Source organism: Eublepharis macularius, chromosome 9, assembly GCF_028583425.1.
Source record: "Eublepharis macularius isolate TG4126 chromosome 9, MPM_Emac_v1.0, whole genome shotgun sequence".
In the NCBI taxonomy this organism is placed as follows: Eukaryota; Metazoa; Chordata; class Lepidosauria; order Squamata; family Eublepharidae; genus Eublepharis; species Eublepharis macularius.
Window position 1 is genome coordinate 37,690,184 of NC_072798.1, and position 70,608 is coordinate 37,760,791.

Here is a 70,608-nt window from a genome sequence, read left to right on the forward strand (position 1 = left end):
ATTAAAAGATGTTTCTAGGGTTCTGAGGCACAACATAGGACGTATTCTGCAGTATCAGACCAAAATTCGTCTCTGCCAACATTGTATTTTCCCTAGAAGGCAGCTGGGAAGCCCAGAAACAAGGTATGGAGGTAACACCCCTTCCCCACTTTCCTCCCTTCAACAATTGAGATTGACATTCTCTATCACTGAACCTGTAGGCCCCACCATATTGCTCATAGCCCCATCCGTCACAAGTTTGTATAAACCACTTTTAAAGTCCTCGAAGCCAGTTGTCATCATCACATCCATGGCAGTGAATACTTATGCATAATTATGCATTGTGTGAGGAAGTACCTTTTTTTTTGTCTGTCCTAAAGCTACTGTCAATAAATTCCTTTGGGTTTTGAGATCAGAGGAGAGGGAAAAATATTTCTCTTCATCCAAACCATGCATAGTTTTATAGGCTTCTAGCATATTCTCTGTTAACTGTCTTTTCTAACCTAAAAAGTCCCAAAAGCCTTTCTGAGAAAGGTACTCCAACAGAGTGGAAAAACTCTCCCCCCATGTTGAGGGGGGGGGGAGAACAAATTTGTTGAGGGTGATGTGGCAGTGATGATTATTTACTTTATCTATCCATTATAAAACCTTTGACATGAGACATCATGGTGTGGGAACTTTGTTCTATTAATAATTATAGGACTGGCTGCACAAGCCAGGGATTGTGGGTTCAAGTTGCATCTGAGTTTTCCAGGGCTGTGTTTTTTTCCTGAACCGTATGGTTGGCTGTGGTAGGAAACAGGACGCTGAACTACCTGATACAGCAGGGCTTTTATATTCTTATGTTAACATGTCCTAAGTAAAGTGTGTTTTTTGCATCACACCCCTCTTCCAAAGAGCTCAAGGCAGTGATTGTGAGATCTTTCCATTATGTCAGTTCTAGGGACGGCAGTCCATGGCAGATAGACCCCCAAACCCCTCACTGCAAGCACTCCAGTGCATTGGATGAAAAGGTTTTTAGTTAGAGATCAATTAAGTTCATGGGTACATCCATAGATGGGTAAGTTGACAGGAATGGGTATACAGGCATATGCACTTTGATATAAGGAGCATGATTCTCCCCTCCCCTTGAGCAGTTAGCAACTAGGCACAAAAATCCTAAAAAGTCTCATGAGAACACAATAGCTTTGTCTGGACAGAGAAAGGCGGAAAATTACAAGGAATCAAACTCCCTTTCCCCCCTGTGAAACGTTGCAGTAGAGCTGCAAGGTCAACAAGCATACTTTCCAAGATAACAGGCTGTCTACTTTCTTTCAGCATTAGTACTTCCGTTTTTAGGCAGGCCAAGGATGGCATGATTATAATGGTTACATTATATGAGCATGACATGAAAGCACACAGGCACACAGAATATCAATATGGTGATCAGATCAATACAGTGCACAGAGAATACATGAATGGCATGGATGAATGGTATGCAGGCATGACATTGTATCTCAACAACAGCCTTGAAAGGGACACAATGATTTATTCACCTTCTGAGCTTCCGGCTGAGTCAAGGTAACAAATCTTTGTTTCAACAATTTCAATTCTTTCTGGGATTGAGGGAGACAAATGACCAATGTGGGCAAACAGCCTCATATTCTCTGAAAAGAGAGCCAATTTCTCACCTGCATGCCATTCATGACATACAATCACACATTCTCTATGACACATTCACCTCCTTTCTCTCTCATGCACAAAACACCTTCCACTGCTGAGAGAACGATGAGTTCTCTGCTTATGTCCCATGGTGCAATGGTTGCCTAGTAACTGTCTCCAGCTAACGCTTTCAGTCGCCCCAGATTCTGACAACACTATATTTCTTTCTCTTTTTTTCTGTCTTGTATTGCAGCAATATCACAGCCATGGCAAACTATGTAAGCTCTATTTCTCCCTTGAGCCTTTGCTGAAGAAATGAATGCTTAATAGCAACCGTATTTGAAACCTGGCATGAATAGAACTTTCCAGTCAAAATGGCTGACCTCATTGAAGGATGAAGCTGTGGGAAACAGTGACAGAGGGTGCTGACAGAGACAGCCTTTGACAAGGAGCCTTTTTTTTTTTTGCAAAGTATCCATATCAGCTCTAGAAGAGATCCAGACATGACATGCTGTTCTAGGACCAAGTGCTTTTCCTTTCAAGAAGAGTCAACTCCGCCCCGCCCACCCCTTGAAAGATGCCAAAGCCCAAACCCTGCCTTGGATGCCAGATCTTTATTTCCACATCAGTGCAGAATGGTTGTGGTAAATCAGTGGCAAAATAATCTGCACATGCTAAAAGTACTCTTATTATTACTGCACATCTCAAGGCTGTACATCCTTTCTGAATGTACAGCCACTAGAGCAGGCTGATAAATAATCTTGAACCTACATAGGCTACTATATAATCTTATGGAAAGGTATGGAGGCAGTTGCCAAAAAAACAAGCCAAACCAAGGACCAAGCAGCCCACTGTGATGGCTAGCAGCCTTCTGGAAGAAATCGTGGACAAGTGTTAATCCTGGAAGCCGTCTCAGCACAGATGTAGTGAATCAAGCAGCCTGCAACAATATGCTGATGCTTCTGGGCAAATAACTTGAACAGTCTCAAAAAGTCTCAAAAGTGTTGCAGGTAAAGTACAATAGCACAACTCCCTAGCTCTACAACTGTTAATAAAAAGATTGTTATCAATGCTAGATTTTTTGGAAAGGTATCAGGTGGTCTAAGGATGCAGCAAAGTGCAGCTGAATTGCCTTCTTTTCTTGCTTCTGGTGTGATATACAAACACACACACACACATACACACCCTTTGGAGTTCAAATGTAAAGAGTAAGAATGAAGTTTCACTTAGTCAACAGTCCTTCACAGCACTCTGTTTACCTTAATGAGATATTCTTAAGATACTCCATTCCTGATGATCTTGTAGGGTCTCTGGCCACTTACCCCCAACTTTGGGACTGGATTTTTAACTCCTATGCATTGACCGATCGCTCCCAAATTTTAAATTCAAAAGCAGCACCGTGGTTCAAATTTATTAAATTTGACTATGTCTGCTCTCCTTACCTTGTTAACATCTCTAATAATCTTAGACTGTCCTTTACCCTATTGCGATTTCAATCCATGCCCTTGGCAATATTGTCTGGATGTTATTCTCAAACTCCTATGGTCCAAAGGATCTGTATCTGTGGATCTCATACACTAAAGGATTTACCTCATTTTATCCTTTTTTGCCCTTTATATTTTGACCCCAGATCAGTTTCTGGCGGGATTTTTATCTCGTCTAAGCTTATACACAGTCGCGGAGAAAATCTCATTTTTGCTTTCTGAAGTTGACGCATACATTTCATATAGTTTCACTTTTTGCCTTTGCTGCTATGAAGGTCTAAGGCAGCAAAGAAAGAGGACTACCTGAACTTGCAGTTAAGCTTATCGATTGATGGTTTTAATCTATATCTGTTTTAATGGAATTTCCCCCACATTTTGATACATCTGTATTGTATATAGTTGAATCTTACCTAATTTTTATCTTACATAAAGGGGTTTTGTAATTTTGTGACAGCCTATGGCTATACACAATAAACTCTGAACTGAGCTGAGTTTGAATGGGCAAATTTTGTTGCTTGAGCTTTTTAAATTCTGCGAGTTTTTTGCTGAAAGGTGGAAAAAGGAAGCTGGAAAGAGGAAAGGCAACTCTTGTGCTTCCACTCACTCCCTTACTTCTTTAGAAGAATATTTTGTTGTTTTATGTGAAACAAGTTAACAGAGACATCATCTCAGAAACCCTTGAAACTAAAGTGCTTTTGAGCCTTTTCATCCTATGTGTGAAATACATGAATGGTTTACAGAGGCAAGACCATGTAGTAGAAAGCAAACAAAAATGGGTTGCTGTAGCCAAGTTTGACCAGTTTAAGTACAAATCAATTTAAGGCTTACATCTGAAAATACCCTTACCATCCTTATCTGAAGGGAGCTTTGACTTTTGAAAAGCTTATACCTTAAAAATTTTGTTGGTATTTAAGATGCCACTGGACTCAAATCCTGCCATTCTCCCTTTCAGTCATTCAGGTAGACCCCCTTGTAGCCAAGCTATAAAATACCCATCTTCTCCCCACATTATATAATAGGATTGGGAAGATGAGAGCCTCATGCACATTGTGGATTCATGATTGCCTTAAATGTCAGCCTGCTCTGCCAAATGCTCTCCCTGTGTCCCATGTAAAGGCTTTGTGTCACAAGTGAAGTGGGAATGAACCCAAGCTGTGATCTTGCAACCCCCGGGTCCGTGTCACTTCAATGCTAGCATTAATGATTAACTGGAAGATTCTTTGAAAAGTCAGGTCTGAGTATGCAGCGAAATGACCAAGACAGGCAGTGAGTTTCCAAACCAGCTTTCTATCCCAGGCAACATGCAATGCAGTTTGCCATGACATCGCCGCTCCAGAGCTATCTGCACCCCATCTCATAATCCTTGATGACAATACATTAATCACATTCACGGCCTACAGAAAAGATTGTTAGACTCTGAAAATCTTTCCTATTGCTACCAGTGGACGTATTATAATTTAACCCAATCTAAAAAAGCATCATGCCTGCTTGGTCCCCTTAATGAGAAAGCAACTCATGCGCCATATAAAACAAACTGTGCATTCTGGAGCACTGGGTCCCAGCAATCAGGAGAGGTGCCCATTAAGGGGAACTGACCACTTCCCCTTCCCTAATTTGGAGACTGGGATTTGGGTTTTTGCTACAACTATGGTAAACTGTGGAACCAAAAAGTACCATAATAAAACCTGAAGTACCATCCCTTAATTAAGGAGAAGTATATTGTGATAAATATTATTGGTGATGTAAATGATAGAATCACTGGATAAGACATGAATCCTATTATTATATTTATTTAAAATATTTGTATTTAAATAATATAGTGGTGTATGTGTGTTTAAAAATAAATCAAGGACGATTCCTCACACTGTGGACTGCAGAGGAAATGGGAAAGGCACTAATAGCAACTCCAGAGACCAGTCTTCTCCTGGAGACTAAAGAGGCTTTAATATTCCTGCAGTAGATTCTGATGAAAGGGCCGAGGACTGGCCAATTAGAGTGGCCTTGTTGGCTTCATGCAGGTCACAGAGTCTCTGGCATATTTATCATAGATGAACAAAGTCTGTTTGCTGAGATAAGCAGCTGCCTCTAATCTGGTTTATGTGGATCACTCTGAACCTTGCATGGGCTGTTGTGACCAACATATAAATGAAGGTGTATGAGCATTTGAGGACTATTAACTTATTTGTACAGTGTTGTAGTGACTCCACAAAAGCAGACTCCACATTCACATTCCTGGATTACTGCAAGGGTTCTCTCTCTCTCCTGTCAGCATGTGATCTGTTAAAAGGGTCAGAGGATTCAGAATAACAAACATGATGTAGAACAATAAAAAGGAAAGGGCATTATGTGAAGAAATGCTAACCTTTTTTCCTCCAATGGGATAAATCTCACTGATTTTAGCAAAATAACTCCACAATAAGTTGTCAATGAATTGCCTTTTTTAGGATGTTTTGCAACACTATTTCTTCATAGTGGTATTGAACATCACATCAACAATGTTCCTCTGATCTATCCATTTATTTGCATTAACAGTACAGATTCTCCTTTGAGATGGTGGACATACACCCACACCAGTCTGCCCCATTCCTTGGTTTCCCCTGTAATAAACTGTATGTGAATCCAGTGGAAAGTATTTGTAATCTGAAGGAGGTGGGAAGTGTTAGTTTGTTGAATTGTCTAAATATGCTGAGGTAATGTTCCACAACTGAGCTGTTTTTATATTAATAGGCAGCTTCACACATTTGTAATTGCCTGTCACAGCACACAAGCTCTATCACGCAGATAATTTGCCAGGTGATGTCAGTATGAAAGAAAGAGCTGGAAAAGGCCAAAAGGACACTCCCCTGCTGCAAAGCGGGAATATCCATGCACTAACCTCTGCTGTTTGATTAGGCCCACACCTAGCCACAAGCAGACAGCAGACTTGTCATCCCCAAGATTATTCTAAGAAATCAGACAGGAAAACCTTCCAGAGTCACGAGTCAGTATCACCTTAGGGGCAGATGCTCTATTGGACCTCCAACAAAGCAATCACATTTTGAGCATGACTAATGGAATTCCCCAAGGAAAACCGCACTAAAGTAAAAGGCTATGCTGTCTAACAGCCTGTAATCCCCATTACTCAAGAGGAAAGGGGGGAGACCAGACCATATGCAGGGGGTAAAAATTATTTATTTACTGATTCCCCTCCTAAGGCCACATCAAACTCAGGATCACAACACATCCTTCATAACTTAGCACAGCATGAGTCCTTTGACTCATGTATGGAAAACTGACTTTCCCACCCATACAAACACACAACCTAAGTGAAATTCCCAGACATGTCCCATGAATTTTAAAAGCTTTTTTATTGTAAAAAAAGTATTGAAGTCCCTTTCACACTCTGAATTCAAATAAGCCATATACAAAATACAATTATGATCATTCCATTAATCAACACCCTCGTGAAAGCATTATTAAACTCTACACAATGAAAGTACAACTGTACTTAAAAAGTTTGAAAAACCGGCAGCTCAGATGGAGCTTCTTCCCACTACCCGTCTCTAAACAAGATACAACATATTGCCATCATGACACCCCCACCCTACCCCGCATGCTATGTAAAATAGTCTTATTTGTGTGCCATACGCTTTACAAGCTATATCAGTGCTCTGTAGGTGTGGTGAGGAGGCGGAAGGGCAATTATCCTAGCAACCATCCACCGGGTCAGGTTCTGAAAGCTGGCACTGCATGCTTTTCAGAAACAGGCAGCTGTCATCCGGACAGAGAGAAATCAGTTGCCTTTTTTCCCCTGGTCTTCTCCCAGAAAGTAGGAATGTTTGGAAGACAGCAAGGAGAAGGAGGCTGCAGGTTAGGATTCTTCCCTCTCTTGTACCACCCAGGATGTATGGCTTCATAAACTATCCCCCCCTCCCAATCGTCATTCCCTGATTCCTCTTGCATTATCTCAGTAAAAAGCCACATTGGTAAAATCAGAAACCCTATGAGCTGGATTAGGTAGCTCAACAGATTTACATACACACACTAAATATTTTCCATAAAACTGGTATATAAATAAGAAAAAAGCCCAATATTTTATTATTAAAAATAAAGCTGCCCTTTAGGTTGTACAAAAACCCAATGAAAAGTCTGAAAAAATCTCCCAGATTTGGCAAGCTTGAACTCAAGCAGAGTATGTCAGGAGCACTTCCAAACACAAACTGCTAGGCTGCCTCCAAAAAACATGTATAGCAGGTTCTTCACCTCGTGGGTGATTTCAAAACCAAAACCTTCACCAATCACTACGTGCCAGGAGGAGCCAAACTTCTTGTCCATTGTTTCCTTGATCATCTTGGCTGCACTCTGAAGGGGGTAGGGTGGGAAATGAAAATTAAAAAAAGAAGAAGCCAAAAATAAAGTTAGAACAATAGGATTATTTGCAATAGTAATTTGTCCTCCTCCACTTTATTAATCTAATTGTACTACTGCTGCCAATACATGAAAGTTCAATAAAATATACAGAATCATGTTTATATTTTCTTCCCCGTCAGAATTAGTCCAATAAATGTCAATTCAAGGAAATATCCTGAAAAGGGGCAATGCAATACAAAATAAAAACTTCCTGCCACAGTGGAGAACAGAGTTTTAAAAGCACATTGGATGCCACCATTTTCCTGCTTTTCCCAGAAGTTTAAAGGTGCAACTTGATATCAGCTTTTCTTTGCATCACCTACTCTATCTTAGTTAGTGTGGCATTCTGCTCAGGAGATCAAACATCTCTCCACCCTTGCTTTAAAAAAAAAAATCAAACCAGACAAACAGTTCTAGAGAACTCAAAAACTTGCACATTATTTTATGTTATTTAGCTTGATCCTAATAAAAGGTGTTACACACGTTTTGGTTTTGTACTGTTATTCAGCTCAATGAAGAGACCCCAAATTTCCATCTACTGACAATGCAAAAAAGCACTTCTCCAGCTGTGTGAATATTCATCAGGACAGTAAGGATAACCCCTATTTTTGCAAAATGTGGGAATGCATAGATAAAAGGATGTATCAATTCAAATCATTTGCTTGGTCTCACTACTACAGATCTTATACTCTCATTTCACTTGAAAGGGAAAAGAAAAACGAGATCAAACAGTTGCTGTCACAAAAATGAGAATGTCATTGTATCCTGTCTATCTAAAATGAAAGCAATTCATGTTGTTATTTTACCAAACACTAGGAAACAGAAAACTGGCAAACTCTCCTTCCTTCCGTTCAAAGCAGGCACAGGAATGCTGTAGTGCATCTGTGCCACACCAGCATTTTATACAACAGAGCTTAGTAATTAGAAGCAGGAAATGTGATTGTAGACATTGGCCTAAGTAGCTGGATTATCATTTGTTAAGAAGAACCATAGAGTATATGGTATAGCACTGCTCATTTGATAAATGCTGTTATCTTTGTCTTCTCCTGTTATCTTCAGATAGTCAAAAAAGAACTGGAGACACTGGTGTAAAAAGTACACCCTTTTCAGGGCTGGTTAATACCTCATTGTTGGTGGCATATTTCTCACAAGCAGTAACACACAATTCCATGGCCTCTACTCGCATTTCCTCTGGCATGTCTGAATGCTGGTAGAAAACACAAAAAAGAGAGGAAGAGCATCAAAACAGGGACAATAAAGGCGCTCACTCTTACAACCTCATCTGCTAGTAGGTGGTCAAACCCTGACACCACCTTCTCTTGAATAGCTCCAGGAGATTTTCGGAACTAGCAAGTTCCTGTATTTTTGACAACCCTATTTAAACAATGGTGATGCCACCAATGAGCAGCCCTGAAGAGAGATTTTTTTCAAGGTAGACACAGTAAGGGGGTTCACAGGATTCCTGTTCCTTTCTCCTCAATCCAATCTTGTTGGCCCCAACTGTTTGCACTCAGATGGGGCTGTTTTACAGTTTTAAATCATGTAGCATCTGCTTAAAATATTTAAAAGTAAACCTAGTGGTTGAACCTGGAGGGCAAAAAAATGAGAATGTTCACAATTAGGAAGCCTCAAGGGAGGGATCAGATCATAGAATGAGCTGGAGGACAGAATCGGAACAGAACTGAATTCCCTCTAGGTTCTTCCACTTCAGAAAGTTTAAAATAGCTGCCTATGCAGCCAAGCCTTCTTAGAGGCTGCCTCAATATTGCAGAACAGTCTCCCTCAAAGGGTTAATTTATGTTCAGTTTCAGACACTTGCGCAAGGTTCATTTTTGTGAGGCCTTGGGTAGATAGAAAGCAGGCTTTTCAGAAACTGTGGTCTGCTATAGTATATTGCTGATGGCTTTGCACTGTGCTGCTATAATTACGGATTTTAATTATGATCTATATTTAAAGGATGCTGTAATCTGAGCACTGGGAAATATGAGTTAGAAATATTTAAAATAAATAAATACCACAGAATTTGGACTACTAGTGTGGTGCCAAAGGTAATTTTGCATAGGACCGACATGAGCACAAAAATGTGTGTATATTTGGCTGGTAAGGTATAGGGTTGAGTCTCTGTCTTTCATCAGCTTTTGAGAATACCAGTTATTACTGCTTAAACAAAGAGACAATGGGGCTTAAAGAATACAACAGACAGGGATCACTGACACTTTTCTCTATGTGGCTAATATTAAATGTTATTAAATTCCTGAAAACAAGGGCACCATGCCAACAGACTCACAGACAGAGAAGGACGAAGCAAAAACCCAGGAGACTTTCAAATGCCAGGACCTTGATTAGAGTTAATGAGGATCATTCTGCCTTTGGAGGATGCCAAATGGCTTCAGATCACCCTGCCTTTCTCCATTACATGCAATTAAATGTTCTAGTAAACATCTATTAGTCCAAGGGTTAGATTCCATGGAGGATTTCTGCAGATGAAAGAGGGGACAATTTTTGCCAATTCCCCCCTCCAGCAGCAGATCTTTGACTACCCCCTCCAGCTGTTCTGGGGTATAGGCAGGTTCCCTCATGTCCTAAAAGCGTAATTTCAGAGGCCATTAGGGGCTGCAGCAGGAATGGGGAGGTGAAGAAGTCAAGCTTTGTGATAAAAATACCTTTCATCTGCAGAAATCTTCCATGGGATCCAGTCCATAGAAATTTTTCCCTAGTGTTCTTGCCTTCTGCAGTTCTGCAAACCAAGACTATTTTTGTCTATATGGTTGAGATATTCCTTCAGTTCCTCTTGCTTTTCCTTCCATAATTAGCCACTCATGTTCACCTGCCCACTTCTCCCCCCATCCATGCATGTACGCTAGGTTTTTTGTGTTTTGGTTATACTTCCTGATTCTTTTTAGCACCTTACTCCTTCCAAGTTTCTCCCACACCTTAGCGTACACTCTAAAGGCACTAGGGACAGACCTCACTATACCTTTACATCATTCACATGGATCATTCATTAACATACTCCAAAGGCTGGATTCTAAGTTAGGAGCCCTTGCACAAAAGGAAGGTGCTTCTGTTTCCACAATGAGGGATCCACGATTTTCATAAATTTCTCACCTGAGCTGCAGTTCCCTACACTACAGGCCATACTGGTTTCAAGCCCCACCCCTGTCTGGGTGGTGGCACTGGAGGATGCAGAAGACAGGAACAGTTGAGTCTGTGAGCAGTGCTCCACTCACATTTCCTTGGATCTAACAGATCTTTCCCTGCCTCCAAGGGTTAAGCAGAGGGCTGCTTCATAGTCCTGTTTTTTCTCTTATGTGGCATTTAGTGTCCATGCCAAGGGAAACAAACCAAAGCTACAAATTATGGGATGCACATGATAGTGCTAGTGTGTTTTGGGGGAAATCATTCAGAAATTGTTAAACTATAGTATGTCCTCACCACCAAGATTCCTGCATCTCCATTACATTACACAACATGTGCTCATGTGAAGTGGCCTTGAAAAAAAGATGGCAAATGCCATGCAAAGCAACTGGTAAGAGCTCCCTTGTGTCTCTGTTTTGAAAAAGATTGCTGTATGTTCCTTAGTCATTTTTACCACTATATTAAGAATCTATAGTCACTAGGATGACCATAAGATGTCCTAACTCTCCTAACAGGATTAATGGGCAAATAAAAAATAATGCCATAACACAGAGCTCTTGTATTATCTGAGCCAAGAATATATCATACCTCTTTGTTCCCATTCTTACCCTGATCAGTGGGAACATGTGAAGCCTCTTATAGTCTGCCTCCTCTTTCTTCCCCTCCCCAGTGTCTGCCATTGTCTGTCCACTGTGATCCTGGGAAGGGGCACAGTAACCTGCAGGAAGCCAGTCAGGTGCAGGCTAGGAATGGTTAGAATTCAGGCCAAACAATTTTGCATAAGTAGGGCATTCTGCTGCTTTGAAAAAGAAACAAAGAACAAAAAGAAAAGCAGTCAACAATCCATAAAGCAAAATGTTGAAGATATCACATAGCTGAAATCTTCAAAAGGTTCAGCATAAAGAATTAGTCACTTACATGCCTGGGATTTTATTAGTTTGAATTACAATCTTTTATTAACATAGTATGCACACAGTAACAACAATGAGGGCTGGGGCTGTAGTGACTTTGATGATCCTGACCTACCTGTTAGACCTACAGCCATTTTCAAGGATCCAAGCTCCATTTTAGGAGCCAAACCTCTTTAAGCAGTCAGTCTTCTGTCACCCATTGTTACTTCATCCTGCCTGATTAATAGTTACTTAGTCCCACTCATATACTCTAGAGCTTTGAAAGGAACTGATAAAGATTACCACAGGAAAGTGTAACAGAGAGATTCTATCTTTCTTGGCAAAGTTGCAGAATGCTTAGAATGTTTAATTCAAATGAAACCGTCATTAACACAAGAAATGGAAACCTCAAATTAGTATAAACTTCTTTTGTTGCCTTTTTATAAGGGCTGTCTCTTGTTAGTCTCTCAGGCTTAGGATATGACTTGGTTCCCATTTTAAGGGGCAGGTATACATCATCATCTTCTGTGCTGAAGGTTTTCCCCTACTATAGTATAGGACGACAGCCTTCCATATGATTTGACTAACTCTTCCTTTTTATCTACCCAGTGACTGGTCTGAGGACATATGACTTGATTGGACCTGGTCCTGGCAAGGAGCCATGTGGATGGAGATATTCTGGAATCTTTGAAAAGCCCTGAAAGCAGAACATGTAGGCCACTCAGTATAATCACCCAAACCAAGAAATGAAGAAATCTTACTAACAGTTTGAACTGATGTGCAGGCTTGGACTCAATGCTTTATTCCTCTGCAAATACATTCAGTAATTCAAAAGTAGCATGAAGAAGGTTAGCATAAAGCTAAAGCTTTATAGTGACTATTGATGCATTCACAGCTGCTACCCATCATGAGATCCTGGAGTGTTACATTCCAAATTTTAATATCTACAATGCATAAACCACTGGACTACACTCCACTTCTTCAGATTGCAAATCTGTACAAAAACTATACCAAATTAAACTCCCACAGTGAACCTAGCTGATTAGGAGTTTCAAATAACAGAAGCTTGAATAATTAAACTATATAATATTCTACATAAAGAGTTCAAACTGTGAGGTTTACAAATCACAAAGTGCAGCCTCGCTGGAGCTTTGGTTTCTGTCTCACAAATTATGTCTTTACATACATCTAAACATCTGCTACAAATTTAAAGAATAAAACACCAAGGACGAGCCATAACATGAGGGGAAAACAGAGCCATTTTAAACATTAAATCCTTATGCTCTTTTCTCAGAAAACAAAAACTAATTGTCTTCTACACTGATCTTGCAGACTGGTAAACATGAAGCATCATTAATTATTCTCAACATTTCTTGTGCAGATAGGCCTTATGTTTCCATTAGTAATGATGCCAACACATTCAAACTGCAAATGGATGTACTGGAAATGTTTGTTTGCATTTCAGGAAGACTGATTCGTGATGTAGCTTGGGTCTGCACACTACATTTTTCATGAGCTCTGTTGCTTTTAGTTCTCACTTCCAACCAGCCTTTTGGTAGGTGATACAGACAAGAACACTATGTGTGATGCTCAGATAATTTCTCCAGCACATCTACCTAAAACAACACTTCAGATCATCCTTATCAGCAGCCTTTTAAAGAGATGCTGCAGCTACTTGCTGATCTGTGAAATAAGATTTTGCACAATAATTGAGACAGGAAGCATATACAACTGCAATTTTTTTTTCTGGGAAGGGGCCTTGGACTTTAACAGTTACAGGGAACTTGATCACCCATTCACCAAACTGCGAGACTATACAGCATCTTTACGTAGTCTCAATGCTTTGGGAGACTGGAAGCTGGCTTCTACTTATCTAGGGTTTTCTGAATAGATGCCTGAACTCCAAATTGGCAGCTCTCAGAAGGTGCAAGTATGAAATATTCTCATTTTCATATTAATACCTTTGAGAGATCTTTTAAATACTTACTGTAGACATCCTCCACTCAAGTACAGATTTTGGCATATGCATTACTATGTTATCTTTAATTTTATATCCAAACCCTTATATTTAATATACAACTTTTTTGCCTGCAAAATAAGCCTTCATCCATTTCCCCTGAATATATTGTTCCTGTCCTGTTCTGCCAGCTGTCTTCAGATTTTCTAAGACCTTTCCAGACCTTGGTCCCATCTTTAACCCCCAGGCAGCAGCATGGGATTCAGGAAGATGCAACCAAGCACTTGACAGGAGATCCCATGACAGGAAGAGGGGGAGCCAGTTATCTCATTGATGTCAGAGCCAGAACAATGGAGCTGACCACAACTGCTGCGTACAGGATGCAGAAGAAAGTAACAGGAGGTAAACTGTAATAAGGAACAAGTCAAGGGTCCGGCCATGGAAGAATCCTTTCATCACTGAGTACCTTCATCTCACTGTCCTGCTGCTCCTCTTAGCATACATATAAAACAGTGTGCTACATATAAAATGTGTGCTATTTGCACACATGCACTATAGAACAGGTCCTTCCAAAAAGTAGTAAAAAACAGTGTGTCAACTCTAAGTGCTCACGAGCCAGTAGGTGGGACTCTATAACCCACTGGTTGAAAACTACAAGTGTAGGGTTATATTATACCATCTGGAAGGGTCCTGACCTTAGCAACATATATATTAGGTTGCCATGGCACTTGGTCAGCAGTTATGCTAGAGATAATGTGCAACATCTGAAGAAAGCCAAAGGACTGAAACACCAAGACAGTCATGGGGAAAAAACAGCCAACATATAATTGCCATAAGTACGACTGATACCCAATCACAATTGTAAGAAAGGGAGGCATGTTGTTTTTAATTTGATATTCACAGTGCCATCCATCCTAAGCAGATAGTTTCAGGCAGCTAGCCATGTTGGTCTGTAGTAGAAGAGCAAGATTCAGGTCCAGTAGTACCTTAGAGACCAACCAGATTTCCAGAGTGTGAGCTTTTTAGAGTCAAAGGAGCTCTGACTCTTGAAAGCTCACATTCTGGAAATCTAGTTGGTCTCTAAAGTACTACTGGACCCAAATCTTGCTATCCCAAGCAGAGTTAATGGACTTAGATGGGTGTAACTCTGCTTACGATTGCACTGTCAGAACCTGAGAACCACAAAATTGTCACCTTGTGCTTGTAACTACATGGGGAGACAGTGGTGTCAAGCCTCGAATAATGCAGTTTGTCCACCACTGCTGCCTCCCTAGGTGGCAATGTTGGGCTCCATTACATGTTATAGACCATGTGGCCATCAAATAACTACAGCTACCATATTGTATGGCATCAATGAGCTATCACATGGTTTCTGGTGCATGATTCTGAACTGACAATCCTTATGCTGGTGAAGCAATGTCAAGTTTCACTGATTTAGTAATTCTGAACCACTCTCTTATCCTAAAATTATAATCTCCAACTATGAAAACTTTCGGCAGATCCCATTTACTCTACTCAAGCCATGAGCAGGAAGGGAAACCCCTCAAAGCGCAAGGAGTTTTATTTCTGAACAGTGACCCCCACTAACCTTAAAATCCTGTCCTTGACCCCAGCAGCTATCCACTGCTAAGTAAATTAATTGCACATGCCCAAGGTAATTTCCTTTCTGCTCCAACACTGACAGCATTAGCATTACCAATAATTTCTGATGCGAAACCCCGATTCAGCTCTTAATAGGAGCAGCCCAGCACAGTAACATTCCAAGGCAAAAAATCCGGATGGAGCTCCCTCCCTTCAGCAGAAACAACACAACGAACTAAACAACCAACAGTCTGCTCTCTCCGGCAACCTGCGTCACTCTGCCCAACACCCAACATTCATAAAGCCCTTCCATTGTCAAAGACCGTCACATGCATAACCTTGCTGCAATCCTTACAAGAGCCTTTTAACTATAAAGCAGGGCAGTATTACCTCTATATCGCGTACGGGGGCGGAGAGTGAGAGAGAGGGAAAGAGAGCGCCTAAGACCACCTAATGAAGTCAAGACACAGGCGATATTTGATCAGGATCGCAGCAGTAATGGCAGGATCCGGCCCTGGGCCCCTTCGAGGCTTGTCCAGGAGGACGGCGAGGGTCCTGGCCCCTCAACGGGCACAACGAGGAAGCGCGCTGAGGAGTCTCCGGCCAGGGGGAAGGCTCAAGGCTCCACTTCAGCGGGACTAGGAAAGGAAGGGGACTCGGCTGTGCCCACGCAGGGCAACCGCAGAACACGCTCTTTCTCTCTCACCTGCGCCACCTCAACCCCGAACCCTTGATGCCAGCCTCCCAGCGGTTGTTAAGGAGAGAAACGTGCTTGTCTTAGCAACGGACGCCGGAAGGCCCGCCTTCTTGCTGACTATAGGGCGAGCTGACAGAGTTAGAACATTTCATAGGCGTCTCTTGTTGTCTATTATGCAAAGGGTCCTTCGGTCTCTTCGGCAGGCGGAGTTGGTGTTTAGGTGCTTATGCAGTAGCCTGAGGAGGCTGCTGGTGGCATGTGGGGGAAAGTTGTAGGTGGGGAAGTCTCCGAAGTTCTAGCCTCTGTGTAATTAGCACGCTAAAAAGCGACGTTTACACAGCGAGGTTTGCAGCTGTGACAGCAATATTATCCTCATCGAGAACATCAATAATTAATAATTTAATTTTTGTCTTGGCTTGCAATGGCTTGTAGTGTAAGCCTTAAACCATGACAGCACTATATTTAGTTATTTACGTTATTTATAGGCCGCCTTTCTCACTGAGACTCAAGGCGGATTACACTGTGTGAGTTAGTACTATCAATTTCAAGGACATTTCAATAAACACTGTAAAAGTGTCTATAAATGCAAATTTGCAACCAGCAGATCCAATTCAGAGTTGAACAAATGCTGAAACAGCGCATAAGCAATTGGAAGATTGATACATTAAACAACAGAACTACCCAGTAGGATCATACTATACGCACACTATAGCACATTATATCCAGCCCCTGTAGTGTAAAAGTGTAGTTGTCTTTATAAATATTATGAATTATGTTTGAATTTGTTTAAAAAAATCATCCATAAACCCTAATAAAGTAACACAATGGGATGAGCTTTATAATAATATGCTTTAAAATGAGTGGAAATGCTTTGGAGGCATTTGCAATGCATTCGGGCTGCTAGGTACATTGATTTTTAAAAGTCTTGCATAAGACCAAATTGTCTGGATCTTCAGAATTCTGTAAACTTATGTTGAATTCTAGAGTGATGTGCCTAGGAGTGCCAATTTTGATAGAAAATTTCTTTCCTTGCTGGCACATGCTGTGCGACCCATTTACACATAGCAAGCCACACATGTCCTAGGAAGTCCTCTGGTCTCCATGTCCTCAAAGCAATACACGTGATATTACCCACACATTAATGGTGACTTTAAGGGAAGAGTGGCTGAATCTGTGAATATACCTTTAAGAAAATATAATTATATTTGAAACCAATACACTCAGCAAAACTCTGCAACTATCATGCTTATGTTCTTATAAATGAACTCTACTTTTAAGAAAAAGTATCTTTTTTACCTCACAACCATCCCATGCACTAACTGTTCTGTCAAACTACCATCTATAAGAAACCTTCCTATGTTACCAGTTAAACTAAGGAGGTCTAAAGGTGAAAACTTTTTGAGGGAGTTAGGGAGGCAGCAATATATAGGTCACACAAACAAAAAGAAGGTAATCTTGAGGTATAAGCCTGGGTAAAGTAGAGAAAGTGGAAATAAAAAGAGTGTTTGTTGTGACCAGAGTCCTCCTGAGGTATAACTTTAAGGTAATGTAAGGAAGAGCTGGATTAAAAGTCCATAGGTTAATGTTTAAAAGGTAAAAACAAAAACAAACCGCAAATGATTACAGAACGAATGGGGAAGAAAGTAGGGAGGGACACTACACTCCTTTAACTGTTGAATGAGTTCTGGTGTTGCTGTGAGACAGACAGTCTAGAAGAAGAGGATAAGTTTGGAATATCTTCTCTCCTCCCAAACAAGATTCAAGAATTCTGAACAGAAGTAAGACTGTTCAGGATCTGGGATGAGAACAACCTGGTCAATATTGTGTATCATAAGCTGTGCAGGTCTGAATTACAGGCATGCGAATCAGTTACAGTATGTTGGGTATTTCTTTTCTACCAGTCTGGCTGTCTCCTAGTCTTACATCTTATTTAGAGACGTTTATATTTCTTTTTTTTCATCAAGACTTAATTTCCATTTGTCAAACTACACTTTTTTGTGCTCCCATGACCCCTCTGCTCTATTACTCAGCTTCATTTCCTATTTCCTTTACAATCAAGATGATATGTACACGCTTCTTTGGGCAGTCCTAAGCAGCTTCCATACAGAGTTTAAAAGCTTGTTTCAATTTCCTCTTTTTAGCTTTAGTCATAGCCATCTCATTTCCATTGTACAATCTTACTTCAGAAATTCCATTGTTAGGCATGCTACATCGGCTGTTGTTTTCTGTGAAACTTCCCACATTCATACATATTTATAGCTTTCCTTTCTAACTATACCATTTTAATTAAATTCTTGATGTGGAACTCTTTATTCCTCTGGGGAAAATGGCTCTTTGATCTCAGTCATTCCTTCTTCCCTTTCCCCTGTAAATTTATTATGTTGTAAAATAAAAAGCAAGATCTGGTCCAATAACACCTTAAAGACCCACTTAGATTTCCAAGGTATGAGCTTTTGAGAGCCAAGTCTCCCTTCATCGGTTATCTGACAACGGTAGCTTTGATTCTCAAAAGCTCATACCTTGGAAATCTAAGTAAGTCTTTAAGGTGTTATTGGACCTGGATCTTGCTCTTTGACTGCAGACCAACACAGCTACCCACCTGAAACTATCTTTGTGTTTGAAGTCCACTGTACCTGGCTTGAATGCTTTGCTTCTTCTTGACTATTCAACAAACAGAAGTCATAATAACCAATGAGTGGGTATGGGATTATGCTCACTAGCCCTGCTCTCAACTGCCCTATCGTCATAGACCTTTTTTGTACAGAAGCAGGGCCCAAATGCAATATCTCTGGTTCTAGTACAAACTTTATAACGTCTTTCCTTTCCTAATCCCATTCCCATCCTATATTTTCAGTCCCATGAGTTATAAAAAAGGCATGCCTATTTTTTCCTGAAACTGACTTGTCCTGGAGCCCTGAGCCTCAGTAAAGTGTACCACAGACATGAGGAATTGAAGAGAAAGGGTCCAGAGCAAAAGTGTGCTACCTCCTCCATGCATTGATTTTAAATGTTTCTTGTGCTTTAAATTATTTGATCTTCTTTTTTTGAATTAATACTATAATTGCTAGTTGCTTTGAGGTACCCTTATGGATGGAAAAGCAGAGTAAACTATTTCAGTATAATCGATTATCCCTGGGTTTCATGTGCCTGAACGCCCAGGTCCTTGCTAGTTTTATTTTCTAGCAATTTGATTCTGCTTTGAATACTCAGTTCTGTAGGACTCGGGGCAACTTTCAAGGGAGTTGCCTCTCACTTAATATTTTGAACTCTGAAGAAAAGGTTGTAAGGTATATTAACTCTGTCTCTAAAATGTGGAACAGACTGGTAGTATGTGTGATGCCTTGGAGGAGATGGGACAGCAACTTTGTGGTATGAAGATGTCCATCTGAGTGAAGACAATGGATCACCATCCAATCATGTGTGCAGTGTTTACATGTGATTGCAGATCACATGTGTGATTATCTGTGTGCAGCCAAAGTTGAACAAACGTGAATTTGGGATGGTGCAGATGAAGCACTGGAGAATGGTAGTAGAGGAGACAGAGCTCCAATTTATAACAATGGAAATTCAACATTCAGGCCTGGTCTATTCTATCTCCTCATTTCATAAAATAGCTGCTGATCTGTATCAAAAACCACAGGTTTCCCAGTGCTCTGCAAATATTTTTCTAGATTAAATGCTTCCTAATGCTTGTTGGCCTGTAGTGTTGAGGCTTTATAGTAGTTCTCCTTAATAAAGACATAGTGGGCAAGGACTGGGATGTTGTGTGAAAAATGTCAGGTAACTACAGCAAATTACATGGCCACAAAAACTGGTCCTGGCAACAGAGTTGAAGAAGAGCAGAAGCTGATTTGGGGCTCTCCTATGGTAGTACAGGATCTGGTTGTCTCATCTTACACTCTTCTTTTTCTGCACAATTCTCTCTTGTCGTTTTCTCACTCCCTTTTGCCATTCTTTTTTTTCTCCCATAATGTTTGGCCTTTTTATACACCTTTTTGAGACCCCTTCTGTGATCAACAGAAGGTTTGTCCTGCCACTGAAAGGTAAAACAACCTCCCAACTTTATCATTCCTTACCCTGTGGGAGTGCTGCCCCTGCATCTGATCACCTTTCAAGAGGAGGCATGGAATTAGGAATCCCAGGTGCCTACCAATGGTGGGCAACCTTCAGGTGGTTTGCCTGCTAGCTCACTGGTCGCAGGTAACTGGCAGAAGGTTCCAAGCCACTCAGCAATTGCCCACCACTGGCAGGCACTGTGGGTATAAATGCAGAGCACGTGCGTGCTCCCAACAAATGTGGCATCACTTCCAGAAGTGATGTCATTGCGCGGGCCACGGGAGTGCTCCCATGCTTTGCTTGGGGCTGATTATGACCCCAAAGGGCCAATACTCAAAGAATCAGCCCTGTGCAAAGCTCTGGAGCACTGCCACAGCCAGCACAATGCCATTACTTCTGGAAATGATGTCAACATTTTGGCTCGGGGAGCATGCATGCAAAGCATGCTCATGAGAATCAACATCCCGGTGAGCACTCCCTGCCACCCCACACACACCAGGAGGGTATAGGAACCTGGCAACCCTAGGTGGAATGCTGGAGGGAAACACAACAGCAGTTCATTTTAGGGCTGCCTCGGGGAGAAAGGAGTCAGTTTTGGGTCTAGCTCTACCTGGTATTGTGGCAGAGTGGTCTAACTCTACTTCTGGGAGAGGACAGAGTTGTGAGGAGACTCTCTCTAGTGATGAACAGCCTCATCGGCTTCAGTCTGACTCTTTGGAAAGGGAAGACTGGTGTGGATGGAATATTGTGCGTGTGTGAAAGGTTCTAACCTGATGGTTAGTTAGTGAAAGCCCTTTTGTACTTGAAAGCCTTATAGGGAATTAAAATCACAATCTGAAGTCAAAACTAGCTTAAATTTATGTGTCTCAGCCAGGTTTCTCCTTTGAATGTTGGGAGACCTGAGTTGCTGATCTGTTCTTTAAAAACCACTGGTACATAAACAAATCTTTGTTATTTTTATGAACCTCCTGCCTCTGTGATCTCTGAGTTCTTACTCAATACAAAACTTACCTCACAGCAGCGAAATCAAAGTTGTTACATTCACTACCATAAGAACATCTAGCAGTTGAGGGGAACGTTTACAATTCAAAATAAACCTGATGTCATGGACCAACCTGGCCCAGTGGAGCAGAGAGACTCAGAGGACTCTTCTGAGGGAGAGGCAGCTGGCGAACCTGACCCAGATCCACAGCCAGTGGCAGAGGCACTGCAGGAGGAGGCATGCCCTGAAGGCTCAGATATTGATCCACAGCCAGGTCCCAGCACATCGGTTCCTCAGCTTCCCAGCCCTGGGCTGGCAACAGAAAGCCAGGTGCAGGCCAGCTCTCCCCCTTCATCACCAGAGCCTCGGGAGCGCTGCCAGAGGAGGGCTAGAAGAGCCCTCCAAGCCAGAAGGCACAGTGCCAGGCTAGCAGCACAGCACCAGCCCAGCATCATTAGTGATGATGAGTGCTCGCAGGAGCAGGACTGAGACAGCTGGCAGGTGCATGCTATAGCACAAGCAGCTGAGCACTGTGAGGGTTAAAAGCAGCCAAAGAGGGAGTGGCTGTGTGGAAGCAATGAGGCCGCTTACTACTGGCCTTGCTGCTGGGTTTGGAACTGATCCTCTTGTCCCTGACCTGTTCTTGTGGATGTGTTTCTGGAATCCCCCTTTGAACTTGAAGCTGTGAGTGTGCCCAATTGGTACCTGAACTTTGGAACTGTGTGTTGCCCTGTTTAGACAATTTGGGAGTTATCCCTGGCCTGCTGCCAGCGTGAGTCTGCAATTGGGACACCTAGTTTCCCCAAATTATAGGAGGCTGTGTGGGTTCCCTCAGTTGGAAGAGAAGGCCTGTCATGCTTTCTTTCCCTCTGACCTTATGAAACTACCTTAAACAGAGTCAGATCACTTGCTGTTTTGTGTCCTGTTGATCCAGAGAAAGGCAAGATATAAATGTTTTAAATAAATAAAGCACTGGTCTGTTTAGCCCAGTCAGGATTAGGCTCTTGTACCATATCTAGTTTGGTCCTGACTGACAACAGCTCTCTGGGGGCTCAGGCAGAGAAAGGCCTTTCCCAACACATGCTGAGGTTCACTGGAGATGTTGGGGATTGAATTTGGGGCATTCTGCATGCAAACCGTGCAATTTACCACAGACCCACAGACCCCTCCTAATTCTCTTTCTGCCTAACATCCACATACAGTTTTTGTCTCTCCTTCCTTTTCTTTATTAGATTATACTCCAGTCTTCCTTCACTGCAAAAGGTAACTGCCATGTTTATTCTTTATGATCAAGCAATTAATATGTATCTGTGTATTCTCAGTGTAGCATAAGTTTGCCAGCCTCCAAGTGGGACTTGGAATTCTTCCAGAACTGCAACTGATCTCCAAACTACAGAGGCCAGTTCCTCTGGAGGAAAGGGCAGCTTCAAAGGGCAGACTGTATGAGATAACATCCCTGCTGATGCCACTGCCATCCATAGGCATTGCCCCTTAATCTCCAGGAATTTCTCAGCTGAGAATTGGCAACTTTAATGTGTTTTTGCCTTGTCTCTCAGCAGCATGCAGCCTGGCATTGGGAGGCTTTCAGTATCATAGAGGAGCTCTTCCAGATGTTTTGCAGATCAAAGATCCACGCTGCAGTTCTTCAGAGGGTTCAGTAGCAGGCCTAATCAACATTTACACCTGTGTTGAATCAGGTACCTTGCTGCTATGACAGATTTCTGGAGAGAGATCAGAAACAATGGGGCAAAATCCAATGAATCCCATACCCATAACGGTTTGGAGCTCCGAATTAGTAATTCCGTTCAAAGCATCCAGAGACCGAATGGCAGGATTTGGGGTGAGGAGGGTTTTTTTTTCTTTTCATAACTGCGTGTTTCCCATATCAAATATATTTTTGTTTGAAGTACATTATTTGATTTTTTGCTCTGGGTGGTTTGTTGAACTCTGCACTTTTTCTGTGTGTGTATGTGGTGGTGGGGAAAGGGCTAACTGCTCTGAGTCATACAGGCTCTGAGGAAACGGAGTCATCTTTGGTCTAATACTCTTATTAGCATCTCTCTGTTTCCTAGATCTGCTGTGATAGCAGCTGAAACACCTTGCTCCTAGCTGAAAACTTGTCACAAAAATGACAGTCTGTGACAACCAATGAGAGCAGGCTGATGATGTTTTTGATCCACTGTTCAGAATGACCAAGGTCTTTTTATCAGTATATATCTTTGAAATTTCATCCAGGGTTATCTCCTTTGGGTTCCAAATCAAATATTCCTTAGGACTAGAAATATGGCATTAGATCTTGAGGGCAATACATGACTCTTGTGCTATAGGTTAGTCACCTGATCTAGGTGTCTCAGACCCATAGCAAGGCACTTATGGAGGAGTAAATAGACTATACTCCTTAGATACCATTTCTGTGAAATCACTGCACCATGTGCTTAGCAGAAGACATTTTACCAGTGATTGCTATACCTCCAGGGCTTTTTTCTGGGAAAAGAGGTGGTGAAACTCAATGGGTTGCCCTAGGAGAAAATGGCCACATGGCTGGTGGCCCCACCCCCTGATCTCCAGACAGAGGGGAGTTTAGATTGCCCTCCATGCCACTGGCCAGCAGCCCTGTGACCATTTTCAAGAGGTTCCGGAACTCCGTTCCACCGCATTCCAGCTGGAAAAAAGCCCTGTATACCTCAAAATCTCTCCTCCCTCAGTCTTTCTCCCAACCCCTCTCAAGTTGTACACAACAATATTAGGACATATTGTATGGGAGAAGAGGATGATATATATTAATGAATACTGTATATATGGCCTAGGTTGTATTGGGCATATTCTTGCCCAGGTTCTATGGCCTCTCTTGAACACTTTCCTGTCTCTTATGTAATCCCCAAACATCTTAAAGAGATTCAAATATAAACACCAAGTTTATTGTCAACAATCAAATATACAAAAGAAAAATACATATGACACAAGTGTGTGCACACATCGATTCCAGTTTAACAGCTGTACAAAAGAAGGAAGGGGGAGAGAAGGAGAGTGAGAAAGTACTCAGAGAGAGTGTGTATTTCCCCCTAAGTCTTGTGTGTTGAGATCACAGTGTTAGACAGCACAAACATGATTACTTCCATCCTCTAAACCCACTCATATATTCTCCTCTCTCTGAGAAGGGTTTTTGGTCCCTTTGGCAGCAGGACAATTTGAGGGCTGTTTCACACTAGACTTGTACAGGGTACATGTTACCAACTGTGAGGCTGGTACCCGTTTATTTTACACACTGCAAATGCAAGGTGACTCTACTGTTGGTTAAGCTCAATTATAGCTCCCTGCAGTGTCTTTTTGCATTATACACACATTGGTCGGTAATAAGTACCCCTTAAAAGTGCAACTTGTAAAGTAATCCTTAGAGGAGGGTCCTAAAATTGTCACTTGCATGAGCTGAAATAACTTTCTTTGCTCTGCCTTCCCTCACCCAGTTTTGTTCAGAGAGAGAACAGGAAATGTATTGTATCAGCAGTCATGTCGAGTGGGAGGTTTCAGATGGACAAATAAGCAGAATATGTCACAAGCAATCACAAAATCCCCAGAGAATAATATCTTACATATACGTAGTTATCTGTGGATTCACAGGTTTCAAAACCATTGTGATATTAGGCACTCAAAAGGCTTACAAACCTCCTCAGCCCCGCCCCTTCCCTCCTTTTGTTTTTATTTACTACAGAAGCCACTGAAGATACTGCCATAAATCCTTCCCCCTCCACTAGTACTGGCATGAAAAATGGCTGGGACTGGGGAAAAAGAAGGGACACAAATTCTAAGAGGAATGACTTTTGGAATCTGTGGGTTGGAATCTATGCCCTTTCAAAAATAGGCAGGGAGGCATAGCTGTATCGCCTCACAGCCATGGCATCGAGCCACAGAATTTGGCCTATTAAGGGGTGGCTCATATAAATGATATTTCACTTGCAAGCCATCCCAGTCATCCATAGAATGAGGTTCACACAGAGTTGCCAACTTTTAAACAGGTCTTTCTAGCTGTCCCATTAAAACTAGTTTGATCGGCAAGCAATTATCAGGGGATATGATTTAGCTTCATGCAATGAAATGTTTCAATTGCCCATTCCCACTCCGGACACACACACACACACACACCCCTTCTGGTGGCTAACTTTGTGCGCACGTGGTCCATGTAGTATGTATACTGGGTCTCTGCAGATACAACTGAAAAACCCTGAAAAATTTCTGGCCAGCTGCTGAAAGAAAAGAGCACAGTCTTTCTCCCTTCCCCCCAGCTTTTAAGCAGTATACTGTAAGTGATTGTATAGCTCCTATTCCAGACTCACTGAAAAACCACTCTGCTTCATGGAAGGAGCTGCTAAAAACACTTTAAAATTGGTTTGCATCCTTGGATCTGCTTTTGGTTCTGCTCCAGATTCTTTCAGTTTCAAAGTGATCTGTGAAGGTCTTGGCATGTGGCAACGGTTCTATTTTGTGGCAAGTGGTTGGAATACATTACTTTTGACTCCTGTCAACTCTTTAGAATATTAAGTGCTACAGATTTATATTAGTTTCATGCTGTTTTCTCTGTCATGGTTTCCCCAAAAGAAGTCTTTACTGCATGAGCTGTGACTCACAAAAGCTCATACCCTACCACAAATTTTCTTAGTCTTATAGGTGCTACTGGACTCTTGCTCTTTTCTACTAGGAACCTTTGCAGTTAGATTTGAGTATTTCTATCATTCTTAGTAATTTGCTTGCTGATTGACTGAATATTTATATTTGTAATTCATCTTGAGTTCCATTAAGAAAGGCAGACTATAAATGAAGCTTATTATTATTATTATTATAGTTTGGTGAAGGTGTTGAGAATTCTCTTATGGATCTCAGCCCCTCTCAGGAAACAGTATTTCAAAGGTTCCATAGGGAGACAGAGTGGTTATTAAACAAGTTTGTAGAACTTCAAAATGCTTCAGTCCAGCTTTCAGATGATAGTTTAATTGTACAGTGTTTGGATTGGGGTATAGGACACTTTCCCTAGTTTATCTAGATCCTTGTCTTTTTGAGCCACAAAGGAGGTGCACACAGTTACTGATTTGGGATATGAAAATACGTATGTCAAAATCCAAAACAGATAGAATCTTCAGCACAAAAGTTTTTAAAAGGCAATAGGTCTTGCTCTTCCTTCACTTACACCAGAAGCTGTAGAGAAAGGAGTTCGTACAAAACCTGGTGGAAGGGAGAGGAAAAATGAACTAAACTCCTTTTTAAGGTTGGGAGACAGACCTGGGAGGATCATTGCACATTTCACAATGCATTGAGAAATACCAATATATGCCTAATTGTAAGAATGGGACAGAGAAAAGAGTGAGCTAAATAACTTAGACTGCAGTTCTAAGCAAACTTACTTGTGAGTAAGTTCCATTAAACTCAATGGAACTTACTTTAGAATAAATACTTCAACTAGCTGTCTAGATTTCTTATATTGCTCTCCATTCCACACTTTATGGGACTGCTAATCTTAGTTTTGCCATCAAGTGTACACTCAACATGGAGATGAAAACAAACCTGGCTTTCTCCTAAGTATACCTATATGATGATACAAGAATGTTCAAACAAATATTCACAAGACCACATTCATGCCTTGCATTGCCCACTTAAATTATCTTGGGGGGTACACCTTTGTAATGTGTGAAGTGCTCATAATAAAGTCAAGCATTGTATTCAGTGCCGCAGAATGTGAAAGCTGACATTACCCAGGAAACGTGACTAAATGACTCCCTCATCTTTGCTTACAACTAAAGGAAGTCTTCGTTGAGTAAGCAGGACTCTTCTGCAAGTCTCCATTACCCTGAGTATGGGACCTTATCCTGTTTCAGGTAGCCTATAAATTAGCCTCTGTCAGGCACTGCAGCAAGGAAATGGCAAAGGGGCTGGTTTTTTTCTGTCACTTTAGACCCAGAATTGCAAGCCATATGCCATTTCTCGAGCCTTTACACATGTTCCATATATCTGGATTCCTTATGCAACCATTTTGTGACCTTCATCACATGTATGCGATGGAGACGAGCAGCAGAAGGCTGTTTCCTTGGTGTCCTGCTTGTGGGTTTCTCTGGCTGATCTTTCTAGGAAACAGGATGCTGGACTAGACAGACTTTTGGTTTGATCTGGAAGAGTTCTTCTTATGAAATAAAACTTAGCATCAGCTGCTGCTGCTTTGGAAAGAAGATTCATGGTAACTGTGCAACAGGTCAGTCACATAAATCTTCAGTCATTCACTTCCAAATCTGGTACTTAGCGAATGCACCATAAACATGTTGTGATCATGGGTCTGCTGCATATCAAAATTACCTTGGCTAATATTTTTTTAAAAAATTCAAACAAGAACCCTCCGAGGGTGTTATCTGGACTATAATTCTTCTGTCCTGAATAACTGAGGGTAATGCACAGCTGTGAGCTCAGCTGTAAATTTGTGAGCTAGAAGCCTGGGATCATGTGACAGAGGCACAGTTTAAGATCCACTCTGCATCAGTTGAGAGCCAGTTTGGTGTAGTGGTTAAGAGCAGTGGGACTCTAATCTGGAGATCTGGGTTTGATTCCCTAATCTTCCACTTGAAGCCAGCTGGGTGATCTTGGATCAGTTACAGCTCTTCCAGAGCTCTCTCAGCCCCACCCACCTCACAGGATGATTGTGGCGGGATAATAATAACATACTTTGTAAACCACTCTGAGTGGGTGTTAAGTTGTCCTGAAGGGCAGTATATAAATCGAATGTTGTTATTATTATTATCATGTCCAGGTCTAGGAGCATCTCTGCTATTGTGTCCCCATGAGATTTCAGCACTGGAAGAAATCTGGAGCATCTACAAACGGCTTTTCCCTTTCTGGTTGCTTCCTGGTCAGGCAGTGATCTGTGTAGCCTATTTGTAGTCCCTTCCATTATTTCCCAGCATTCTTTTTACTAGTGGAAACAGTCTGCCAGGGCTCAGTAGCCAGAAAGCTGTTTGGATCCTAGGACATCATCTCTTTAAGAAGTTCTGTAGACTAGAGGCTGATGTACATATGCACGGCCATCACTGGATGGCTGAACTATCAAATGGTGGATTAAATGCATGAAATGGCCATCACAGAACAGAGAGAGTTGTCATATTACGTCACATCACTTCAGACTCGCTTCACGTGTTAAACTGTGAGTCATCAATGTGAGAAGATATCAAATAAGTAACATGCACGTCTGTATCAGCCCTTAGAGAAATGCAAGGGATAGGGAAGAAGACCTATGGGAGGAAGATGAACAAGCAGAAATATCAGAATACTCCTTCTTTAAAAGCTGCCACAAGAATTGTCTGAAAAAATACTGACAAAATTAATCTGGACGTTTATGAAAAAAATAGAACTGTAAGAGCAAGTGGCAATTCACAGAGCTCATCTGGGATAAAACGTGGGATCACTGTGATAAAAAAAGATAATCTGAATCCAGTATTTAGGCTTTGGTGGAATGAAGAAATCCCTTGCACCATTGCCAGCTTGAGGCTATGGAGGCCAGAAGGCAGAGGACTCAGTGGGACATTCCTGGCGGAAGCTTGCAGAGGCTACTGGAATATTGGCTTGTGTATTCCTCGACTATCAATGGCTTCTCATGGGCAAATGCCACCACCATACAGGTCCTACAACAAACCCCACTCGCAGTCCAGCGGTGTCAGGCAAAACGTGAAAGAAGCAAAATGTTGGTGATGGCGGTTCCACCAACAGCTACCCATCCTCTGCATCAACTTCTGGCCTGCTGTTTAAATATGGCTATCACCCTCTTATCACCCCAGCTTTCTAGGTGGAGGGCCCTTGCCACTTGCAGTATGAATCAGAAAGAGCTTTACTGGAACAATGAAAAACACAGTGTCACAATTTCATAAGTTCAGAAGGTTGTCTCGTCTTTTCCTCACATGCACACACACACACACACACTCTCTCTCTCTCTCTCTCTCACACACACAGCATTCTCCAGACCAATTTAAATTCCAAGATGTTTCTGTATGGGTAAAAGACTCTTTACTGCCTCGTTCTTTATATAAGCTGAAAGAAGTGGCAGTAGCTTCCCTGCTCCTTTCTTTTGGTGGGGACAAGGACCTCTCATGCCTTCTTCCTTTCCTCACAAACTTCGAAGCTCCTCTTGGCTGCCCCTCCATGGACCTCGACCAGTTTTTCATCCCACTGGATGATGTTTCCTTGCAGGTGGCTGGTGCAGTTGGCCAAACCCATGATATCTGCTGGCGTCAGGACATGATCCCACATGTTGAACTGAGCAATCTCACCAACGAAAGCCTGAGTGGCGTCAAAGCGTCCCCCCAATGTATCCTATGGCATTATATTGGAGGGAAAGGAAGCATGGAAGGAAAGAAAGGAGAATAATTTTGAAGGAGAGGACAATGGACAAATAGAGCAAAATGCAGGGTGGGGGGGGGACCAAAAGGAAAGGGTGAATAGAAGAAGGAGACATAGAAGAAAAAGTATTGGAAGGGGAGGAAAAGCAAGAGAGAGAATAAAATAACTGAAGATACCCATTATCTCATTTACCTCTGTATCCTTTCTAGAAAGAACATGAAGGGACTCACAGGAGCTTCAAATCATGAGAGAAGAAGTCCCCAAGCTTAATCAGCAAAACACATGGTTGCTTAAAAACATAGCTTTTGCTCAGATTAGGAACTATAATATGTGGTTCCTAGATGGAGCTGCTCTAGCCCGTGTATCTCTGTGGTGCTCTTAGAATCATAGAATCATAGAGTTGGAAGGGGCCATACAGACCATCTAGTCCAACCCCCTGCCCAGTGCAGGATCAGCCTTCCCTAACTGCCTTCCCTAACTGCCATGGCCTTTGTTGTTATCCACTTGTAAGCCATCTTGAACATCTAACTAGTGGAAATGTGGGATGTAACTTTGGAATAAATAAACAAATACCATGGTTAGTGGTTCCCAACTGAAGCAGTGGGGCTTTTTTCTATCACTGCTTTCTGCACGTCCAGATTTTGCGTTAAAACACAGCAGCAAGAATTTGGGAAGTAAGCCATCTTGTAAGCCATCTTGAACATCTAACTAGTGGAAATGTGGGATGTAACTTTGGAATAAATAAACAAATACCATGGTTAGTGGTTCCCAACTGAAGCAGTGGGGCTTTTTTCTATCACTGCTTTCTGCACGTCCAGATTTTGCGTTAAAACACAGCAGCAAGAATTTGGGAAGTTTCTATGAGGGGGTATCTCTTTAGAGAACCTCAGCTCTACATAATGTCAGATCTAACAGAGAAGCCCCGTTCTGCTTTATGTTTCAAAGATGATAAATGTACTGTGACAAGAATGTCAACAGGGACAGTCTCGTTCCCATATCAATATGGTGACATTCTTCTCCACGGAGATTGAAAAATACCCCACAAAGACCAGGCAGGTTCCCTAAAAGAGGTTCTGGTCCATCATTTCAAGGATAATCCTGGAATTAGACTTACCTGTTCCTGGCCCAGGATGACCACCCCATGAGGTTTGATAGTATGCCAGGATGCCAGGTTTTCGCTGGCCCCACGCTCTACACCATCCTGATATGCTGACCAAATGCCATCCCGTGTGATCCAGGTTATGCAGATGTGGTGCCATGTCCCGACCTTTAGACTCATGGGCAGCTGAGCCACCTTGACAACAAAACAGAATAGTCATGTAATGGAAATGTCTTTGTCTTACAGTGTGTAGCATAATTCAGTTTTTGGAATAATGACCTGGTAATGCTTGTTGCTGACATCATCACCACTATCACTGCTGAGAAGCACATGAGGAAATCCTTTCCAATTGGCTTGTAAAACACCAGTGGCAAAAGGGGAAATGAAGCAGAAGCCTCAGAGATAATGCATTTCAAGTGATTGCTGTATCAGGAATATTGTATCTGAGGGGAGATTATGAAAGGAGGAGAAAGGGCGCCATTGTGATTTCCTGGGATAAGCATGGTTGGTCTTTGCTTATGGAGTTGTGGAATCAAATGCCTTGGCTAAAGAAAAGCTAGGATTTATGATTTAGAAAATGTCAGGGATTGGGCTTAACTCAGTGGTAGATCATATGCTCTGGATGCCCAGTCTTCAGTTTAGTTTCTACTAGCATTTCCTGTTCGAAGGATCTCAGACCAAAGAGCAGGAAAATACGTGTCTGAGACCTTGAAAACCTCTCCTAGTTGAAACAGATGATCGCGTGTATGACTGACCAATTGCCTGTTTTAGTATAAAATCTATAAGAAGGGCACATATGTATAAACATCTTGGAGGGGGATCTAATGCTTTATTTCTACCAGCACAAGAACGCTTTTGCCTGCAGAAGAGACTCCACTGAAGCATAAGGCAAGAGGGATGATTTCAACCACTTTCTCCTCCTCCTCCTGGAGGGCTCATTGAAAATGTCAACTCAGTGTGCAGCAGCAGTCCATGCTAGGAATTATTAGGAAATGGATTGAGAGTAAAACAGTCAATATTTTAATGCCCTTGTACAGTGCGATGGTGCAACCACATTTGGAATATTGTGTACAGCTCTGGTTGCGGTATCTCAAAAAGTATATTGCAGAGCTGGAAAAGGTACAGAAGAGGGCAACCAAGATGATTAAGCAGTTAGAGAGCTTTTTTTGTGAAGCAAGGCTGAAGAGTCTTTGGCTTTTCAGTTTAGAAAAAGATGACTAAGAGAGGACATGAGATAGGTATATAAAATGATGTGTGGAGTGGAGAAAGTGGGCAGACAGGGCTTTTCCTCCTTCTCTCATAGTAGAACTTAGAGGCACCCAATAAAGTTGATGGGCAAAACTTACAAGTGAGACAAAAGGAAATGCTTCTTTACTCAATGAGTAATTAAATGCTGAAATTTGCTGCCATTGAATGTAGTAAAGGCATGAGCATAGATAGCTTTAAAAGGAGATTAGAAAGATTCCTGAAAGAGAGGTCTATCAAAGGCTAGCCATGATGAGGAACCTCCGTAGACAGCCTCTGAGAATACCTGTGCTGGAAGGCAACATCAAGAGAAGGCCTTGGCCTGTATGCCCCATTTTTTGGCCCTCAAGGCAACTGATTGGCCACTGTATGAGACAGGATGCTGGACTAGAAGAGTCACGGGCATGAATCACTGGTCTGATCCAGCAGGGCTCTTCTGAAAGCAGTCTTCTGGGCGACTTCTTACTTTGAATCAATTTTCTCCTGTTTCTAAGCTAATTGGAAAATAACTGGAAGCATCTCTTCAATTATGATTCTGTATTATTGTTACTGTTTTCTAGCATTGGGTAATCTTCTGTCTTCTGTTTTATATTTATCTGCTGCTTTAAGACTAGGATAAAAGTGTGAGAAAAAAATTATTTGATTCTAACAGATCCTCATTCATAACTGCCTAAATAATTTTTGTGAGTGGGATGGGACTTAGTCCCCTCAAAGGGCAGGTTAATAATTTGGTCTTCCAGTTGTCTGTGCCAAGATCTCCCCTTTTCTTACCTTGTCATTAATTATCATCTCCATGGGGTTAGTTCCCCACTCCAGTAATACAAGCTCATTGGATTGACTAGGGACTGAGTAGGAGAAAGGGGTGCCCACCCCTGCTGGACCTCTGGCTTTCAGCCACATGCAGACCGTGAAGGCATAAAGCTCAGGCAGGCTCTTCTTCATCCGGGCATACATATAGTTGTTTCGTACAGGGATGGTGACTTTGAAGGCATCTGGAGGGGTGAAGGTTTTCGTTTCTGTGTGCATAACAGAGAAACTGGGGTCAAAAAAGAAGACTAACCTAGTAAACAACTGGTTTATTATGACATAGTTTTTGTAGAGTGGGGAATAATTCAGTCTCTGGGGGAGGGTTATGACTAAAAAGTAGAGCATCTGCTTTGAATGAAGAAGGTTCAAAGTTCAATCCCCAGCATTACCACTGTCAGAATTGGGCCTGATAAGTCCTCCCCAGAGGAAGAGTATGCTGTGATCCCACAGTTGGAACTCCAGCAGATCCCGAGGTTCCTGGACCCCCGGGTCTATGGGGGCATCAGGTGATATGCAGCCTGCTGTGACTGCTGAGCCAGATGCCCAGGTGGCCCATGAACAAAAGCCAGGCTCAGAGACTGGGAGTGCTGACGAACCCACCAAGGAGACTTGCCTGTTGCCAAGGAACCCACTGTCACCACCAGACCCCCAGGAGCCGAGAAGGTAGAACGCCCAGATAGATGCTCCGCTCAAGTGGTAGAATGCATGGCTGCCCACCCAGGGTACCTCCTCTGGCCATGAGGCAGTACAGGACCAAATTTCACCTTGAGGCTTTGCAGGATACTGAACAGGGTCTGGCTTTAAGTGCCTTCAGACTCCAGGCCACTGGTTCAGCTGCAGGCATTAACTCCTATAAATAGCCTCAGTTCAGCTCTGGCTGTTGTGAGATCAGTAGCTCTGATAGTGTTTGCTAGTCTCACCTGCCTGCTTGACTATGCTTGGGAGAATTTTTATTTGCCCCTGGGTGCAAGCAGGACAACCGGTTAAAAGAATGAGATAGCAGGTGATGTGAAAGACCTCTGCCTAGGACCCCAGACAGCCACTGTCAGTCAGTCATAGTAAGCAATATTGACCTGAGCCAAAAGCATGTAACTGTAAAAGACTTCAGAAGGTGAAATGTAACATTCTAAGAACAGTATATAAATACTAAATTGCTGTTTTCATCATCTCCACATCTCACTGAACTTACTTTCAAAAATAAAAGCTACTAGAGGGTTAGCTTGCTCAGAAATAGCGCTTTATAACGTAGGCTTCTTTCATGTTAATTCCAGAAGTTATTTTTCAACGTTTGTTTTATGCTGTTTTTGTTTGTCTAGTTTTAAATGGTTGTGTTTAGTGTTGTTTTATTTTCTTAGTTGTAAGCCACCTCTAGCAAATCTTTGCTGAGATGGTAGGGCTGTCAACTCTGAGAGCTAAGCTACAAGAGCTGAATTACACAAGGAGGAGCACATGAAGGGAGTCACAGTGTTAGCCGGGAAGCTGAGTTTTAAAAGAGAGCAGAAGGCTTTGTCAATTTCCCCTCTCTACAGAGCCAGGGAGATCCCTGCTCAGAAGGCTTGTTTATTTCCTCTTCCTCTTAGAAGGGGAGGTGAAACTGACAGAGCCTTCAGGGAGGCAAAGAGGAAATTAAACTCCCTGAGCAGTGATCTCCCTGGCTCTGTAAAGAGGGGAAATTGACAAAGCTTTCTGATCTCTTTTAAAACCCAGCTTCCAGGCTAACATTGTGACTCCCTTCACGTGCTCTTCCTCGTATAATTTGTCTCTTGTAGCTTGGCTATGAGTTGAGGAGTTCCTGAAGATTTAGGGGTGGAGCCTGGGATGGGGTATAATGCAACAGAGTCCATCGTCTAAAGCAGCCATTTTCTCCAGGGGAACTGATTTCCATGGCCTGGAGACTGATTTTAACTCTGGGAGAGCTCCAGGTCCTACTGGAGGCTGGACACCCTAATTCAAGGGAAGGGAAAGGCATCGTGCATATATTGGAGGGCCCTTTTTTGTTTATCACTACTACTCTGGTTCCAAGGCAAAACCATGATACTGAAAGCAGGTTCTGAGGCCTGAGGAAGGCTATAACCCAACACAGCAATGCCCAAGAAGCATGAAAACTAATGGGTTCTCAAACTCTTCTGTGTGGGTTGCCAGGGACCTACCAATGGGATACAACCTGCCAGACAGGCCAAATAAAATTATACCATCAAATCAGTGAGACCATATAAAGAGCTAGTTTCTGAGTAAACAAAACATTGTTGGCAGATCCTTCTAATAAGAAAATTTGGTTAGCTTGGGAGCTGTGGTCTAAGAGTATAGCAGTCAATATGAGAATTCATACTAAGTTGTGTAGACTGATGGTGTCATGCGGACCAGTTCAACATGGCTGATGTTCTTCCACCCCAAGGCATAGAAATATCTGAAAAGGAGAACTAGACATTTGGACCTTCAGGCTCTGTTCCCTCCCTTGCCAGGACTGACCGTGTTCAAGGTCCGCCACCCGGTTTTGGAGGGCATCCAGCTCCTTTTCTACCTCTTGCTGCTGGTGGTCATTGCTGCTGGCAATGGAGGAACGTTCTTTTTCCAGAGCCAAAATCTTGGAGAGGATCTCCTCCTCCAGTTCCTCCATCTTGGTGTGTATTGTTTCTTGGGCTGGCGCTGGTGCAGAGGTTGCATTTATTCGGGCTGGGACGTCCTGCTACATTCATGGGAAAGACAATAAATAAACAGGGGGGGGAAAGAAACCAGACTTTTAAAATATCACAGCAGAAGCCTCACACCAAGAAGCATTTAGATGTAGCTGCTTGGGTGACATGGAGTGTTCTCTCGAGGTCAGTTGGGACTCAGAGCAAGAGCACAGATTCCACTTGACTGGAGCAAGGACCCCTCCCTCCCAGGCCTCAACATGGCTCCGTCACCAGCCCAGGCAGCCCATGGCTTCCTTCTGACCTTATTTAGCTATTAATGTTCTTGGGCTAGGACAACAGCTAGACTGGGGGCTTGTCTGTGAGGCTGTCCTCGAATATCGCCTGTCAGGCTTCTTCTTCTGAGCCTTTGACTCCCTGCACCCTTTCCTAGTCTGCCAGCTTCCCTGTCCATTTGAATTGCTCTTCACAATGCCTTTATCCCTCCCCCACAACTTAGCTCAGGCCTTGGCCTACAATTGGCTCACAAGCATATATAACTTTAAAAAGGAATTCGATAAATTCATGGAGGACAGGGTCATTGGTGGCTACGGGCCACGATGACTAAAGGGAACCTCCACAATTAATCAGAGGCAATAAACCTCTCAATATCAGTGCTAGGAGGCAACACTGGGCCCTTGGCCTCCATGCCTTGTTGTTGGTCCTCCAGAGTAAGTGATTGGCCAATGGGCCAGATAGGGTGTTGGGCTAGCTAGACCACTGGTCCAATCCAGCAAGCCTCTTTTTATGTTCTCCAGATTGGCCCTCTGGTCCTAGTGCTGCTGAGGTTTGCACTGAAGCTACACACACTCCCCTTATGACCTGGTGCTGGCAGGTTCCTTTTATCAACCTTTTCTTCAACATGCCCATTAACCTCGGCCATTTTCACACTACTAATCTGCTTCTGTAACGTTGCGAAATGTCACGCAAAAAATGCGGAAGATAGTGTCTTCTCGCAAGAGTTTTGCTCGGCATCGCACAAAACTCTCACAAGAATATGCTATCTTCCACGTTTTTTGCACGACGTTTCGCAATGTTACGGAAGCAGGTTAGTAGTGTGAAAATGGCTCTCATCTTTAAGAACATGTATGAACTTCAGAACATGCTTGACGTACAAACAACATGTCGCTTCAGTTATTCTTTGCAACCTTTCTGTGCTCTTGCTGTTAAACATGGGAAAAGTCATCACCAGAATGCCATTCACTCCAAGATCAAATTTCCTCTAAACAATCTGAGTGGATGCGGACAGAAATTGGTTTATAATTTCCTCCTAACAATGCCTGAAGAAGAGCAATAACGTGGGCCTTTTTCCTGCCACTTTGAGGCACCTGGCAGTCTGTCATTTGGACATAATAGTTCTGTAATCCTCTTAGCTAAGCAAAGGCCCTATGCTGAGGTCGCAGCTAGTATTACACAGCTAAAGATGGGAGCACCCACTGCCAGAGGCCAGCCCTCGGTGCTGTCTCCCACTATCAGCCAATCCTGCCAGGAAGCTTCTATGTCAAAGCAAATCAAAGTGTCAAAGGCTACTCATTGGGCGTCCCTATTCTGTGACTTCAAGAATGGAGCCTGTGGACAGACGTAGCAGCAAACAAGATCAGAAGCAGGTTTCTCTGTGCGCTTTGCCTTCCCCTCCCTTTAATCTTCACACAGCATATGTTCAGCCTCTTTGGCCTTTGCTTCAGGTGAGCTGGCCATTATTTTCCCAAGCACTTTCATCTTTATCTGATCACGCATTTGTTGGATGCCTAATTTTTAAAAAAATGCTTTTAAACATTTTTTAAAAGCTCTTGACAAACTGCACTGAGTCAGGAGGGGAGGAGGATTTGTCATTGACACAAGAGCCAACTCTATGCGTAGCGCAGGTGGTTTTTGCTGCAGCCTGGAAGGCCGAGCTCCCCCTAAGTTAGAGCCAAGGGAGGAGCCAAGCATGCCCAAGATGTGGTAAAGGAGCGTCCTGAGCAAGCTTGCTGCTAACATTATGTACATCTGTGTGCACTGCAGTTTAAAGAAATTTATGCACAGGCACCTTTGAAGACCAACTAGTTCCTGGAAATTCAGTTGGTCTTTAAGGAGCTATTGGACCCGGATCTTGCTCTTCTACTGCAGAACAACATGGCTACCCACCTGAAACTATGCACAGGCAGTTATTCAGAAACTGGATATGTTGTTTCAGCACATGAAATTCTGCCAAGATGGAGAGCCCTGATTTTGTTTCATATCTGCAATACTGACTCTGGAGGGGATACAGGAACAGTAAGGTCATGTGCACCACTTTTGGAGTAATGCCAGGGAATTTATCTATAACCACTCTTGCAACACTGAAGTGCAGATCCCAGAATGCAGGAGAATGCCCCCATATGCAGCTTCACTTCAGCAGCTGCCACAATGGAAAGCTCTGACGGACAGCTCCCTTTTATCAAGGTCCATATTTGGACCAAGTAAGGACTGAAGAGTAAGCACACTGGCTTTCCTGCACAAGCCAACGGGAGTACACTGGACATTAGAACAGTCCCAGAGCAACCTGTTGCCAATAGTGCCACAACCTTGATCCAAATTGAATGGACCTTATGGTGCAGCCAGCACTGTAGGGGTCACTTGGCTCAGCTTACTTCTGGGCCACCATTAAACCTCCAGGGCAGTGATCCACTGAGACCTTTTCCAGTTAAGTTAGAAAGCCAGTCTGTTGCTGCATGCAAAGATTAAGGCAAAGGACCCTTTAAATGACTCTAACTTTTTCCTCCCCAATGTGAACCGTGAAAGACTGTTCAGCAGAACCCTCCCTTCTGCTGTTCAAGGCATAGGCAAAGGGCTCTTTAATTCTCTCCTCCAGGAACAAAAACAAGGGTTCGGCTAGAATTTTCTCCTTGTATAGTTCCTCTGTCCATTCCCACTGATCAAGGACAGGACTGTGATGCAAATTCTTGTTTTTCTGTTCACACTAGGCAGGGAGCAGATAAAGAGCTCTTTTGTGTCTTAATTCATACAGCAGAAATGGAGTTGAGCGATATGGGAGAGACCTTGGGGTCAGGGGGTTGCCGGAGAGAGTCTGGGTATAAGTGAGCTCCAAGGCTGCCCATTGTCTCATCCTAGCACAAAGTTGATGCTCTGCTTTCAGCTCCAGCTTCATGCAGCCCTAAGAATGGATTCTTGTCTGCTAAGATATTCTCTGATTATTTCAAAATCTTGGTCCACTCTGTCCAGACTCTAAGGTGGGAACTGAACATTTTTGCAATAAATCATGACAAAAATAATTGGACCATCTTGCCTTGCCTTTTGGACATGCAGGACAGAAATGTTCTAAATATGCAGGTATCTATCCCATGTATTCTGACAGCAAGTTGACCTTGGGCTATATTGTGGGTGACAAACCAGTAGTGTAAGTATTGGGAAAGGCACAGGTAGCAGCTGTTGGTTTGTGGTCATCCTGGGCAGGAGATGGAGGAGAACCTACATGCTTGGTTATGGCTTGTTATATTGCTGCCTGCCTCTCCTGTACATGGCAACTCTGCCTGCTCTCTAGTGCCCCAGGGAATCAAACCAACACCACAAGGCGTACAGTGGTCTGCATATGTCTCTATTAGAGAGACACTTCCTTCCGCTTTGGATCTGTCTTGTGATACATGTGCCAAAAGGATTTCCCTTTGATATATTAGCCATTCAATTTGCCCTAACTGGGAAGAAGAAGGTCTGTAAGTACTCCATCATCAGGTCTAATCACATTATTTGGAACCATTTTTTTTGGCTATGCCTTGTGGGTGTTCTGCCAGTTAATCAAAACCTGGCTTTTTAGAAAGGTTCTGTACTAGTGGACAACAAACGGAACTGGATTTTATTAATGTTTCTAAGGCTGTGTTTTTACTATGAATACTTCATTTTGATAATTTGAGTTTTGCTTTTTATTTCATTATTTTTTTGGTAGTGGGTGATCTCTTTTGGTAATGGGTCTCTGATGTCACCTTTGATAATGGGTCTCTGATGTTTAGGCTTGCTGCCGTTTAGACTCATTGATTCTTTGACTCTTACCAATTAAGTCATTGCCTTAGACTACGTGCATGATATTGGGGATACTGTTGCTGCCCGAGGAGGTGTTTTCAACACGAAACACCAGGCAACTGCCATCCCTGAGTGTTGGGCGGTGGAGTTTACACTCCGGAATCATCTTTCCCCTGCTGTAACATTTGGACTAGACAGCAAGGAAGACACCTTACCAACGTGCACCCTGTGGAATTTCACCTTATTCTACATTGGGTTCGTGGATTCTTCAATCTGAGTGGAGACCAGACAATTGGTGGACTTCACCTGTCGGACTGCAAAATAACGCAGCTTTTCTTGAGCGGCTTGCCTGCACATACTGCTTGTGTATGAATGTTGTTTGAAGGTTTTCCTATATGTATGCTGACTAATTATTGGACATAACTTGACTATTCTTGTTTCATTGGATGCATTTTGATTACTATTGTTCTGAATATAGTGGTTATTTTGGTAATTGTTTGTGAATAATTATTCCTCCCACTGCGATTATTCACTCCTCTTTTTTCGTACCATTGCAACTGAGGCAGGAGCTGTGCATAATTGTTTTATTTGGTTGCTGTTTATTCTTTTTTTCCCCAGTTCCTAGTGTGCCAGTGAATACTGGTTCTTGTAAGCCGTTTTGAATCACCATTGATATGAGGATATTTTAATTAATAAACCAAAAACAATAATACTGAGTCTAAAAATACTCCCCAGGGTTTTTACATGATCTGAAAAAGGACCCTTCTGAGATAAGCAGATCATTCTCGCTTCAGGTTGTTTTTTACTGTGATTTATTTTATTCCATTAATTCAAACACCACTTCTTTGGGAGTGAGAACAGTGTATCATTGTCAAAATAAAATGTGGTAAGAGCCATCTGTTTTTCCTTAGAGAAAGCTACCTTGGACTTTGAGAACTGTAGCCCTAAGGCTTATTTACCGTTTAAGTCCAGTGAGAGAAACGGCATCAAATCATCATCATCATCATCATCATCATCATCATCATCACCCTCATCTCCTCTAGGGTGTCTCTGGCATGGTAACTAGCAATAAATAACTGTAATAGGACAAAATATAAAGCACAAGCCCTGACCCCGCCCCCCAGCTTTCAACCGAAGAGATTAATCACGAGGGAAGGAGAGGGGGGGGGGGAAGCGGAGGAAAGCAGGGTATATAATAGCCAGTTCTCAACGTGGTGAGGGAACAAATGGGGAGCATTTGAGACAGCTGAAATATAAGACCTGGCTAAGTGAGTGTCCCTCCTTTTCTCTTGGTCCTTATCCTGGGTAGCTTGCAGCCTGTTGCCCCATCTGTATACACCATGCGGGCAAAGCCATCTCCAGTCTAGGGGGCTTGTTACCTGCTTGAAGTTTTTATTGGTGGCCTGTCGGGGTGTATATGCTTTTGAAAATTCTGTTTTTATGTTTATTTCATTCTGTAAGCCGCTTTGAGTCCCCAGGGTGGGAGACAGGCAGAATAAAAACATTCTAAATAAATACGTGTCTCGCTCTACTTGGTTCATGCTAGAGTCTGACTGGGATTGGCTTAGGGAAGGAAGGAGACCATGGCTTGGATCCAGTGATGTGGAAGTGAAAACATAAGCACAGTTCTGTTTGCATACGGTCTTGTACAACATCTAGTGCTTCCCCTCCTATACATTATAGTGTTCTGAAATTAGTTGTGCAAGATTTTGCACAACAGGAAATGCAAGCGGAAACATAGTAAATTTTACAATGCAAGCAGCTACCACAGTTTTTTTCTTGCATTTCTGCTCTAGCACAAGTGGAATTCTGTAGGATCCAACTTCATGAACTTTGTCTCCAGCTCTTTCTTTCCCCAAAGTACACTGCAGTTTTGGGCAGGTATCTGCTGGAATAAAGGGCCCAGCCCTGCCCAAAGTGCTGCCCTGGGCTGAACACAAAGGACAAAAAGAAAGCCTTGCCTAAACAGGCAGCCCATCAACCTGTCAGGGTGCCAACAGTGTCATCCTTCCTTTCCCAGCTGTGTTTGAGACCACTGGAGGTAAAGAGGAGGGCAGTACTAGGAGATTGTGATGAAGATGCTGGGAGGAGAAGAGCTGAAGTAAGGGCAAGAGAAGGAGGGGCTGGACAGTAGCAAAGGGAAGGGGCCTCCCCCCACCCCCAGGACGCTTCATGGGCCATTACCTAGGAATAATAATGAGTATCAGGGCCAGCCTTAGCCCTTTTGCCAACTTTGGTGGGACAAGAGAACAGAAGAATGAAAGGCTCGGAGGCCCCCATGCCCTCTGTGACCTGTTGCTGAACTCATTCTTTATGGCCAAAATCTGCTCTAAAGAAAGAATCCTATTCATTCAGACCCATTTGGGAGGCACTCTTAGGTTTCTCCTAATGACTTCTGAAGTTGCTCATCTCGTAACTATTCAGTGCATTTATATTGGCAGTGGGTGGACTGCCATTCTCTGTGTCCATCTGAATATGTTGCTACAGAAACATACCCAAAGCCGCCTGTTCAGTAGCAATGTTGTTGAACTGTTTCAAAGGCAAAGACAAAGCAAAGGCCTCCTAGCTGGAAAATGATTCAAGCCTTCTCCTTAATATTGTCAGGAGCGTCAGGATGGATATGTCTGTCTTCTCTTGGTAAAAATGGCCAACTGGAGATATTTTGGGAAGTGTATAAGATCATCAAGCATTTATATTTCAATTTATATCATATTTACTAGCCTCAATTTCAGATATAAACATGGACAAACAGCACCAGGCTCCCTTTCTCAAATGTGTTGCAATTCGCATCTTATACAAAGCTGTATGTTCCTCACTCCAATTCCATTTCTCTCATGTAAAACCATGTATTTATTTAAAATTCAAATGTATATACAGCACAAGCACTCTAAAGTGAAACAAAAGAGCATCTGTCATGCTCAGTTCTTGATCTCCAAGACAGCTTGAAGTGAGGCCATGGCACTTAAGACCTCTGGATAATCACGGCTTAATTACTTACAGAGAAGGCATCCGAGAGTGAGCAGCTCAGGCGAACTGAGCCACTTGGCAGGAAAAATGCTAGGGCAAGACTGGCTGCTAATGATGCAACCATGTTTAACTTTCTCTAATCTCTATCTGGAGTGTGTGTGTGTGTTCAATAATATAAATTCCTCAGACGTCGTCCTGTATTGCTGTCACTGTGACTTTCCATTTTCCTATCCATTGCTTTCCTAGAAGAACTTTCTAAATCCCAGTTACTGCATACTGCACACTGAGAGTATGAATAGTACCATCCTAAGCACTCCCACCCTGTAGGGGGGGAGGACCCTGACATCTGGACTTAGAAGGGTGCAACTATTGAATATTTATTCATTACAATTACATTCCACCTTTCTTCCACCATGGAAGTAAAGGTGGCATCCATAAAGTTCTCAGGAGGTCACCCATCCAACCATCAGACCTGTATCTGCTTACCTTCTGAAAGGTGCCTGGATCTGAGTCCTCCCAGCAGGCTTTAGTCCCGTATAGATGGTCACATTTGTTTAATTTCTAATCTCTCTCTCTCTCTCGCTCTCTCCAAGGCATATTACAAATTCAGTAAAACTAATCATGAATTTAAATAATAGAATGATAATCTACAAAAGGCATCATAAAATATACATCATTGCTACAAAAGCTGAAGCCATCTGTCATGCCGTTTCAAATGTTATTTGGAACAGGAAGATCTTCATGCTCCTTGAACACTGAGTCATACAAACTTCCAAGGGAAGAAGTTACATACATGACACCACCACATACCTCCTGACAAATACAGTGTGCAGTGCTACAAATATTCCTTGTGTTCATAGTCTTTTGGTGCCTTTTAACATAGAGCCAGAATATCCATAATGACTAAATAATAACAATCTGCCATCGAAAGCGGAAATCCTTAATCTGTTTTATACAAAACCCTATAAATGATTTGCCATGCCACCAGCAGCCTCCAGGTGACTATAGTTCCTTCAGTTTGTGACTGACCACTACAGCCATCCATAGAGTACTTCGTTCTGATTTTTTTCTTCCATTGGTGCCATCCATTTATTTCATACAGCAGCAACTAGCTTCTTCTTGCAGTATGTAAGAAGAAGACAGCAAATACTGCCAGAGGAGAAAAGGGCAATTAAGTGGGCAGTCAGCAATGATGAAAGGATTAGAAGGAGGCTTTTGGCAGGTGGCTGCAGTAACTGTTGGAACCACAACAGTCACAGTCACCTGGAGGCTTTTGACCATGTAGAGTCAACCACTAGTGAAGTGAAAGATTTTTACCTAAGACCCTAGAGAGCCACTATCAGTTAAAATAGACAGTATAATGCAGCTTTGTGTGTTCAATGGTAATTTGCATGTCAAGATGCATCTTCTTGGACACATGTGAAGTAATAATAAAGAATTAGAGACCTGCACACAAGTCCACCTTACACTGCCCACTACACAAGTAGATCACACATTAGCAGATATTTGCACTGATTATAATGGATAAGCCAACTTGCAGTCTGGTTGTTAAGAAAGCAAAGAACAATGATAACACTCCATCACCCACAGAGTCTCCATCCTCTTTGTGTTCCGTGAATGACACTGAAAGAAGAAGCCTTTCACTCAAGGGCCAGATGATGTCACTAGATGATCAGATCAAACCTTGCTGTGATGAAAGCCACATTTTCCCTGGACCAATGAGATATGTAAGATTTGAGCCCAATTCTTTAGAAACCAGTGAGCACTCAGTAACAGCAGCCCCTTATGATTAATCATAATATTTTTTTCAAAATGATGCATGCTCCATTGTAACCAAAAAAGGGAAAAACCAATCAATTCTGTGGGCATCATTTGGCACAGAACACACTGTGCATAATAAAAAATGCTTGGATGAGGCCCTTTCCAAGAAGAGATGAATTGACATAAAATGCTCTGGAAGAAATGAAGCCCTGGGGGTTTATGTCTCATTCCTCTACAGGGGATGAAAAAGATAAAAAACTTTTTATGGCAATTACAATAATTGAATCTAGGCGCTAATGATGGAAAGGACCTATTAGGTCATCTTCACCCCGCTGCCAAGATTGTTCTTTGCATTGTGAGCTGTGCTGCTCTAGTTTTAATTTTCTCGATTCACATTATTCCCTTGGGAGAATGTTTCACGTTGTGTTTAAACCAGCTAACTAGTAGGGAGATCTTTCCAGGTCTCAATTCACATCTTCTCTTTGCTTTATTTTGCCCCCACTGGATATGCCTGTTAGAGAATGGAGCCTGTTCAAATAAACTGTAGGCAGAGAATGGCGAAGAGAAGATTGGGAGGACTGAGCAGTCAAAGGGAATGGATAAAAAGGAAAGATGAAAAGTCATTTCCCCCTCTAGGGACAGGGGAAGGGACACATGAGTTCTGATAAGAACTTTTTGTGTGTGTGTGGCTGTTCAAAGGTGTCACATGCTGGCAGGTTGGCCCCATTGTTTTGCTACTGATGTTGCTAAAGGACTTTTTTGAGAGGTATTTCTGATCTGTTGAGTCTGGTCTTGACAAAAGGTACAGTGATACTGTCTGCTGTCCTCTTTTGTTGTTCTAGTTCTGGACTTAAAATGTCACATCCCTATTTTCATGTATGACTCCATCTGTTAATAGAAAAAGAGTTTTCGCTTTTGTCACTATTGTTAGCGTCGAGACAATCTGGCCTATGTTGAATAATGAAAGGATTTTAAAAATCTCTCCCCCTGACTGTCTCTGTTTCTGTCTCTGTAAGATATCGTTTAAAAAACTTTCTCCCTTTTGTTACCCTTTCTAGATGAAAAATAGGCTCTTTGAAAAATCATCTCCCTTCCCTCTTTCCTTCCTTCCTATGACTCTCTGAGAATGTATTTGCCACCTCTCTCATTGTTAGGGATCACAGTCCTGGCTCTCATGCGTGTACTGCTTTCAAACGCCAAGTGTTTCTGTTGTATCACCACAGAGTACTTCTTCCCTTGGTGCTCACCGACAGGAAAACTACACCAACTTTGCCCACTTTCCTCTGCACCAAAGCCAGCTGCATCCATTTGCAGCACCTTGGAGACTGGTGGCTTACACGCAAACCATGTAGGTCTACTGCCCATTGATGGCACTCCCAAATCTGCCTTGCTAAGATAGCCATCTCAGTGTATCTGACAGTAGGGCCGATCTTGATCAAAGATCCTGGTCTAACGCCAGTGAGATGCATGTGGACACGTGATTCCACATTTAGCTTGTCCAGCTGTCTGGTGAGGCCCAGTTGTGCAGTGCTGGCCAGGCTGGGCTGAGCCCAGTTGCATGGTGGGAACCACACGGATCCCATATCCCCTTCCCCATACTACTTCTTCTTTACCTCCTCCTGGGAATCTTCAATTCTTCTTCCTTCCCTCCTGCCAATCAGCCACCTTTTATCTGCCCCCCCCATTCAGCTATATTATTTATTTACTTCATTTATACTCTGCCCAACACTCTTATATCACTACACATGCTGCCTTAGGCCTGAGTGAATAATAGAAATGTCCTGTTAGCAAGCCACCTGGTAGTTGCCGGTGGGCCTGGCCCTGATAAGCACTCCCTCAAAGGCCAAAACTTCCCTGGAAAGGGCCTGGCCTCGTCCCCTGCTTTCTGCTGACAGAAACTGTCATGAAGGCTTAATCAATACTGTTGTGGTTGCCTAGCAACAACTACTGAGGGTGTTCATTTCTTAAACCTACAGGCACTGATTCTATCATAGGGTGGTGGTGGTAAGCCCCACAGTTAAAAAAAAAATCAGATTTTTATGTGAACCTGGGGTCTTTTTCAGCTTTGTAGAAATATCTGTCTTGTCTGTTCATGGCTCCAGTCTTTGGATTTCAGTATTCATAGATTTGTCCATGTTGAAAATTAGATATATTGATGCTAAAGAAAAACATAGTATGTGGGGGAGAAGGGTATTCACCCACAAAAATGGGCACAAGAGAAGAAGCTTCACAGAAGGCTTCAGTCCAAGTCACCCACTATGTGTGGGTTTTTCATTTATTTTTTGTCTTTTCTGGCATTTTCCTTGTTTGGGACTCACCAGTTGGTTCCACATTCTTACCTCCCCTTGTGTTTCCAGCACTGCATTGCACCTAACATCCAGGGCCTACAACTTGGAGATCTATTTGTAAAGTGCCATATATCATCAATATGCTATAAGCAGAACCCAGGAGAAATCAACTTGCACTGCCGCAGAGGTGCTTGTTGAACAATTTGTTGTTTTAGTAGAACAAATCCTATTACCTGAAGTAAGAAAGATGTTGTCACTTAAATCCTATTTCCACAGGCCAATGGAAGGAAAACATATCTACAATGCCAAATGATCAAACCAAGTGCTCAAGGCTACTTTTCCAAGTGTCCAACCTCTCTTTCTAAATCCCAGACAAATTACCCACACAGCTCACCTAAGTGTGGCCTCCCATTAAGTCAGTCAAGTGGCTGCCTGCAACATAGGGATGCCAGGTTGCCCACTATAGCATCCCAGTGCTTTGCCTGCCAGCACTGCAGGCACCAGAGGGAGGAAAAGGTGTGATGGTGAAAAAGGGAACGTGTGTCAGCATTGCACCGGTGGGTTAATAACGCTTCCAGTAAAAACTGGAAGTGACATAGAATTTCTAATGATGTCACTTCCAGTTTTTAGCAGAGGTGATGTCAGAATGCTCACCACACCAGGTCCCACATCCCAGTTTCTCCCAGGGGCTGCCAGCTGTGGCCTGGAAACCTTACATAATGAAACATTATTCAACACAAAAGGCTCCGTGTTTACCAGAATTTTTGCAGCCTCACCTTGCACTATCAAAAGGAGGAAACCAGCTCAGAGCATTTCACAGAACAGGACACAGTTGCCAGTACTAAATACAGGGAAGAGACCATGACTAGGCTGTCAATGCTGTGCAGTGAAACAATCAGAATTCTGCTGTGCAAAAGGGGCTAGGGGATGTTGCAGTCTGTGTAAATTACATGGCTTCATTTTCTTGCTTCATGAATTGTGTTCTTGCTTCTTTTAGGAAGGCAGCAAGAGCTATGTAACTGTGTTGGGGTGGGGACCCTGACGTCTGGAAATTTTGCTTGGGCCCTTTCACCCACCATGAGACAGTTACAGTCCTATCATCTAAGCATTAAGAGCAAGAAACTTCTTTTTGCCCCTCGGTAGCAATAGGAACTGCCCTCCGTCATCCCATCTAATCTGCCATTTCTACTCTGATTGGCTGCCTGTAGATGGTGGCAGGGCCCTTCCTAGGTTTGCTGCACGAGATATGTTTCCTCTGGAGATAGCAAAGTCTGAGCTTACAACCTTCTGCAGACAAAGCACAGGTCCTTGCTTGGCTCCTGCTGGGTGAATGTGGAGCTCTGGCTATGACCCAGAAAGGCAACCTGGAGACATCACTACACCGTGGCCACACCCTTCCCTCTGTAAGGCTGGCCTTGCCTTCTGCAGACTGCTGAAAAATCACCCCTGTAGGGGCAGGGATGCTCTTGCTAGTTGCTCTCAACTATTCCCTTTAGATAACCAAGTGACAGCTGCAACATACCTCCAGCAGCTTCCCTTGGTGCTCAATGGGCAGCTTATTAGCAAAGCAAATCATTCTGGCCTGGGGAAAGACAAGCAGACTGAGCTCTGCTGCAAAGCCGGGCAGTATTTCCAAAAGGTCGAGCAATGTTTGGAAGCTGAGCTCCCCAAACAAACCAAAGCTAGAGGGACTTTGCACCTTGTGGAGACCTGTGCACATCATACTTCCAACCAGGCCCATTCTGTCATTTGCCAAAGTATACTAACTCTCCAAATTTAATGACTTAAAATCTTTATTTCTAAATGGCCAATTATCTTATTAAAAGTAAAACGAGGTTAGCAGTGTTTATCAGAGATCTTTGATGGAGGGGGAGAGGATGTTCAGTGTGCATATTTAAAAGTTGATGGGTGATCTCACAATTTCCCATCTGTTAAAGCGAGGGTGGGGTGCGGGGGTTTGCTTATGTTTCTTGGCTGCTGTCAGAAAGATTGAAATCTGCCAGGTAGTATTAATCATGGAAAATGTCAGCGTCTGGAGTGAAAAAGGGGGCCAGAGGAACCCTGTACTTTTGCTATATGTGAGGCTATTTGGATTTTTAAACAATTCCATTAATTGTCAAACTGTCACAGACATTTATATAAGGAGATCAAAAACCTCCGGTTGCTAAGAAGGTATCAGAAAACCCACCTCCCTCATTGCACCCCAACTTTCAACACATTTCATTCACACACTAAGATGAAGAGAGCTGTCTCCAAGCATGCTGGACTTAACTCTCTTGCAGGGAAGAGTATTGGCTTTATGTTGATTACTTTGAGAATGCATCCAGTTCCTGTCTTTGCAGACGATGTTCTGACAGCTGAAGTGTCATGGGTTCCGGTGGAGCACAGTAGCTAAGTAAATGCAGCCCCCTCCCAGTTAAAATCTCACCTTAGCTGTGAACATCTTGTCAATCAACCCCCGAGGTGGGGCCATGGGGACCAGGCTGTGACTTGATAGTGGAGCTTCTGCTTTGTATGCAGAAAATCTCAGCTTCAATCCTAGCCTCTCCTGTTCAAAAAGGATCAGGTAGGTGCTATGCAAGACCTCTACCTGAATCCCTGGAGACCCACACCCCATCAGAGTGGACAATTTTGACTTTCATCGACCCAGGCTGTCACTCATTAGAAGGCTGCTTCGTGTGTATTACTCATATGTGTGTTCATTAGTTGGCCTTCGGTAAGCCTTCTTGCAGGGCACTTCTAAAGATTCATGTGTCAATGTGCACAAATCATTTTGAACATTGTAAAGTGCTATACACGCACACACACAGTGTGTCCTGCCTCATCATCATCAAGAGCTCCTTCTTGAACCAGAAAACACAAGATCAGGGTGTCATAAATAGGGAAGGACATCCAGCAAAGGTCTCCTTTAAGCACCACTGCAAAGGTTGGATGGATCTGATAGTCCACAAAAACAATTCATTTTATTACTGAAAATGACAGACCTTCCAGTGTTAGTGGACAGACTTGCCCTCACGATATTATGACGGCTTGTGAACATGACTATATCATAAGCTCTTCTCTGTATGTGTTTTAAACACAGAAATGCTGCCTAAGCCAGGCAGAAAAATGGAAGTCAGATCCCGGCTGGAAGAGGGAAAACTACTAGCTTGTGAGATGCCAGGCGAGGCCAGCTTTCAGCCCCCACACCCCGGAGATGTGCAAAGATTCTAAGACAATAGGGTCTTCCCAGAGTTCCTGAATTAATCACCTTAACACACCTTGCCAATCTTCCCTTATCCACTCTCCCATTTTCAGGCAATTTAGGGCTCTGATAGCATTACCCACTTATCCACCACAAGTCGTCAATCATCACTGATAACTTTAGCTTCACCCAGGAAAGTTTAATCAAACCTTCCCAGTTGATTGTCTCACCCCAGAGACAGCTCACCAGTTCATTGGCTCATCCTGAAGACAGCCTTCCAGTCCTTTGTCTCACCATGGAGACAATCATTATTGGGGGCAGAAGACCTAATCTGGCCCAGGGTACGTTCCATAGTATAATTGGACTACCCTTCCATCATAGTTGTATTTATGCCCTCGGATCCCACATCCATCCTCGGACCTCCGTTTGAGTTCTTCCACATTGATGCGCTGGTCGCTCAACACTCTTTCTCCCCCAGACACCTTCCTCTGGATGGTAACTATCACCCAATCTCTCAATCTCTATCCAGTTTTCATCACTTCTTTCTAGTTAATTCCAAGTGTGTGTGTTTTTACGTGCTATTGATCTTTATTGTTTTCAATTAAAAACACTTTTGATTGAACATCTGCCTCATTATTGAAATAGCTCTACAGCAGGGACAATCCTTGTATACATAAGTGGATATCTCGCTAAGTTACCCATCTCTTGCTACCTTTCCTTGTATGCGAATTCCCCCAACTCACAAGGAGACCTCCTCATGGGATAACACTAGCAGTCTGCATTCAAACTAAATCCTTTTAAGAAGTGGTTAAAATGAAGTATGGCTGCACACCACAACTATGACTAGAGTAGATGCCATAGATACTCAGAGAAACCAGCCTCAATCCTGACATCATTGCTCCAACCAGACCTCTTTTTTTTTTCTGATGTGTGATCCTGAAGCAAGGAATTCAGCCTGAGCACCAGTACCAAACTCGGGTCAGAAGATAGCATTGCAAGAACACCAGTCAGAGCAAATTAAACCTATAGGGCAAGTTCATTGAATATGTGCTGAAAAGTGTACTAGAAGAGAAGCCTGTGCCACTGTCATCCTAATCTCATCACCAGCATTTAAATGCTAACCACTGTAAGCACAAGCCAGCTGAAATCAGGTACAATGAAGGCTACAGATGGAAGCTGAGCTGGGAGAAGAAGGTAAGGCATAAATATGAGGAAGGGAGGAAGGAAACAATGACTAAGCAGCAATTTCTGTTAACTCTGAAGGATTTGTTTCTGAGCATATATGCTTAGGGTTGGGCTGTATGTCTGATTCTTTCCACCTATACTAAACAAACCACAAGGTTAGATCCAGTGCAGCATTTCCATAGGGGCAAGGATGTTCACTGGCAGAGCATGACTTTTAGGGCTCCCTCCTTCACAGCAGTCTCAAATGCCCCCTGAAATCCTCCTCCAACAGCTTGTGGCTTTTCCCAGTGCCTTTTTTTAAAAAAAACTGAAAAGCAGCCTCAGAGGCTTCAACTGAAACCCTAAGCATGATAGGATGGGAGAGGAACCGCTTCTCACCATTTGTTCACTCAGCATTGTTTTCCCTCCTGCAAAGGAAAGACTACAGGATCTTTTTCACCAATGATGGAAAAGGAGCTTGAGAAAGGCCATTTTGAGCAGCCAAATGGCAGGAAGGGAGAGAATCAAGGGACTCTACCACCACCACCGTTCTGCTGTAGTCCTGTTCACAAGTTACAGTGAACACACGTACAGTCTGTATACTACATACTTTTGAAGTTTAAAAAAAAAATTAGTGGATTAATTATCAAGTTACATTCAATGCATGTACTTCTGAACAGGCGATATAACCCCCACACTTATCCAATACTAGTCCTCAGTTTCATTGGTAAAGTTAAGTATGTTGGCTCTTTCTTACAGATGTTCAGATATTCACTGTAACATATTAACAGGGATACAGAAAGGCAGTTTCTGCAGCAATTTTCAGTAAAAATAAAGTCCAAAGAAAGAAATACATATGTAATGTGCAGTTTGGCACACCATAACTAATTCTAGCTGGATTGTGACCAAAATCCAATTCTGTCAGATTTAGTTATAATTGTCTTAAAACCTAGATTGAGAATATCAACAGTAAGTATCTAATCATGAATTAAGATATAACCTCTTTGATAAAGTATTTTATGAACTATCCAAAATCCTCCTCTGTCTTACAGTCATAATATGCTGAAGATTACACTAATAATCTTCTCTGAAATCCTTTCTCAAAACTTCTGCAGAATCAACAGATGCTTTCTAAATCCATGTCATCGCACACACAAAATCCATCCAGAGTTAAGCACTTTAAAATCTTGCTAATTTCAGTGGGAGAGAAGAGATTGCTTTTTTAAAAGATCCAATAATCATTGCTAATCTTTAAAGCGTAACAGATATGAAAACCAACAAGAAAATAAATGATCAAGAAGTAAATTTGTCAAGAAAAAAAATAAAATAGGTATTGGTTCAAATATTCAAAGAAAAAAGCAGGATGTTTTTTTAAAAAATTACATTTGTTCATTTGCTTTTATAATATAACCTCTCAGTGGTTCTTGTGAGGATATTGTCTTTCAAAATCTGAGATGTTTTTAAAAAGAGATAAAAGAGTGAAGGAAGAAATAGTGTGAAAAAGGTACTTGATCAACTATATAAGAGATGGGACAGTGCACTCCTAAGCAGAATTACAGCCTTCTAAGCCTTTTGACTTCCATGGACTTAGAAGTGTGTAACTCTGCTTAGGATTGCACACGGAATGTAAGATGGTTCAGCAAACGGATCAAACCCCCTCTGCATTTTGGTAAATATTAATCTATATCTCATTTTGACCATATCTTTTCCTCCTAGGTGGTCCCAATGCCAAACTTGGTTCTCCTCTCTTCCATTAAGGATTGCTAATATTACAAACAAAGCATTCTGAAAAGGTATCCTGGGTCATGCGTGCCATTAAATTTAAGAACATTAGAAGAATCCTGTTGAATCAAACTAAAGATTCATCTAGTCCAGTATCCTGCTTCCTATAGTGGTCAACAATATACCCTGGCCGTATATTCAATATACTCTGGCAACTGATACTCAGAAATCCTCTGCCTCTGAACATAAAGATTCCATTTAGCAACCGTGAACCTATTCTGTATGACTTTGTCTAAAGCATGGCATATCTTTGTTAAATATATTATTAATTGGTAAAGGGCTAAATCTAGGAGGTCTCTAGCCTAATATTCAATATTTGGAAGTGTATGAGCATTCCACGCTTTCAGATCATCCACTCTCAATCTGATAATCAGTGGGAGATAGTTAAGTGTGTGCTGGATTGAAATGCATGTGTCTAATTAGACTAGATCATGCCTTTTTTCTGTGCCTGTTATTTGGAGGACATTAATTTTTTAAAATCTATCAGTTCTCCTGCTTGGCTTTTGTGTCCAGGAAAAGGGCTGTCTGCAGCAGCTTTCTAAAAATGCCACCATTCAACGGGGTAAGATCAATGGCTGCCTGTTCCCAAACTTTCTCTGTTGTGTCTCCCACCTGTTAGAATGGCCTGGCTGAGGGGGATTAGAAAGATCCCCACACTTAAGTCATTCCACAGAATATATAAAATTAATCTGTTTAAGAGTACCCTTTTAGAAAGGGGGTTAGTTTCATAATTAATGCCTGTGAAATTTTAGCAGTAGAAAAGAGCGAGTCCAGTCTTACCTATAAGACTAACAAAATTAGTGGTAGGGTATGAGTTTTTGTGAACCACAGCTCAGTTCTTCAGTATTGAGCTGTGGCTCACGAAAGCTCATACCCTACCACCAATTTTGTTAGTCTTATAAGTGCTACTGGACTCTTGCTCTTTTCTACGGCTACAGACAGACAAACAAGGCTACCCATCTTGTGAAATTTTAGGTAGCTTTCTTTGTTGCTTATATTATATTGCTGCACTGTTTCTCTATTTTTTAAACCACATTTATGGCACTGTTGTATGTTCCTTACTGTTATATGTATTATTCTATTTTTGGTGTGTTGCTCTCTAATTCTGTAATGCGGTTTTATTACACTGGTGGTTGTATGTATTGGGCTGCTCTTACTACACTGTTTTTAATTTATGTAGTCTGCTTTGAGTATCAGTGAGAAAGGCAGACCATGAAGGGAGTAAATACAGAAATAAATCTTATTTTCTGTTATATAAGCTGACAAAATACCTCTCAGAACTTCATGAAGAATTCTGCAGTAAGATTTTTAAATGGCATGCCTCTGTAAGGTGCCCTTCTCATCTCTGAGTCCTATCAAATAATAAATAAAATGATATAATGCGGTGGGGGGCATATTGGTGATGTCAATGCTAACTTTGGTTAATTTTGTCAAGGAAATTTTTGTGATCATAAAGACTAAGTGAAACATAGAATTGCATTTCAGAATATGTAGATTTAGAGAAATATAGTTTTTTTGGGTACCTTGGTCTGTAAATCAACAAATAAAGATTCAACAAATAAAGAAATTGATGTGGGTTGCAGTTTTTGCAATGTCTATTGTTACTGGCTGAAAGAGATCTGGCTACAGGATATAGAGCTAAAATCTCCCTTGCTGTTGACTCAGCTACTGAGGTCTTAGAGATGTTTATGAACATTCCAGTTATTTAGGAGATTCCAGTTATTCAGATGGGACTAATTGTACCATTAGTGGGAAGGGAGGAGACAGTACTATATCTATGGTAGGGAGAAAAGTGGGGTATAAATATCTAAACTATATGTATGTATGTGAATGGGGTATATGAAAGTGACGCTTGAAGGGATGAGTAGTGTGAAGAGTTTGAGCATGGATGAGGTTTTGTGAAAAAGAGCAAACAGGGAATGGACAAAAAAGACATTATCCTCGCATCCAAGTCCCACATTAGCAAATTTCTACACCGCTCTGTTTCTTATTTAAAAATGCAACTATTTATTTGTTAACAGAAATTCAGTTAAAATGGGCACTGAAATATTTACAATCTGATATTTGAGTTTTTATGGTACAGTGGTCAGGATGTGGATATAGACCTGGGAGACTTGTTTAAATTACCACTCAGCCATAGTGGTTTTGCACAAGTGCTTTCCTTATTCTTTCTAACATGGGAATGTCTGTGGCCTAATTCATCAAGTAACAGGGATCATATACCTGTGTCATTCAGGTATATGATCAAAAACCCTGTGTCATTTATCATCAGATACCCCACACCAAACTGTACAATCCAGACTACAACAAGCCACATGCACCTTGAACAGGCACTGTGCAACCATGATGACTGATTTGAAGAAGATCCACAAATCCCTACGGTCACTAGCCTAATGAGCAAGGTCAGGGTTGTTCTGACTTTCTGACCACATTAGAATCATTTCTACCATTAGGTCTTTTTATACAAGTGCCATATGAAAGGAATGATACATCAATGCTGTTTCTCATTGAAAGCTATGACTATATTTTAGTTTTTCACTGTCAAAAACACACAACCCCCCAAGTCAGCTAGTGCGGTTCAATAGAGTGTTACATCTGAAACTGGAAGACCAGGGTTCACATCATACTCAGTCATGAAAACCTGAGTGACCTTGAAAAAGTCAAACTTTCTCTCTGATTCCCTCTTATGAAATGGGAGTAATACCGGCTCACTTTAAAGGGATGTTGGGAAGATAACTGAAAATTCAACATTTCAATGTACCATAGGAAATTTTATTATTAATGATAATATACAAAGCAAGTTTTGAATCTCGACTTTTTAGTAAACCCAATTGTATAGTCCCACTCACACTTTGATCAGATAGAATCCAAAAAATAAGCACCTTCTACCATGGGCTGCCTCATGGAATGTTTATGAACATTCTAATTGCTCAGAAAAATGACCAGAACACTAGACCTAGGGAGCATACAGATGTATATAGCCCAGCTCACAGTCTGGCTGGCTAGAATCCATTTTTTAATTGTATACTTCAGAAGTTTTATATGCATACCTAAAAATGTATGCTGTGAATTTAATAAACACGTATTTTAAAATCTGTATAATAAATATTCACTGTTCTGAATATAAATAAATATTCACTACTGAGATTGGCTGCTGCTCAGTTTTAATTGTACACTCTCTGGCAAATCTAGATTTGCTGCCCTATAATGTGTGAAATGGCACTCGGTGTATATAATCTCTGTTAATCTGAGTATCAACAACTGAAACATGGGAGTCTAGGGAACTAATGCAATAACTGACTCAAAGGAAAACTAATAGAGCAATGCTAGGAACACTTTTTCTGGCCATAAGTTCAATTGAATAATCTGTGTAATATAGCAAGCAGAGCTGTTTAGGATTGCTTTTTATCACTGTCATCCTAAGAACACTTCCTGGGAGTAAGCTCTATTGAACAACCCTGAGTAGGACTCTGAGTAGACCTTCTTTCATTGGTGCTGAAAGTACAAGTTATATCCCCTAAATGTGAAATCAGATTTCATAAGATGGTTCTGCTATCAATTGCTCTAAATGGATATATGTAAGATGACTCCTAACTCTTTTCATAGCATAATATATAGCCTTTTAATAAAAGGAGGACAGTTGTGCCTCCTCCTGAGAGTTAATTAAAACTTGGCTAGAAATAAAATGTCCTTTAAGGAATGATTTTATATTACTTGGGAACAAGGGAAGGGTGGAAGAGAAGAATGTTAGACTAAACACAAGGATCAAGCACATGGCTGTTTGCCTTTCAGTCTCCATCTTTCTTCCCATTCATCCACAAATGTGTGCATATCTATGCATAAATGATTCCTGTAACAACCACTATTTGTGATCAAGCATGAAGAGATGCCTTATGAAGGGCACTAGGGAATGCAACACACACAAATTTACTCAGTATGTCAGCCAACTGTTTCCCCTCCTTCTCCATCTCCATATATACACACAGTCACTCTACACCCACCAATCCCAGAGCTATACACAGTCACATCTTGGCCTGGTAAGGCTGAATATCAGAATATATTACATCTCTTACAGAATTATATTTAATTAATTATATGAATTATTGAAATGCATTCAAAGAACTCTAGCAATGTGAGAGGAGCACAGGCAAGACTATGCAATGCTGAAGGTGAAAAAAAATCTGCCTGTGAAACTGACTGTGTGCACCCATAATTTGTTTTCTGCAGCATTTATCTTGAAGTTAATTTATTTAGCAGGAGGAAGCCACTACCTGGTCCCTTGTTGTGCTAGAGGTGGAATTTTGTCTTCCCTGATCGTGGCTTTGAAACAGTCTTGTCAATGCCTAACAACACGGCAGCAGTTCCCTTTGTGAGCAGCAATTGGAGGTAAAAGGTAACATGCACAAGCCTTGAACAAGACAAATTATGAAGTAGACAAAGTGAGGAAGACGCTACAGTGAATGGGTTTGTAACAAAAAAGAGTTGGGTTGATTTGTTTTTTACCTCTATCTTGTCGATCCTGTCTTTCAGTGTTCTGACAGCCTCTTCTAGCTCCTGGATCATGGCAGGCGAGTCCCAGGGGAGGTCGCCCATGGTATCGTGCCGAGGGACCCCCCAAACTGAAGCACTGTCCTGGAAACTAAGTTCCAGCCCATTCTCACACTGGCTGAGCTTGGTGGTCAGCTCCCGGATAGTCTTCTGATCGATGAGGATCTGGTCTTTTTGTTGCTGTGCCGTCTGCCTTAGTTGCTCGGCTGTGCTTTGAAGGAAGAAAAGCTCTTCATTGGCAGCTGTCCCGGGACTGTCCCCCTGCGGGCGTCCCTCAGAGGGGCATTCGACGGTCAGCGGGGTGCACAGGAAGCGGCTGAAGAGCTGCTGGTGCTGCTGAGGCCGGGCGCTGGCCAGCAGGTCCAACAGCGAGTCCTGGGGGCCAGTCGAGAAGCCCCCGTAGGTGCTTTCTCCAGGACCATGGAGAGCTCCCAGCGTTTTGTCCGAGGTAGAGGCGGGCAGCAGGGCTGCAGCCGCCGCGTTGGATCCATTGTCAGTACCTTGGAGAGCTCCGCTGTTGCTGGCCGCAGGGTGGATGCTCGCGATGATGCAAATAATTGCACCAAGGAAAGCCAGCATCCCTGCGGCCAGGAGCACCACCAAAAACTTCAGGGTGGCAGCTTCCAGGGGGACACAGGCCAAGAGAAATCGACACCCCAGTAGTGGGAGGGGAGGGGAAAAGGGGAGGGGAAAAGCTGCACGAGGTGGGGGAGAAAATGCCCCAGGAACGGGAGAGGAAGGGCTGCTGGAGAAGCCCTGGCTTCCTTCTGCTGCTTGAACCAGGGCTGTTGATTATATCTTGATTGGAGAGAGAGAACGGGGACGTCACTGACTCTTCCCCTCTGGGCCCCTCCGACTCCTTTCCCTTAACCCTTTGTGCGCCAGGAGGAGAGACAACGCTTTGTGCTGCCTTGAAGAAGCTGCTCTTTCTTGTCGGTTTCCACAAGACAGAAGCGCTTTCAAAGGGCAAGGGGGAAGGTAGACTATTCCTGTTGTATTAACGGAGGATTCCTTTTCTTTTTCTGCGGGGGATTCTCCACAATTGTTGGAACTGAATTAATTTCCATCAAACGCGGATGCAAAGGTAGCATCAGGACAATCCAGGAAGTGGTGAGCTGATGATGAAAAAGCCCTGAGAGGCAACATTATTCATAGATCGGTTTCACAGGGATTTCTTCTCCCCCAGCTCATGCTGATTTTTCCGCCCCGGAAAACAAGTCGTGCTCTAAATGTGTAACCATTCTGTCGTTAACAGTGCTTTCCCGTTTCGTTGTAATATTCCTGGATCCTCCTACTGGATCCCTTCATAAAAACGAGTGTTACAGTGACTACCATACTTCACAAGCTTCCATGAAAGAGACTGATATTAGCAACAATATAATGTTTTAGTTAAACAACCAACAATGTCATATTCAGATTCCTCAAGAGTTCTTGGGCAATGCCGTTTGGCACACGGGGCGTGTTCCCTGTTAGCTAGTCAATTACTTTTACTGTCATATTTGCTACCTCTCTTTGACACAGTTCTTCAAATGCGGTTCAAGAAGAAGAGGTTCAGAGGTGAATCTCCAGCATCTTCTGCAGTGAAGTGTTGTAACAACTTCAGTCAGCTTCTCTACAATTTCTCCTCTCTCTTTGGTACTCCTTTTACACGGTTGTTATTTAATAGGCCAAACTTACCTTTCTGCCTGATATTCTGTTCTAAATGTACTTAGAGTTTCATCTATTATATATTTTGCAGTCTGTTGTTCATATTCATGTCTTTGCTTGACTTATTATAAATTTACCTGAGACTTAATTATTTTGCTGACATCCTTTTGAACTTGTGCCTTTTCTCCTAAATTGTGGTACGTGTTTTCTTAGATCTTTCATATTTAAGTTATTAGAAATCATTTTCTAGCTTTTTGAATTGATCTGACCTTCCCACATGAAAGGAACAGCTTTCAAGAATATGTCTCCCCCTATATAGAAAACATAACCTTTTCTAGAAATTGCATGATCCCAGTAATAATTATATGGCTTTTCGGGGGGTGGGGGACAATTTTGCATTCACCTGTACAATGACTATATCAGCATCGTGACCCCTGTTTCCAAGTAGTTTTATAATGTTTCCATTTGACATCAGGTCCTGGAGAGCACCTCTTAGCATTATATTAAGCCTCTCCTGTTGTCTTGGTGGCTCCATGGCTGCTTCCACACCGAGGTTTTGCTCTGGTTGGGTATCCAAATCAGAGCACTTGTTTTTGGAGCATCCACATGATGCCATCCCCTAATTATTCACTTTCTGTGTATTCCACCCCCCCCCTTTTCTGTGATCTTTCTCAAACCTTGTTTGAGAATCTGCCTTATACTGAATCAGACTATTGGTCCATCAAGGTCAGTATTGTCTACTGAGACTGGCAGCCTCTTTCCAGAGTCTTAAGCAGAAGTATTTCACATCTGATAATTTTAACTGGAATCACTGGGATTGAACTGGGACCTTCCACATGCTAAGCAGATACACCATCCTGAGCCAGACCTTCTGTAATAAAGTTGTCCCAAAGGGCATTTATACTAACACAAAAATCTCCCTGTATACCCTTCTCCATTCACCATTAAGCTGAGCCCATAAATCAGATAAAATGGAAGGAAGTTCATGAGCTGATTACTCATGTCTTTATTTTTTTTTAAAGCTTTATAGGAACTGGAGGGGGATTCTAAATAGGACTGGGAAATGTGAGCCGCTTCTCTCTTTTTCCAGCACTCTGTTTCCCTATATAAATCACATGCACCTGAAATTCATATTTACCCCTCTAGAAAATACATGCATGCACCCTATAATTTAAAAAATTAGAATTTACACATTTCCTCATTACAGAACAGTTAGACTGCCTTGTTATTTTTTGGCAGTGCAGGACAAAAATGTTTTGAATAAGCTAAATAGTAGAAATCTTACAAAGATTTATGAAGCTAACATTCAGCTTGGGCATGTCCCAAGGCAATTTGTTCTTGTATTCAGCTTCCCCTGTTTTGTCTTGCTGAAGCTGAAGGCTTAAAGTTCATCATAGGACTGCTGCATCAAGTCACTTTTCTTCATTCTTCCAAAATTTTCATCAAAATACAATTTGTCTTCAAGGTGCTTTACCTGGCTTGTAACCAGGCTGATGTGCAAAGGCTCAGCCTGACTGGATCTACGTTATAGTTTCATGCTATGTTCTGATTGTTTGACCACAAAGCCAGATCAGGTGGAATTTTTTTAAAATGTACAGAATCCACTGTGAGCTGGCGGCTGATGAGGATGTGCAGTGAAACAATCATATGACACTTTCACTGTGTGCCCACATACTACTTAACCCCCCTCTGGATTTGTCTGTCCCCCTCTATCATGTTCTTCCACCAATGGGTTTTGCCTGGCAATCCCCTTATTGACCCCCCTCCTTCTTTTTTGTTTTTAATTGCTAGTGAATGTATATGTACTATCTCTAAAGTTGATTTGCATTTTTTTAATGGTTCACCATCTTGAGGGCCTAATCGTGTGGAAAGGCAGGATATAAATGTTCTAAATAATAAATAAATAAATCTACTCTGGTTTCATATGGAGTTCCTCCACCTTGGTTGTTGGGGGTTTTCCGGGCTGTCTTGCCGTGGTCTTGGCATTGTAGTTCCTGACGTTTCGCCAGCAGCTGTGGCTGGCATCTTCAGAGGTGTAGCACCAAAAGACAGAGATCTCTCAGTGTCACAGTGTGGAAAAGATGTAGGTCATTTGTATCTACTCAGGAGGGGTGGGGTTGAGCTGAGTCATTCTGTAAGAGTTTCCCAGGGTGTGGAATGCTAATGGCGGGAGGCTTCACTGTATCCTGAGGCGGTTCTTTTGCATATGGATTGGTGCTTGATGTGCTAATCTTCTCTGCAGGGCTATTGTCGGGTGTGGAGTGTTTTGTTGGCCTGGTGTTTTTCAGAACTGGAGCCCATGCTCTGTTCATTCTTAAGGTTTCTTCTTTCCTGTTGAAGTTTTGCTTATGCTTGTGAATTTCAATGGCTTCCCTGTGCAGTCTGACAAAGTAGTTGGAAGTGTTGTCCAGTATTTTGGTGTCCTGGAATAAGATACTGTGCCCTGTTTGAGTTAGGCTATGTTCAGCCACTGCTGATTTTTCAGGCTGTCCAAGTCTGCAGTGTCTTTCATGTTCTTTTATTCTTGTCTGGATGCTACGCTTTGTGGTCCCGATGTAAACTTGTCCACAGCTGCAGGGTATACGGTATACTCCTGCAGAGGTGAGGGGATCTCTGCTGTCTTTTGCTGATCGTAGCATCTGTTGTATTTTTCGGGTGGGTCTGAATACTGCTTGAAGGTTATGCTTTTTCATAAGCTTTCCCATCTGATCAGTAATTCCTTTGATATATGGCAAAAACACTTTTCCTGTAGGAGACTGTTTTTCTTTGGTTGTTTGATTCATCCTGGGTTTGATTGCTCTTCGGATTTCATTTCTGGAGTAGCCATTTGCCTGAAGTGCGTGGTTTAGATGATTAATTTCCTCATTGAGAAAGCGCGGCTCACATATCCGTCTTGCACGATCCACTAATGTTTTCATTATGCCTCTTTTCTGTCGGGGGTGGTGATTGGAGTTTTTGTGTAAGTACCGATCAGTGTGAGTTGGTTTCCTGTAGACCTTGTGACCTAACTGAAAGTTTGCTTTGCGGATGACCAAGGTATCCAGGAATGAGAGTTTTCCCTCACTTTCTTTCTCCATTGTGAATTGTATGTTCAGGTGGATGTTGTTGAGATGATTCAAAAACTCCATCAATTCTTCCTCCCCATGGCTCCAAATGATGAATGTATCATCCACAAACCGGAACCATACACTGGGTTTGTGGGGTGCTGATTCTAGAGCTGTTTTTTCAAAATGTTCCATGTAGAAGTTTGCTATAACTGGGCTGAGTGGGCTCCCCATGGCCACCCCATCCATCTGTTCATAGAATTCGTTGTCCCATTGGAAGTAACTGGTTGTCAGACAATGATGGAATAAGGCTGTTACATCCTCTGGGAAAATCTGATTAATCAGTGCAATAGTGTCTTTTACTGGAACCTTGGTAAACAGGGATACAACATCAAAACTGACAAGTATGTCTTGTGGATTGAGTTTCAGAGAACTGATTTTGTTGATGAAATCTGCTGAATCTTTGATGTAAGACGAGGTTTTCCCGATGTGGTCCTGCAGGAGATCTGCCAGATGTCTAGCTAATTCATATGTCGGTGAACCAATGGCACTCACAATGGGTCGGAGTGGGACTGAATCTTTATGTATTTTGGGGAGTCCATATAGTCTAGGTGGCTGTGCTTCTGTCTTGCATAGTTTGCTGTGCGTGTCGGGATGTAGTGAGGAATTCTTGATCAGCGCATTTGTTAGCCTGGTGATTTTGCAAGTGGGATCTCGTTTTAGTTTTTTGTAGGTGGAGGGGTCCAGGAGTTCCTTAATCTTCTTTTTGTATTCCTCCGTTTTCATGATCACTGTAGCATTGCCTTTATCAGCTGGTAGAATGATGATGTCTGGATCTGCATTGAGGGTCTTGATGGCATTTCTCTCCTTGCGTGTTATATTGCTGGTGGGAAGCTTTGCCTTTCGTAGAATCCTGGCTGTCTCTCCTCTTATTTCCTCAGCTTCCTCTTCAGGTAGATGACGGATGGCAGCTTCTACATTTGCAATGATGTCTTCCACAGGAATTCTGGTGGGGGTGACTGCAAAGTTTCCTCCCTTTGCCAAGATGGAGGTTTCTTCTGGTGAGAGTTGACGGTCTGTCAGATTGATGACAATGCGTGCATTGTCGAGCATTGGGCTTGTCTGTCTTTTTTCCTGTAGTTTGTTAAACTTCTGCTTCTGTCTGGATGTGTGGTTGGTAAACACTTGTTCCATCTTCCTGTAGGTGAGATTATCGACCTTGTCCCAATCCTGACTTCTCATTTTATGGCTGGTGTTGATATGCAAGCAAAGGCAATGCTACAGTGATCATGAAAACGGAGGAATACAAAAAGAAGATTAAGGAACTCCTGGACCCCTCCACCTACAAAAAACTAAAACGAGATCCCACTTGCAAAATCACCAGGCTAACAAATGCGCTGATCAAGAATTCCTCACTACATCCCGACACGCACAGCAAACTATGCAAGACAGAAGCACAGCCACCTAGACTATATGGACTCCCCAAAATACATAAAGATTCAGTCCCACTCCGACCCATTGTGAGTGCCATTGGTTCACCGACATATGAATTAGCTAGACATCTGGCAGATCTCCTGCAGGACCACATCGGGAAAACCTCGTCTTACATCAAAGATTCAGCAGATTTCATCAACAAAATCAGTTCTCTGAAACTCAATCCACAAGACATACTTGTCAGTTTTGATGTTGTATCCCTGTTTACCAAGGTTCCAGTAAAAGACACTATTGCACTGATTAATCAGATTTTCCCAGAGGATGTAACAGCCTTATTCCATCATTGTCTGACAACCAGTTACTTCCAATGGGACAACGAATTCTATGAACAGATGGATGGGGTGGCCATGGGGAGCCCACTCAGCCCAGTTATAGCAAACTTCTACATGGAACATTTTGAAAAAACAGCTCTAGAATCAGCACCCCACAAACCCAGTGTATGGTTCCGGTTTGTGGATGATACATTCATCATTTGGAGCCATGGGGAGGAAGAATTGATGGAGTTTTTGAATCATCTCAACAACATCCACCTGAACATACAATTCACAATGGAGAAAGAAAGTGAGGGAAAACTCTCATTCCTGGATACCTTGGTCATCCGCAAAGCAAACTTTCAGTTAGGTCACAAGGTCTACAGGAAACCAACTCACACTGATCGGTACTTACACAAAAACTCCAATCACCACCCCCGACAGAAAAGAGGCATAATGAAAACATTAGTGGATCGTGCAAGACGGATATGTGAGCCGCGCTTTCTCAATGAGGAAATTAATCATCTAAACCACGCACTTCAGGCAAATGGCTACTCCAGAAATGAAATCCGAAGAGCAATCAAACCCAGGATGAATCAAACAACCAAAGAAAAACAGTCTCCTACAGGAAAAGTGTTTTTGCCATATATCAAAGGAATTACTGATCAGATGGGAAAGCTTATGAAAAAGCATAACCTTCAAGCAGTATTCAGACCCACCCGAAAAATACAACAGATGCTACGATCAGCAAAAGACAGCAGAGATCCCCTCACCTCTGCAGGAGTATACCGTATACCCTGCAGCTGTGGACAAGTTTACATCGGGACCACAAAGCGTAGCATCCAGACAAGAATAAAAGAACATGAAAGACACTGCAGACTTGGACAGCCTGAAAAATCAGCAGTGGCTGAACATAGCCTAACTCAAACAGGGCACAGTATCTTATTCCAGGACACCAAAATACTGGACAACACTTCCAACTACTTTGTCAGACTGCACAGGGAAGCCATTGAAATTCACAAGCATAAGCAAAACTTCAACAGGAAAGAAGAAACCTTAAGAATGAACAGAGCATGGGCTCCAGTTCTGAAAAACACCAGGCCAACAAAACACTCCACACCCGACAATAGCCCTGCAGAGAAGATTAGCACATCAAGCACCAATCCATATGCAAAAGAACCGCCTCAGGATACAGTGAAGCCTCCCGCCATTAGCATTCCACACCCTGGGAAACTCTTACAGAATGACTCAGCTCAACCCCACCCCTCCTGAGTAGATACAAATGACCTACATCTTTTCCACACTGTGACACTGAGAGATCTCTGTCTTTTGGTGCTACACCTCTGAAGATGCCAGCCACAGCTGCTGGCGAAACGTCAGGAACTACAATGCCAAGACCACGGCAAGACAGCCCGGAAAACCCCCAACAACCATCGTTCTCCGGCCGTGAAAGCCTTCGACAATTCCTCCACCTTGTCTTCCAAACTGGAGCATTTCTTTTTGGAGTTTCTGCACAATGTCTTCTTGTAATTGTGCTGTTTCCAGGTTTTCTCCCTTGCCAATACATTCTTCTTCAAACCTGCTTTACTCCAGTCTTTTTTGGATCACAGTCCAGGCACATTAGCACACCATCTGGAAGGAATGATGTCCGTTTGCCTGCTCTGCAAAGGTACTGCCTCTTTGGTGCCATTTTCCCACTGTCAGCCCATTCTAGGAGTCATTTCCCTAGCATTGTTTCCTGCCTCGTCTGCAGAGGGTTATTTGAAGTACCAAAAAAAATTGCTATAGAGCTATCTTGCTATAGCACTATAATATACAACTATAACAGTTCAATTAAAATTTGAAATAGATAAGGGACAATATTATCTCTTTCTACTTTTAAAAGATCTATTATAGCACTATATTTATTGGGTGAAGACAAGAACAAAAAATGGATGGCAAGTCATCACAACAGATATGACAACCATGCCCCCAAAAGCCAACACAGAAATGCTGCAAACCATGCCTGGAAGGGAAAAGTTGGAAAAGCAGCTGTGGAAAGTGTGAAGAAAACTATCACGTGCAGAAGCTCCACGGTTGGCATGTATGCCTCTACATTCACAGCAGTGATTAAAGCAGTTCAAAGACTCCATACGTAAGCAGCCCCAGTCAACCCCCATCATGATACACTGTAACTCCTCTTTCCTAGAACATGCACCAGTAGTTGTTTAGAGTCCTTGTGTGATCCTTTTCTGTTAACGCCATTCTCTTCCTTTTGCTGGTTAACCTAGGTTTGAAAGGACTCAATCCTTCACCCACCTCTCATACCTTTATAAGAAAACTGCAGAATATAATGGTTTTTGAAAATCAGCTTATGAATGCTTGTACATATTCATTGTGGGTTATTTATGGAAATCGTTGGACCACCCCCTTCAGCAGATGGTTAAAAACTCTTTATAAATCATGCAAAAATATGGTTCAGTGGCAGAGCACATGCTTTGCATGCAGAAGGATCAGATTAAATCACCAGAACATGGAGTTAAAGGATCTTGGGTAAGAAGTCATTAGACATACCCTGGAGAGTATGCTGGTAGTACAGCAGGCAAAACTGAATCAATAGTCTGTCACAGTATATGGTATTTCTTTTCTGGTAACCTTATTGCTCTATAATTTGAAATGTGTACAAATTACACAGTACAATTTTATAACTTATTCAAGCAGGCCATCTGTGTGCAATGGTTACATAGCAAGGTTGTGTGTATGTGTGTTTAAAGTACTCTCCTACGGACTGTCACACAATGGTGTGACTCACTGTTAGGCTAAAGTCATGGGTAGGAGGCTTTGCAAGGCCACTTTATTTCCAAGTGCTTTTAATGGTGTATAAACGGCAGTCTTTTTGGAGAGGAGGGGAAGCAGATTATATAGGGGTTTATTTTGTTGTTTTTAAATAGTAATGTTTTTTGTAACTTGTAAACTGCCTTGAGCCGTGAGGAAAGGTGGGATATAAAGATTTTATATCAATCAATAATTAGTCTTGGATGGTTTGAAGACTGTTCTCTTAACTGTGGTTAGGTATTTCATGAACAAATGATGGCGCCTGTAATGAAAAGCAGTTCCATTTCAACTGATTTTCAATTTTGAAGTACGTGAAATACAGACCTGTTCTTTCTTTGTGGTACTTGACATTTGGTTGGGTGCTGTAGTCATTTCTCTAGGATACTTTTCAGGATATAGGGAGAGCTGTGATTCATTTCCAAACAGATGGCAGCTTGCTTAGTCACACACGTTTGCAGGCTACATTTAGGCACAGGGAATAATTCACTGATTCTATTAACCTAGCCTCTCTGTGGTATTCAACGTATCTTGTGTTACTCAAGTTGTGGCTGTGTGGAGTTAATGCATCGGCATAATTCTTAGCTTATAGTAGAAAGAAGTAGTTTTTTAATCAGTAGAGGAAATACTTATAGTGTGTCACCACTTACCATCATCCATTAAATTGTATGAAAACGTTGCTTTGACAATCATCCTCCATAGAGTCCTGTGGGCCATAGCTAAGCATCACACACAGATATATAAACGGAAGAGAAGTATGCATTTCTAGCATTCTATTTATCTGCTTGATGTCAGCCTCTAATCCAGGTGACTGGATATGAAGAAGATAGAAGTCATCAGTAAGGAATGATGACTGAATACATTCCTGTTTTTAACTCTGGATCTGCTCTTTGTTTTCAGTGTAGTTGCCTCTGCTTACACTGTAATATATTCTACTACCATTCCTTCAAAGAAATATTTACAATGCTCTTTATGCAGAATTCTAACCGCACCTTTTAGCTTCATGGTAGGAAATTGGCTGTCCATATCTTCCACTTGGAAGTGCACTCCTAAGATAAAAGGAGAACCAATTTTTAAAACATACTTAACACATCCAGGAAAGACATAAGTTGACGGATCAGAAAATAAAAGGGTGTTAATCTCTGAGGGTATCTACAGGGAGACCAAGTAGCTGTCTAGAATCTAGGGACAGATGCAGTCACTGATACATATAATTGTATATTATATATGTATATATAAATGTATATTATATATATTAATGTACCGCAACTGGTAAATGCTGTTCTGTATAAAAGAGCTATAACTTTGTTCCAGAGGGTTCATACTCTAACAGTATTGGGCTGGCTGTTATTACTCCATTCCGTTAGTGCCTTCCTCCAGAGGCAAGTGTTTCCATTAGTAGAACAGTCATAGGATCCAACCCAGTATTTGCTACTTTTCTTATTCAGACCATAGTCCACTTCATCCCAAAAGCACAGGACGGATCATATTATAGCACTGAAAAGACAAATGGTCACCCTCCATAATTCAATGGATTGAGGACCTTACAACTTCATCCATTTGATTTTATTTCTATTTTGTATGTTTTAGTTTTAAAAAATAAATATATAAAAATATAAAAAGGATCGATCTTTTGAAGAAATTTTGGCAGAAGCTTCTGTGGAAATCTGAGCTCTTTTATGCCCATTGTGAGGTTTAATGACATTCCAATGAGCAAGTCATTTTAAACTGAATGATCCACGATTTCTTTTGGCTTTTCATTGAGATGTTAATTTAAACAATGCTCTGCAACCTTATCAGTACTGGCAGAACAGCTTCATTTGAACAACAACCTCCCCCTCCCCCCACACACTTTATCTATACAGGCTCATTTTGTCTTCCAGTATTTCTCAGTACTTATAGTAAAGAGTCCAGTAGCACCTTTAAGACTAACCAACTTTACTGTAGCATAAGCTTTCGAGAACTACAGTTCTCTTCATCAAATGAGTCTGATGAAGTCTTAAAGGTGCTACTGGACTCTTTACTATTTTGCTACTACAGACTAACATGGCTAACTCCTCTGGATCAGTACTTATACAAATATAAACTTCTTTAATTCTGCCACATACTGAATACCAGCTACCGCTTCACATGTGTACAGAACAAGAAAATTAAGAGTTTATTCTTACAAAAGTTATTTTCTTCATAGGCAGCTCCCAGCCCCTAGAGTTCAATGGTGTAAAGTATACCCAATTGTGCACAGGGCTGGGCTTTAAATAATGTTTAATGTACAAGTATCACTGGACTTCTAATGAATCTGAACACCTTCTTTCCTTTGCTCCAGAGGGATACTGAATAGAGGTATGCACCGAGAAAATTTTTGTTTCAGTTTCAAATCCAGGGTTCCAAACTATTTCCTGTTATTGGTGCTTTCTGGTAGGGAATTGCTGGTTCTGAGCTAATGTTTGTATTTTCCCCATTATCATGAGTTTCAGGCCCATTCTTTGCAACAAGACCTTCAAGTTTGTTTGGGGCCGGTGTTTTTGCAATTAATGGCACCAAGATGCACATTTCCCAATCAACTCTACTCAGATGTAAGTCCCATGTTATTCAATAGTGCTTACTCCGGGGTAGTATCTTTCAATTTCAGCCTATGAAATTGGCTTTTTATCAAGTTTAGTTGATTGAACAGACCTCTTGCATTCCCCCCCGCAGCACTTTTCTTTACAGCAGCCGACCATCCAAGTGTCCTGGTAAAGGTGGGGGAGACAGACTTGTGCCTGGGTAGCACCACAAAAGAACTCCAGATGCATATTCTCCCTTCCCTCCAATGGAGTTAAACAACTGTTTCCAAAGCCAGTAAGTGGAGAGGGATCTCCCCTTGTGAGGACCTGATTGGCAGGGAGAAAATGCCATTGCCTAGGTAGTGCTGAAATAAAGAGATGCACTCGTGTGCATTCCTCCATCTCATTAACTGATTTAATTAGATGGTATAACATAGTGCAAAGGCTCTCTCCCCTTGGGATCTGATTGGTGAATGCTGTTCAGGAAAACAAAATGTTGCTGTGCTGGCTCAGTGCCTGACTGCCTGCTGCTGCCACAGCATGGTAAGAACCAAAATGAAACACACAAAGTTTTCAGTGGGAGGGTGCCATTATAAATTGGTTTCCCAGATTTGGTTCACCATTCTGGAAGCTTACTTGAACAAAACAGTGAATTATGGGTGTATTTCTGGCTTGTTTTATTTATTTATTTATTTACTTAAATTTATAGTCCGCCCTCCCCAACCAGGTGGGCTCAGGGCGGATCACAACAATTTAAACACACTACACAATTCATCAGCAGTAGCCATTAAAAATATAAATAATACATATCATTCATTTAAAACATATATTACCACCATATTGTTTTGCACACCCCTAATACAGATTATTGATCTGTGCTATTTGCATATTGCCTTTTCTTGAGAGCTCAAAGCAAATTGTAATACAACATGCCATTAAACAATTTATGTTTAAAACAACCACCAGAGAGCTTAAACCTAATGCAAGCTCCCTGAAACAGCTCTGCTTTACAAACTTTGGTAGCAGTGATTGTGTAGCTTTTGTCCATTTCAAATAAGTAGAATTGCCATCATAAAAGCTCTTGCATATGCTTCGACCAATTAGAAGCCAATTTAACTCCACTCAAAGAAGGGCAAGCAGACATTGGTGGGAAGAGCAGAGCTGTCACCTGAGTTTATACAGGGAGATAAGAGGTCCCTTGTATGGAGGTCCCAGGCCACAAAGAATTTCAAAGGTCAAATCATCTTGAACTGAGCTCAGAAACACATTGGCATCCAATGTAATTGAAATAATATAGGTTTAATGTGACCAAGGTGACCAGATCTAATAAAAACAGACTGCAGCATTTTGTACCTACCCGTTTCCAAGTTGTCTTCAGTGCTTTACAGCAGTCTAGCCCCAAAGTTACAGTAGTGTCCCATTGGCTATGAGGTGCAATTTACAAGCAGGATGTAACTGGAAAGAGCAGTCTTAACAACACCTACTGCTTTTCCATTAGCAAACTTGAGTCCAAGAGAACCTCTAGGCTTGTTTCCTGTGTTAACTAACACTATCTAAAGTTGACCAAAAAACCCCTCAGAAACATCCAGATTTATTTCCAACTTACCTGGATTCTTCTCTGTTAACCACTTCATCACAGCATCCAAGCATCATCCCAAGAGGAGGACCACTCCACCCAATGTTAACAACACCCAAATCCAGACCTGGCCAGCCTGCAGATTGCAGGACAATCAGAAATCGAACTGCTTCAAAAAAGAAAATCTGAAGTATGCCCTCTTTCATATGTTGGAACCACAATATGTATTTCATTCCATTTAGTATATTCTTATCATATCTTTCTTCCATGGAACTCAGGATGGTTCTCTCCCTCTCCACTTCTTCCTCAGAACTACCCTGTGAGGTGGGTTAGGCTGAGAGAGAAACTGACCCAAGGTGATCCAGTAAATTTCATGGCAAGTGGGGATTGTTAACAAAGATGCATAGTAAGTAGAGAAATGGGAGGTGTGGAAGCCTGCGTTGCAGAGTGCGTGTAGGAGAGAGAAACAAACTTACACTCAGAGCCTTGGTTAAGCTTTCGAAAAGAAATGAGTTCTTTGTTTTGTTCTCCTCTAAAGCCTGAGTAAGGGACAGTGTCCAGTCCTCCTCTT

At 42.2% G+C, this 70,608-nt stretch overlaps 2 protein-coding genes across 5 annotated transcripts; both read right to left on the reverse strand.

Moving 5' to 3' along the window:
* Positions 1 to 6,432: 6,432 nt before the first annotated feature.
* Positions 6,433 to 15,837, reverse strand: DNAL4 (dynein axonemal light chain 4). 4 transcript variants are annotated; one of them, XM_054988819.1, is made up of 4 exons: positions 15,766 to 15,837; positions 11,240 to 11,427; positions 8,617 to 8,700; positions 6,433 to 7,445 (listed from the first exon to the last, which is right to left on the reverse strand). In XM_054988819.1, exons 2-4 carry the CDS (start codon positions 11,309 to 11,311, stop codon positions 7,281 to 7,283), a joined length of 321 nt encoding a protein of 106 aa, XP_054844794.1. In that variant the 5' UTR covers positions 11,312 to 11,427; positions 15,766 to 15,837; the 3' UTR covers positions 6,433 to 7,280. The 4 variants fall into 4 exon arrangements, with proteins under 4 accessions (XP_054844794.1, XP_054844793.1, XP_054844795.1 ...); XM_054988818.1 differs by having other exon boundaries at positions 11,240 to 11,430; positions 15,766 to 15,799; XM_054988820.1 differs by lacking the exon at positions 15,766 to 15,837 and adding an exon at positions 15,450 to 15,759.
* A 13,069-nt stretch (positions 15,838 to 28,906) lies between these two features.
* On the reverse strand, positions 28,907 to 57,310 carry NPTXR (neuronal pentraxin receptor). Its single transcript, XM_054988194.1, has 5 exons — positions 56,627 to 57,310; positions 34,779 to 34,995; positions 32,274 to 32,518; positions 30,273 to 30,452; positions 28,907 to 29,131 (listed from the first exon to the last, which is right to left on the reverse strand). Exons 1-5 carry the CDS (start codon positions 57,248 to 57,250, stop codon positions 28,907 to 28,909), a joined length of 1,491 nt encoding a protein of 496 aa, XP_054844169.1. The 5' UTR covers positions 57,251 to 57,310.
* Positions 57,311 to 70,608: the final 13,298 nt, after the last annotated feature.

Excerpts from the sequence above, each read along its gene's own strand:
- DNAL4 (XM_054988819.1), bottom strand. The coding sequence starts at position 11,311 with ATGGCAGACACTGGGGAGGGGAAGAAAGAGGAGGCAGACTATAAGAGG. Across the intron at positions 8,701-11,239 it reads ACATGTTCCCACTGATCAGG|CATTCAGACATGCCAGAGGA; the intron begins GTAAGAATGGGA and ends GTTTTCTACCAG. Across the intron at positions 7,446-8,616 it reads AATATGCCACCAACAATGAG|AGTGCAGCCAAGATGATCAA; the intron begins GTATTAACCAGC and ends TACCCCCTTCAG.
- NPTXR (XM_054988194.1), bottom strand. The coding sequence starts at position 57,250 with ATGCTGGCTTTCCTTGGTGCAATTATTTGCATCATCGCGAGCATCCAC. Across the intron at positions 34,996-56,626 it reads ACAGGATCGACAAGATAGAG|CAGGACGTCCCAGCCCGAAT; the intron begins GTAAAAAACAAA and ends CCATGAATGTAG. Across the intron at positions 32,519-34,778 it reads GGTGGCGGACCTTGAACACG|AAACGAAAACCTTCACCCCT; the intron begins GTCAGTCCTGGC and ends TTATGCACACAG.